At 44.6% G+C, this 70174-nt stretch overlaps 4 protein-coding genes and 1 long non-coding RNA gene across 11 annotated transcripts in view; 3 read left to right on the top strand and 2 right to left on the bottom strand.

The window, feature by feature from the left end:
* Positions 1 to 4440, top strand: part of rab3b (RAB3B, member RAS oncogene family) — a 4908-nt gene extending 468 nt beyond the window's left edge. The window contains exons 2-4 of the mRNA XM_076154479.1: positions 2693 to 2811; positions 2909 to 3033; positions 4226 to 4440. Of these exons, the coding sequence (XP_076010594.1) occupies positions 2693 to 2811; positions 2909 to 3033; positions 4226 to 4410 (429 nt within the window). The 3' untranslated portion in view covers positions 4411 to 4440. The remainder of the gene's footprint in view (positions 1 to 2692; positions 2812 to 2908; positions 3034 to 4225) is intronic.
* A 3834-nt stretch (positions 4441 to 8274) lies between these two features.
* nrd1b (nardilysin b (N-arginine dibasic convertase)) lies at positions 8275 to 20819 on the top strand. 4 transcript variants are annotated; one of them, XM_076154473.1, is made up of 31 exons: positions 8275 to 8364; positions 9693 to 9885; positions 10099 to 10369; positions 10961 to 11042; positions 11755 to 11908; positions 12219 to 12292; positions 12495 to 12590; positions 13009 to 13131; positions 13545 to 13602; positions 13855 to 13928; positions 14324 to 14393; positions 14861 to 14938; positions 15023 to 15143; positions 15727 to 15785; positions 16215 to 16269; positions 16440 to 16544; positions 16848 to 16971; positions 17059 to 17145; positions 17233 to 17352; positions 17469 to 17520; positions 17620 to 17770; positions 18014 to 18141; positions 18228 to 18390; positions 18569 to 18600; positions 18719 to 18857; positions 18965 to 19012; positions 19279 to 19331; positions 19505 to 19588; positions 19671 to 19878; positions 20151 to 20240; positions 20357 to 20819. In XM_076154473.1, the coding sequence occupies exons 2-31, from the start codon at positions 9704 to 9706 to the stop codon at positions 20576 to 20578; spliced, it is 3303 nt and encodes a 1100-aa protein (XP_076010588.1). In that variant the 5' UTR covers positions 8275 to 8364; positions 9693 to 9703; the 3' UTR covers positions 20579 to 20819. The 4 variants fall into 4 exon arrangements, with proteins under 4 accessions (XP_076010588.1, XP_076010587.1, XP_076010590.1 ...); XM_076154472.1 differs by having other exon boundaries at positions 9690 to 9885; XM_076154475.1 differs by lacking the exon at positions 8275 to 8364 and adding an exon at positions 8375 to 8583.
* Positions 20820 to 21661: 842 nt separating this feature from the next.
* Positions 21662 to 31129, top strand: LOC143003686 (sterile alpha motif domain-containing protein 9-like). The gene is made up of 4 exons (XM_076154470.1): positions 21662 to 21864; positions 24484 to 25182; positions 26104 to 26377; positions 26695 to 31129. Exons 2-4 carry the CDS (start codon positions 24493 to 24495, stop codon positions 30312 to 30314), a joined length of 4584 nt encoding a protein of 1527 aa, XP_076010585.1. The 5' UTR covers positions 21662 to 21864; positions 24484 to 24492; the 3' UTR covers positions 30315 to 31129.
* Positions 31130 to 31535: 406 nt separating this feature from the next.
* On the bottom strand, positions 31536 to 32376 carry LOC143003687 (uncharacterized). The gene is made up of 2 exons (XR_012963895.1): positions 32185 to 32376; positions 31536 to 31950 (listed from the first exon to the last, which is right to left on the bottom strand). It is a non-coding gene; the product is annotated as an uncharacterized LOC143003687 (long non-coding RNA).
* A 1267-nt stretch (positions 32377 to 33643) lies between these two features.
* On the bottom strand, positions 33644 to 65754 carry frem1b (Fras1 related extracellular matrix 1b). Of its 4 annotated transcripts, XM_076154550.1 has the most exons (38): positions 65361 to 65754; positions 65210 to 65255; positions 61895 to 62275; positions 61682 to 61776; positions 61302 to 61561; positions 60802 to 61001; positions 58689 to 59012; positions 58147 to 58255; positions 57910 to 58041; positions 55283 to 55627; positions 54754 to 54896; positions 54472 to 54668; positions 54086 to 54176; positions 53344 to 53511; positions 53045 to 53253; positions 51588 to 51681; positions 50992 to 51244; positions 50497 to 50691; positions 47652 to 47840; positions 47365 to 47561; positions 46564 to 46789; positions 45844 to 45988; positions 44728 to 44869; positions 44439 to 44640; positions 43087 to 43351; positions 39832 to 40252; positions 38145 to 38346; positions 37818 to 37962; positions 37523 to 37652; positions 37143 to 37215; positions 36834 to 36983; positions 36352 to 36683; positions 35500 to 35544; positions 35269 to 35403; positions 35104 to 35142; positions 34365 to 34474; positions 34135 to 34220; positions 33644 to 33969 (listed from the first exon to the last, which is right to left on the bottom strand). In XM_076154550.1, exons 3-38 carry the CDS (start codon positions 62117 to 62119, stop codon positions 33764 to 33766), a joined length of 6480 nt encoding a protein of 2159 aa, XP_076010665.1. In that variant the 5' UTR covers positions 62120 to 62275; positions 65210 to 65255; positions 65361 to 65754; the 3' UTR covers positions 33644 to 33763. The 4 variants fall into 4 exon arrangements, with proteins under 4 accessions (XP_076010665.1, XP_076010664.1, XP_076010666.1 ...); XM_076154549.1 differs by having other exon boundaries at positions 65210 to 65754; XM_076154551.1 differs by having other exon boundaries at positions 50497 to 50688; positions 65210 to 65754.
* Positions 65755 to 70174: the final 4420 nt, after the last annotated feature.

Here is a 70174-nt window from a genome sequence, read left to right as displayed (position 1 = left end):
CTGACACAGTGCAGCAAAGAGCAGCAGAGTAACACAATGTTCCTCTGCTGCTGCGGCTGGGATAAGAAAGGAGAGGACAGAGACACAGACAGCCTGTATCGTCAGCTGTGATGGCTGTTACCATGGCAGCAGCTTTTCGCACTCCCTCACTCCCTCACTCACTCACTCACTCTCGCTTGCCAACACACACACACACACACACAGACATTTACAGTGCTGCCTTCAGTGGCAATTAAACAGACCTCTGGGGGCGAAGAGGTGGCGACCCAGTGGGGGTGTGAGGGAGTGGGGGGAGGGGGAGGGGGTGGTTCATGGCAGAGCTAATCAGAAATCAGAACCAATTGATCTCAAATGAAAGCACAGTGGAATATAAAGGGTGTGCTTCTAACTGGTCATGGTTTGAGATTCTGAATACTGATCTGTGATAAATACAGATCACAGACATACATTATAACATATATCATATGTAATACTGCTGAGAGCACAGGGATACACACATGGTCTGGCACTCGGCGTAAGACATCGGGTCCAACTTCAGGAGGCTGGTGACAGAAGGAGAATGACAGAGATTAATAAATCAATTGTTTATCTTGTATTATTTGCTGTGGGTCACTGGTGAGGAAGGAAACAGCCTCCACTGTGCCCCGAGGGGTGCAGAGAATGTTCCCAGCCTCTTCTCGGACATGTGAACTCTTCAGCTGCTTCGTTTGGATGAAGCTGGTCCGTAGCTCAATGGGAAAAAGACAACCTCTACACCGTCTGCATAGTTCTTGTGTTACTGAGCTGATTCTGACATCATAAAAATACACATTTGTATATGAGTTGTAGTAATAAATCAGCAACATCCACAGTGAAGATCGTTTAGTTTGTCTTCCTGGGAAGGGAAGCAACATGAAGGATTCAAACTCATACTGAACAGAACACTGTGTGTGTGTGTGTGTGTGTGTGTGTGTCTGTCTGTCTGTCTGTCTGTCTGTCTGTCTGTCTGTCTGTCTGTCTGTCTGTCTGTCTGTCTGTCTGTCTGTCTGTCTGTGTGTGTGTGTGTGTGTGTGTGTGTGTGTGTGTGTGAAAGAATTGAGTAACACATATGTGTACCCCAACTTCACCTCAAGTGTGTCCTTCAGGTGGTTTGTGTTTCTATGTTTCTATGTCAAACTCTGATTGTGACAATTGGTGTTCTAGCAGGAGGAGTGTGTGTGCATGTCGGCTTCCTCCTCTTTCTGATCAGCATGTTTCAGCTAAACTGAGAGGAATCAGTCACTGACTGAAGCTCTGCTTATCACTCTGCATGATTAATGCTGCTTCTGTGGTCACACACACACACACACACACACACACACACACACACACACACACACACACACTCATCCGCGTCAAATCCAAATTAATTAAATGCAAACGAATCCTTCTTGAAAAGAAAAATGAGCGATTGTTAAATGAATGCACAGGAAGCGAAGCAGAAACACAAAAGAATATGGAGGAGCTAAATTTAGAGCGTGATGAGGCCGACCAGCTGCAGTGGTGTGAAGATGAAATGGTGGAGAAGTCAGATTGTGTCTGAATGGTGCGAAGGAGACGCCTGTGAAAGTCACATTGAGGATCGATTGGTGCGCCACATTAAACATAGCAGAGCCTCAGAGAGCCTGAAGCAAACCTCCTCACACTCATGGTGAGTGACACTGAATTTAAAGCTAATGCATTAGCCACATTAGCATCATGGCTCTGTCAATGAGAACATTTCTGTCAACAGTTTGTTTAGGGCAACAGAACAAAACAGTCGCAGATCACCACAACCTCTGGGCTCACCCCACGGTAGCCGCCACATTCACTATTTGGAAGCCGGTAAGGTAGAGTTTTTGTTGCGGAGGAGCGGTTGCCGTGATTTCCACGTGTAACACCTGCAATGTACCTGCATCTGTGAAAAAGAGCCCAAGGTGACATCACAGTAGGAGCAATGAACAGTTTCAATCAATCAACCACATTAGCATGTTGTCGACTCATTACCCAGCAGCAGACTGATGAAAAGTGCAATGGGAGCGTCCAACACACACTGTGTGTTATCCTGAGGGGAGATCAGGCTTGTATGTGTGTGTGAGTGTGTGTGTTTGAGACTCATTATGACTCACTTTTAGTTGCAGTCATCACAAACATTAACCAGTCATTTGAGAGTTCAGACTTGTTTCAGGGTAAATGTTAGGCTAAGGATCAGCTTCTGGTAAAGGTTTGCGTCCTGAACGTCCTAGTTGTGGTTGAGTGGGTGAGGATTGAGCTGTTTGATGAAGCAAAACGCTGGAGATTTTACAAAACCTTGTGATATTCAGGAAATAACGTCTCAACTCAATGAATTGAGTCAATGACATTGTTGGAGGATTTGTTGTTCACGTCCCAGGTTCCTTGTCCACAGAATGGATCCATGAACACCTGTTAAAGCTTCTCTACATGAACTAGATACATGTTGTCTCTATCCTACAGTAACTATGACCTTTGACCCTGAACCCTCTGTATGTTGTCATGGACCTCTAACCTATAGTAACTTGGACATATAAAGATACATTCAACTTTTATTGTGGATCTCAAAGTGCTAACCTCCATCTGTGAACGTTGGAGGCCAAAAGAGATCAGTATCAATATCTGTGGTATCTTTTTAATGACGAAAGCTTAAAGTTGAATCTCTTCATGTTGTTGTTTACAGGACACAGCAGGCCAGGAGCGTTATCGCACCATCACCACGGCTTATTACCGCGGGGCCATGGGCTTCATCCTCATGTACGACATCACCAACGAGGAGTCCTTCAACGCGGTCCAGGACTGGTAAGTGACCGGCCAAGGATAGATAGAACTGTCAGCTGAGAAACACATTAAGTGTGTGTGGGTGTGCGTGTGTGTGTGTGTTTGTTTGTGCTTTCAGGGCCACACAGATTAAGACGTATTCATGGGACAACGCCCAGGTGATCATGGTGGGCAACAAGTGTGACATGGATGAAGAGAGAATTGTACCTCCAGAGAAAGGAAAACACCTGGCTGAGCAGTTAGGTGAGCGGCTGCTGCAAAATGAATATACTCCAGAAAATACCTAACCAACACAAGTAGTTGGCATGACTGTGCACAAATGTTTCGTAATGAATGTAAGAAGGTAAGAAGACGTAAAAAGCCGAGTTCCCTGATCGTCTGTGTCTGTGCTGACATTGTTTTGTGATACTAATCAGTACTGTAAGAATTTATTTCAGCAGAAAGAAGGTAATGAAAGGTATCAAAAAAGACATCAGCTCAAAGTGTGTGTGTGTGTGTGTGTGTGTGTGTGTGTGTGTGTGTGTGTGTGTGTGTCTGTGTGTGTGTGTGTGTGTGTGTGTGTGTGTGTGTGTGTGTGTGTGTGTGTGTGTGTGTGTGTGTGTACTGGAATAACCAGGGGTGGGTGTGTGTGGGTGTGGGTGTTGCTTTGGGCTAATACTAACTTTACACTATACGGGTTTTAAGTCTATGGCCTTCAGTGAGTTTTCTGTAATCTCTCTCCTAAACAAATTTACACACTGCAGGCTGCAGGTTCAACTGACAAAACATTTATGAGCGTTACAGAGGCTGTGTGAACGCCGGGGCATTTACAGAATATATTAGTGACTTTTACCTTAAGAGCGTCAAGTGTGGGTGAGTGAATCATCACCAGTCCAGTCTGATATTTGAGAAGAAGATGAGAGATCAAACACATGAAATGGCCACTTTCAGTCAGAAAAAAAGGTTGAAGGTCGTAAATAACGTCAGCTAAGGATTTGCCGCTGATATTTCAGAGTTGGCTACAGTACACTAATTCAACTGGTCTGTCAAGATTAGAACCATTTATTTGAATATTTGAACAGCTTTGTGTAAAACCAGAATTCCCTGGTTTGTGCTACACACACTCACATCTTTACATTAAGATTTAGAGCAGCAGACAACTACCTCCACCTGCCACACCCCGATCCTGAATGAAATATTGCGTAACCTTGACCATATGATTTAAGAATGTAAAGAATTACATATATATTAAATCTGTGCTGTTGTATATAATTACTAACAAGTGAGTGTGTAGCACAGGTATACGCTGCTTGTCCTATAAGTCTGTCCATGTATATGTGTGTCGTCTTAACATATAAACCTTGAAACTCGATGCTCTATTTAGTTCATGATGTGAACTGTCATATTCACAATTAGACTGGGTCTTTGACATCTTGACTTCTGCCTCTGCCCGCAGGCTTTGAGTACTACGAGGCCAGCGCCAAGGAGAACATCAATGTGCGGCAGGTGTTTGAGCGGCTGGTGGACATCATCTGCGTGAAGATGTCAGAGCGTGTGGACGTGGAGGTGCCGGTGGCTCCGGGCTCCAAGACCACCAGACTGACGGACAAGCCCTCTCAGCTACCTCAGAAGTGCTGCTGATCGCCTGTCGTTCCGCTGCTGCCACCTCGCCCACCCACCCCCAGCCCCACCCCTCCTCCAAGCCCTCCAGAAAAAGAAAAAAACCCAGATGAACTTCTGCGCCGTTCCTCCGCTTAGGTCCATGTTCGTGAGCAGTTGACCACTCCGCTAACATTTGTATGGTCTCTTTCCACCGCACTAAATACCTGAGGTTGGCGAGGTAAGGCCGGCAGCGCAATCTGAACCAAATCCAATTTTGCGTTTTCAAAAAGCCGTTACTACAGACGGATGTGTTGCTGCGAGGACTTGTCAGAATCCTCACTGAGACACGCGGGCCACGACACCTGCAGCTTACTAGACCTGGACCTACAGCTTAGGTCACTATCGCGAAAATATGACATCACTAATCACTATCACCAAATTAGATGTGCGTTGAGAGTGCACTGTCCAGGAGGTAGTTACGAGGATTGATTATTAAGTTGTGAGTCTGACACACAATATCAGGTGTTTGTGCACATCCACTGCACTCATTCTTATTTGTTAGAACTTAATGTGTAAGTGGCAGCTAAAGTGCTAAATTAAACGAAACAAACTACAACATGCAGTCAAGATCTACCTGCTGGGTGCTTTTGAAGAAAAATCTATAGTTATTTAGGACAGATTAATTGAACGATTATGCTGTTTTGCAAATTGTCCTCTTCCATATTTTCACAAGCCCCTTTTACACCTTCCATTGACGTTCTGGATCTCAGTACCTGGATGTGTAATCCAGATATACAATGAGAGCCAGATTAGATTGTGATTAGATTACAATCCATTCTGCAAAATTGTGACCTCGTTATCTGAAAAACATGCATAACAAGATTACATGAAAATGCAGGGTGAGGGAAATTCCAAAATAAATTGGGCGTCTCCAATTGATCGCAACTTTGCTTCTCTCTTAAATAATTGCCTCACAGTTAGGCTCACAACTTATCAATCATCCCCTGTACACTGAGAAACACATCGTTGCCTCATGTCAGAGAGTAGCAGAAGACAAATACCTGTTTTTGACAAACTGCCTGTTTTGTACGTAAAGACGTCCAGTCGTCAGATTGTCATATATGCCAAGTCCACATTAATAAGCATTATGCTTGGCCTGTGACAGGCCTAACTTAACTAACACACAGCTCGCAGGCAGGGCTGCAGCCCAGAGTATGCACACCAAAATAGTTCCAAATATATACAATTCATTTGGTGCAAGACTGTGGCGATCTGACAGAATAATTGTAACTCAACATTTTTCACAAACTTCTGCCTTTTTGTTGCTGACAGGACAGTAGAGACACGATGGAAACATGGTAAAGGAGAATGGAATGACACGCAACTAACTGCAATCCATTGCAACTTGCAATCTCGGAAAGTTCTGCGGCAATTCTCCTGAGCCCTGATCAAAAGAGCACAGAAAAAAGTGTCAAAGCTCGACCCCGCCAGCTGCAGCATCGTAGGTCAGAGGTGATTTTAAATGCACAACACCCTCACTAATGCGTTGGTGACAGCTTATGTTCCAAATGTAAACTACAAAAACCTTTTCACAACATAAAAACTACATATGAGTAAAAGTTTTATCCACCACAGAAATATGCAAAGGGTGTGCTGCCCATTGTCATGGAAACTAAAAAAAGGAGCTACAGTTTCTTTCCCTACGCGTTAGCCGATTGGGTGTTGGGATATGCTAATAGATCGAACAAATAAATGACTACACATTTCTCTGTATTGAATACTTCTGATTGGTCCATCGCTGCATGCCAGAGTGCCAAATGACCTCGTTCCATCATGACGCCAAGATCTGCCAGCATTCCTAGCTAGCTACAAACTAGCATTGCCTTCTCCTCATTGCTCAACAAAAAGACATGTCTGCTTTTCAAACTGGAAAGCAGTAAGTCATCAACATCCAGACATTCGTCCCATTTACAATGTCACATTTTGTAATTCTCAGAAACTTTCACTCTAAATAGGCTGTTGCTATGTAGCTAGCTAGACGAGCCAGCTCTGCTGCCTTTGTTAACATTGCAGCACAGTGGCTAAGTTAGCACAGAGTGACACAATGGCACTATTTTACTCAGCAGAGGCTAGTAAATATGTATTTCTTTATTAAGAAGCCATATAATAAGCATGAAAACGTATTGTTGTAGTGGAATAAACCCCAAATTCGGGATGATCACCTGCAGACAATATTTTATCGCTTACTTATTATGATATCACATGTAAAAAGCCGACAACCAATCAGATCTGAGCTGAGTATAGTAGGAGTCGTAAACGTGAACAAATGATAAGGCTACTCTAAACTAAAATGACTCTTTTGCTGATCAGATCCCAGAATGCCGCTGGGCCCTGCAGCCTTGCGTCATAGGCCGACACATCCAACGCCATACCAACGGAAAGCACACGCGCTTCTTCCCTTCCTCTTTAGCAGGTGTCGTCATGTAGCCGTCACGTTCGCAGTGTTGCCCCCTCACGAGTGCGTGTGTGTGTGTGTGTGTGTGTGACTGTGTGCTTGATATTAGAGCCAACACCTTGTATGGTTGCATATGGTTATCATAATATTTACCGCGTGTTCAGTTGTAAGGGTTTTTGTGTTTGTACAGTATCTTTGACCGAAGTGTGATATTTTGATAATGTCATGTCAGCTGAGATACCATGCGTGTGAACGCGAGTGACTAAAAGAAAAACAGTAAATGTAGAGAAAAATGTGCATTATTATTGAATATTATGAAGATATAAAAAACCATATCCTGCCAAATTGTTCTATAGCTAACACGGCGCACGTTTCTGTGTGTAACTCCTCACCATGTGTCTTCATATTGAGAAAAACATACAATAATATTGACAATGTCTACATATGATTATTTTTTAAGTGAATTTGTAAATTATAGAATTAGAAATGATGACGTGTTGAGTATGAATTTATTTTTATGCTGTGTATACCATGGACAAATCATTCTATAGAGTTTACGTAAACTTGTTGTCTTAAAGTTCACTCCTGTATGGGGCAGAAGCACAAAGTGATTGTACAAAATATTTGTGAATGTTTGTATATTATAGATGCAATTTAGTAAAATAAAAATCACAATCTTTAATCCTAAACTTTGTCAGATTCTTTTTTAAGGGATATTTATGTTTTATTATCCAGGATGTTGTGTTTTTGCCTCGCTTTGAACTATGTGTGTGTGAGTGAGAGTGTGTTTTCAGAGACCATAAAATAAACTTTGCTCTTCCTCCACCGTAGCCTGCAAATGTAAAGCAGGAGTCACCATAGCCATCCAAATACCTCCACCAAAGGAGCTTGTTTTCACTAGCTCCAAGTTAGCTATCCCAAAACGTTATGAAGTGATTTTGAGGAAACTTTGGGGGATGTGTAGTCCAAGGAAGAACCTGTTACATATTACTGAGGATCTTATACCAGCAAGAGGACGTCATACATTCACCAAATGACACTGAACGTTAAGTATTGTTCATGGATTAGAGATAAATAATTATATACTAGACAATTTTCCGCTCGAAATTGATGAAAATCAGCTCCTCCTGCTCACAGAAAACAAACAGGGATGTAAGTACATAACATGTGTGGGAGCAAGTCATAGATATATAAGTCACAAGTGTAGAGTCTCAGTCATAATTTGTGTGGATTGATTGCGTCCAGCACTGAACACATCAACATCCATTTAAAGTCTAAAAGCATCTCAGGATTCCATTTTAAATGAAAAAAAACGAGCTGTAAGGGATTTGCACAATTTACTTAATTAGTTAATTTCGCCTCAGACGAACTTTTCTGCGTCGCCAGTGACTCGGCCAATCAAATCCTCCGCTTCACGTAATTGACGGGCTCTCAGCCAATCACTGACTTTGTTTTGAGTCCGGGTATCATCAGTCTAGGCTGCACCAAAAAGAAAAAACACGCCAACAATAACTTTGGCCAGGGTAAAGCTATCAAAGGTGAGTTAACCTGCGATCAGCGTTGCCAGAGCGCAACTGCTGCGTTATGTTCGGATGCAGCGGGTTAGCTAGTGAGCGGAACGCTAACTGAGTGCTAACTGGGCGTTAGCTGTTTAGCGTTCAGCCGCTCTGGCGTCATTGTCAACGGCAGGATTACTGAGAGCTAATGTCGTGCTAACCGAGCCGGTAGCTAACCGAGTCACCGGGCCGGTTAACTCGGTTAGTACGACTCGCTGAAGTTGGACTGTTATTGCTGTTATGCGATTAGTTCATTAGTTGGAGTTGGCGTCAGTGAATGAGTCAGCTGCTTAGCGTTCATTCACAGCTAACGGAAGTTAGCCTCCTTAACTGAATTAGAAGTTAAAAAAACACGAGAGAATGTTGTACAGTCAGAGAAACCAGGCAATGGTATTGCGTTTATATCAATGATAATAACAAGATTAAAGTAATAAAGGATCACCATTATTAAAAGCCATTCCAGTTAAGTGTAAACAAACTGAGTTAAATTGGTTAGTAGTTAGTTTAGATACAAAGATCTGCAGTGTCCAGAAATATGAAAATAATGCACACAAATAATTAAAGACAATGTGACACCTGTGTCGTAATTCTGCTAGTTTGATGGTCACTCTTTTTAGATATAAGTAGCTTTGGAGTCTGACACTGTTGTAATCAACACAGATCTTGACCATACATTGACATTGTTATGTTGAGTTTTCGAATTAAACATTGAAAATAAATGACTTTAGAGTCTCATCGCTCTTTGCTAACTCACCTAAAAAGGGTCTAAGCTGAAGACAAGCACAACTACACTAGATGTGATGTAAATCTAACTAATATTGACATGCTTTTCCTATAATTGTCATTAATATTTGATCTCCACTATACTGTGGAATATGTAACAAATAAAGTCACAACACTGGCACCCTGTAAAGTGGTATGATGAACAGATTCCGTATGACAGCCTGGCTCGTGTGATTGGAAGTACCACAGACACATTTTACTTGCAGTAAATAGCCAAAGACCTGAACATGATCGCTGTCTAGCGGCGATGGCTGTGAGAGCAACTGTGTGGACAGGGATTTGATTCGTCTCAGTATTGTCATATGGCGATAAAAATTGACTTGTTGACAGATGTGATGTTTCAATGAATGGGTTAAATCTGTGAGTGAGAACAGAATGTTGTATCTGTAGAAGTCTCAGTTAGATGTGATCATAGATGTGATGTCAAGATTCTGCTGAAGTGATTCTTTAGGTTTGCTCTGTACTGCACACCTTACCCAATCTTGTTGATGTCCAGAGTGACTTGTCTCGTCCTGTGTCTCCAGCAGACTGTGTTAAAATGCCTCAGACCAGCAAGTCGGTGAGCGGCAGCAGCGTGCCAGGTCAGGTGTCTGCCCCTGACCAAGGCGAACCACCCCCTCTGCTGCAAGATGACAGGAGCGATGCGGCTGCTGGAGTCGCTGAGGAAGAGCAGGGAGACCCAACGATCATCAAATCACCCAGCGACCCCAAGAAATACAGGTGGGTCACAACAGGGACAGGCGCTGGCACACAAACACTCTGAGTCATTTAACAAGTTTTACAGCAGACTCCATCTGCATTTCTGCGAAGGTGAAGTAATGAGTTATCATACATTAGAAGAGATTTGTGGTTGAATATGCTGATGACATGAGCGGACTGTTATCTGTCAGAGATGGTGTTGGTGTTAAAACTGTCCACTTGCCTTTCAATCAGATACATCGAAATGTGTAACGGCCTGAGAGTGCTCCTCGTCTCTGACCTCAACGGGACAGAAGGTAGAGGATCAGGAGAGGGCCAGGAAAAGGAGGAGGAGGAGGGAGAAGACGACGACGACGACGCTGATTCGGGTGAGGGGTCAGAGGAGGAGGAAGAGGAGGAGGAGGAGGATGATGAGGAGGAGGAGAATTCAGAGGAGGAACAGGATGGCCAGTGTGATGATCAGGATGAGAAGGCAGTGAAGAAGAAGGGCTCGACCGAGAAGCAGGTGGGTCTAAGAGGCTTCACTCACGGCAACATGCTGTCCTCACAAACACTAACTGACACTAACTGGAAAAGATTTCACTCGCCACACCGCATTTTCTAAATAAAAGCCCACAACTAATAGAAGCTGGCTCCTCAGGAAAGGCTTTGCAAAGGCCCGATATCCCTTTGATGTCCTCAGCCAGCTTGCAGCGTGTTCCACCATCCATGGAAGTGGCCAGAGAATGCTTTGTATAACTGCAGAAAATGGCACAAAATTGACTTGAAATGCAAACAAAAAAGGAAAGTTTAGTTCCCCTTAAAATGATGTATTGTCTTTGATTTTCAGGACAACAAGATCTATGCAGGAGACCAATAGTGTCAAATGTCTGCTCACTTGCTGGATTATACGCTCTGTTTTAAGTGGGGCCCTGTATTCAGTCACCTCGGCTCTCAACTGAACACAGTGTTTCACCTTTTCGCATATTATCCAAATCATAGTTGAGACCTTTGGTAATCATAACTGGTACATGTTTGGTGTTAAAGTCAGCTGTGTGTGTGTGTGTGTGTGTGTGTGTGTGTGTGTGTGTGTGTGTGTGTGTGTGTGTGTGTACAGGCAGCAGCTGCTCTGTGTATCGGTGTGGGGAGTTTCAGTGACCCCGCTGACCTGCCAGGCCTCGCCCACTTCCTGGAACACAGTGAGTCCAGAAAGAATCTCAGATCTTCTAACACTTCGATTTAGACAGATCACATCACACACTTTTGGGGCAGCAGTAGCTCAGTCAGGACTCGGCTTGGGAATCCGAGGGTCGCCGGTTCGAGTCTCCGTATGGACCAAGTCTGGACTGGCAGCTGGCAGCTGGAGAGTTGCCAGTTTGCCGCCGGGGCACTGCCGAGGTGCCCTTGAGCAAGGCAAAACTGCTCTACAGGCGCCGCTCTGCAAATTTCATATTCATGTGATAGCTGCATAACTATGATACTTGCATGTGATTTGAAAACTGAATTTCCCAGTTGGTGGATTAAATAAAGGCTCTTCTTCTTCTTCTTTTCTCTACAAAATGATGTCCAAACTCCATCTAGGCTGTAGGAGGCATCTTGAATGTTTGCCTGATGCTTGAATATCAGAGTACATGTAGGATTTTGTTGTTGATTTCTGTTCAAGCGACTGTAAAGAGCAAAAAAGAGGAGTTGATGCTAATAATCAGCTTCAGACATTTGGTCTAATAAGCAAAATATTGTAGTTAGGTAATATTTGCTAATATTAGGTGTCATTGCCTCCTATGCCTGTGTCCTTAAGTCAGCTGTGTGAGAGCGTTTTGATATCTGAATGATGCTGAATGAGATATGCTGCCGCTTCAGTTCTTTGTGATCTTTTCCCAATTTGTTTGTTTGTTTGTCCCTGATCTTCAGTGGTGTTCATGGGCAGCGAGAAATATCCGGCGGAGAACGGCTTTGATGCCTTCCTGAAGAAGCACGGTGGAAGCGACAACGCCTCCACAGACTGCGAGAGAACCATCTTCCAATTTGACGTACAGAGGAAGTATTTCCGCGAAGCTCTTGTCAGGTGCTCATTTTAAGTTTGTCAGGCTCAGATGTTCGATTGTCAATCACAGGTTTAGTTTCCGGCCATGGTTTTTGTTCCTTTGGTCGTCATGTTCAGTTGTTGGTTGGCGGGCTTGGTCGTAGCTTTTTGGCTCAGCTCTGTCAAGCTCAATAATTGTTTTTTTATGATGTCATCTTACTTGTATGTCAGTCATTTCTCTTATAAGTCTTCAGTCGTCTGTTTGGTTAATTAATCACTTTTCTCCTGCTGTGGATTTTGACTGTTATTTGAGACAGTGGCAAACAGTTACCATGGTAATTGTGTGTTTCAGATGGGCCCAGTTCTTCATCTGCCCTCTGATGATCGAAGACGCCATAGACAGAGAGGTGGAGGCTGTGGACAGCGGTGAGGCCATTAGGGCTCAGATTACAGGAAGCTCAGGCTGATTAAACATCTCCTCTCTCCCTTTACACTGAGTGCTCAGAATCATTTCATTCACTCAATCCATCAAACATTCAATCAGAATACAGCATTTGACCTCCGAGCTGTTTGAGAGCAGAACAATGAGTGAAGTCAATCCCTCTCTTCCTCCCCCTCTCATGCTCAGAGTACCAGTTGGCGAGGCCGTCTGACTCCCATCGGAAGGAGATGCTGTTTGGGAGCCTGGCAAAGCCTGGACACCCTATGGGCAAATTCTGCTGGGGTAAGACCAACACACACACACACACACACACACACACACACACACACACACACACACACACACACACACACACACACACACACACACACACACACACACACACACACACACTACTGTACACTGGCATACATTATACACATTCAGTTAAAGTGATGCACTGCAAATTTTACAAACTTTCACAATTTTAGGGACATAAAAGTGACAAGGTGTTAGTTTCCTTATAGCATAACCCAGTTCTGTTAGTGAACCCAGTCCTGGTAAGTGAATGCCAATTTCCAAAATGCTCCAACCAAAGTTCTGATGTTAATTTCCCAAAAATCACAACATTTTGTAAAATTGTATCAAATCAATCCCCAAGTCTTCACGAGGAAACTTGTGGTTCCTTTTGGCGTCACCGGATGTTGTTTTGTTTGGGCAGGTAACGCACAGACATTAAAACATGAGCCCAGAGAGAAACAGATCAACACCTACCAGCGCCTGAGGGATTTCTGGAAGAGACATTACTCTGCTCACTACATGACGCTCACTGTGCAGTCCAAAGGTAACGCAGAGATTTAGATCAGAGTCTGATCACTGCATCAGGTCAGTCTTTATATTCAAGGAAGTTAAACATTTTGATTTCAAAAGAAAGAACAGAAGTGACCCAAGCTCTGTATTACAGCCTGACTGATAATACAGATCCATATTTGATAAACAAAATGTTAACAATTCAATAACAATACATAACCTATTATGTACTGATCTTTACTGTACTGGAATAAATACCATAAAGATATGTTATTGGTCAAGAATAACTCAAATTGGGTCATTAAAGTGTAGTATAGGACTGTACAATGAACGTTTATTGGAAGATGTCTTAACGGTAAATATAAAGAGTATATTTTTAGCACAAATTCAATATATGAATAAAAAGGGGAAGCAGACAGGACTTAACACCAAACTGTTCTTCTGCAGAGACTCTGGACACTCTGGAGGAGTGGGTGAGGGAGATCTTCATCAACGTTCCCAACAAGTAAGACTTCATCACTGCCATCATCACAACCTCCCACTACTACTAAACGCACACACACATACAGTATGTGTGTATAGGGTTACTCTGCACCCCTTTCACCTGTTCCATCTTTGTCCTCTGGGGGGCACTACACTCTTCACACACTTCACTCTTTATGAAATAGAAATGTAATCCAAGGAGATGAACATTAATACTCACAAGGTTACAGAACATACAAGGTTTGTGTGGTGATGCGTCTGTGTTTGCTTCCAGCAACGAACCACAACCCGACTTCTCTAACCTCCAGCAGCCTTTTGACACTCCAGCATTCAACAAACTCTACAGAGGTATTTGGGATGAGTTGAAGTATGACTGTCACTGCTGTATTTGACCCACTGGGTACATTTTGTAAGCATTACTAGCTTCACTCGTCGTCTTCACTTTCATTCCATCTGTGAGTTTATTTCCATGAACAGAGATCATAACAGCTAGACTCGTCTTTTATTCTTCTTATTTTCTCCACCCATTGCGGCATTTATGACAATTATTCGTCCATCTTTGAGAACATATTCTAAATTAATGTAGTAAATTGAGATAAAATAACATTTAGCTTCACATTGTGCTATATCATCTTAATGTAACTAAAACCCAGTTGTAAAATCCGTGTGCTGTATGTGATGAATTGTGCGGTTCTCTGACACGATTATGAAACATGTTATTGAGACGTCTGTCTGTGTCACAGTGGTTCCTGTGAGGAAGGTTCACGCTCTGACCATCAGCTGGGCGGTTCCTCCTCAGGGGAAACACTACCGGTGAGTCTTTGCACACAGGCTTCATTTCTATTACACCACCATGGTTGTCGGAGTTCTGTGTTAAATCTGTGGTTGCTTTGGCATTAATCACTTATTTGTTTCTTTTTGTATTTTTCTGTCTTGATGGGTTTCTACCGTGTTAAACAATTTCTTTAAAGTCATGTCGACTGCTTGTGTTGTTGTATAGCAGCTGAGATTATTGATTTTAATCCACTCATAACTGTCTGAACTGTCATGCTGCTTTAGACGGCTTACAACCTGCATCATACAACAACCTGTGGTGTTAGTGGACCTGTGAATATGTTCTGTTCGGGGAAGTGAGGTGAAGTGAACTTCTTGCTCACCTCCACCTCAGTTCCACCTCAAATTACTTCATTCTGATGGCAACCAACACAAGCTGAGACCAAAGTTAAGAGTTTTCATTATGTAACAGCTCATGATTTTTACTGTGTGTGTATGTGTGTCAGGGTGAAACCTCTGCATTACATATCCTGGCTGATTGGACACGAAGGCACCGGCAGCATCCTTTCACTGCTCAGGAAGAAGTGAGTGGAAACACAAATAAGTCATTGTTAATAGATTCTAAATTATAATAATGCCTGCTGATAAATGTGTGTGTGTTTGTTCAGGTGCTGGGCTCTGGCTCTGTTTGGCGGAAACAGTGAGACAGGCTTTGATCAGAACACCACCTACTCCATCTTCTCCATATCCATCACCCTTACTGACCAAGGCTTCCAGAACTTCTACCAGGTCTCTCTCTCTCTTTTTAATTTGGTTTTTGGTGCGATGTACTTATTTGTTCTTGGTTGGCATGATCTTTGTGGAATTCCAGTCACGTTCACATTAGGTTACTGATTAAAACAACATCAAATCAAACCATAGTCAATAATGAAAAGGATCAGATAGAAGGTTGAGGTCGTAAATCACAAAGTTAATCCATTCAGAACACAGTTACAGGACCAAAACCTCACTTTCACGCAATTTACCTTCAAGTATAAAATGATAGAAGCTCCTGATGAATAGGAACCAGGTCTAAAACGTTCTCCTGGTTTCTGGTGGTTGAAAGTTTAACACTGAACCCAACACGTGGTACAAATTAGACCCTTTTTGAGTTAACGTATCAGGGTCCAGGTAAGGTGCAGCACTATAGCAGTACTATAGTTAGGCTCCTGAATGCATCATTGGTTTTCTAATTCAAACTCATTACATGTGGCGTTTGCTCCAAACCAAAACTACCTCCCAGGCCTCATTTAAAGTCATTGGTGCTTCGTTTTCAGCTTTGTGTGTGTTGTTTCGTCCTCACTCACATGCTGTGTTACTGTCCTCTGTGCAGGTTGTCCACTTGGTCTTCCAGTACATGAAGATGCTCCAGACTCTTGGCCCTCAGCAGAGGTCAGCATCCCTGAATCAAAACACACAATCTTTGCCCACGCACACAAACACACACACACACAGAAATCACTTAATAAGACAAAGAATCTGAAGCGAGAGCACAACATGATTTCTTGTATTTTTTTACTGATATCTACTGAAGCTGACATGGTGACGTGATTTAAGTTTAAAGTCAGATCTTGACATTAATTCTTTAATAGTAACTTAATATCCCTTTTAAATAGTTCTTGTCCGTGTAAAGACAGAAGCTTCCTCAAGTGTGTAGGTGGCCAATCATCTTCATCCAGCTGAAATCAGTGTTAACCAGATTTCTTTAGGGTTAAGTCACAGAAGAAAGCAAACAATAAGCAAAACAATAAGCAGGTTACTCACTGATGTTTGTGCTTTAATCTGTATTTGAGACTTGTTCTGGTTTTTTTTATCCCACAGGATCTACGAGGAAATTCAGAAGATCGAAGCCAATGAGTTCCACTATCAGGAGCAGGTACATACTTCATCTGTCTCCAACAGTAGAAGATAAACAGTCACTTGACATCACATGACACATACATACATATCACATACATATCTCTGTTACAGTTACAGTATCAGCTGTGATGGTGGACTCTGCATCCGTGTGTGTTGCATTGACTCTGCGTTCTTGCGTCTTTGCAGACCGATCCCATTGAGTACGTGGAGAACATCTGTGAGAACATGCAGCTGTTTCCTAAAGAGGACTTCCTGACTGGAGACCAGCTCATGTTTGAGTTTGACCCTGAGGTACCACAGCCAGAGCTTCACTTTACCCAGTGGCCTTACAATTCCACCGCATGACCCGCCGTATTCCTAGTGTGTCAAATGAAGACGAGTTGGTGATTACTGTGTTCCCGAAAGAAATGTCATGAAGACTGCTCGTGAAGCAGGTTCTTATGTTAGAATATGTTTAGCTGAGGATGATGATGCCTTTGCGCTGCCGAAGAAATAGCAACATGAATCCTTAAGACCTACAGACTAATGGGAGTGTGCTTGCTGTTCAGCTGGTAAATGTTCAGTAAATATATGATTTAGTGTGTTTATGTTCAGGTCATAAGTGATGCGCTCCGGCTGCTGACGCCGGGAAGAGCCAACTTGATGCTGCTGTCGCCAGAGAACGAAGGCCAATGTCCACTCAGAGAGAAGTGGTTCAGTACCTGCTACAATGGGGAGGGTAGGACACACACACACACACACACACACACCTCTTTGATGATGATCCCTGCTGAGATGTGATGATATTGGTTTTCTGTCTGCTCAGATATCCTAGAGGACTGGACTCAGCTCTGGGCTGGAGACTTTGACCTCCATCCCGACCTCCACCTTCCTGCTGAGAACAAATTCATTGGTGAGTGCAAACACAAGGTAGCCTCCAAATGACTGCCTGCTAAGCAGTGGGAAGAACAGAAAGTGATCTTTCCTTGTTTGTCCACAGCAACGGAATTCACCTTGAAATCGTCAGATTGCCCAGACACAGAATTCCCGGTCAGGATCGTCAACAACGACGGAGGCTGTCTGTGGTACAAGAAGGACAACAAGTTCAAGATCCCTAAAGGTGAAGACGGAGATGATCAGCGACACTTGCAGCCTCACCCTCTTATTGGTTGAAGATGTCACATGATGCAGCTTGTTTTATGTAGATGTGAATGTAATGTGATGCTTTTCTTTCAGCCTACATCCGCTTCAACCTGATCTCCCCAATGATTCAGAGGAGCCCTGAGAAGTAAGAGATCATACAGCAGGAATCCATCAGAAGTCCGAATACACACAATATCGTCAAACACTCACCCACCTGCCCCCCCTCCCCCCTTTTCTCTCTCAGCCTGGTGCTGTTTGACCTCTTTGTTAACATCCTGGCCCACAACCTGGCAGAGCCGGCGTACGAGGCCGACGTGGCTCAGCTGGAGTACAAGCTGGTAGCCGGAGAGCACGGCATGGTGGTCCGACTCAAAGGCTTCAACCACAAATTACCAGTAAGCAACACACACACACACACACACACACACACACTGAGCAGTGTTCTGTTTGCATCTTGTCCTGCCTTGTTGCCACCTACTGTTTGATAAAGGGATTGGGAATTTCAAGCTCAAGTGAGGAGACGCTTGGGACAGCTTACTGTACTGCACATGGCATTAGTTATTGCCAGCACCAGGAAGTCCTGCTTTGTGTGGAAGGGGGCAGAGCATCAGCCTTACACTCACCCTGTTTCTTTGCAGCTGCTGTTGAAGCTGATTGTGGATCACCTGGCGGATTTCAGCGCTGAGCCGGGTGTCTTCAGCATGTTCTCTGAACAGCTGAAGAAAACTTATTTCAACATCCTCATCAAGCCGGAGCGACTGGGCAAGTATGTAACACACCCATCCACACCCACACCCACACACAGGCAGTGGGTTCTGTTCTTGTCTGTAAAGTCCATGTGTCTGTCCTCAGGGATGTGCGTCTGTTGATTCTGGAGCACTGTCGTTGGTCAGTCATTCAGAAGTATCAGGCCGTCACCAAGGGTCTGACGGTCGATGACCTTATGACCTTTGTGAGAGGGCTGAAGGCCGAGCTGTACGTCGAGGGGCTGGTCCAGGGAAACTTCACTAGTTCGGTGAGTTCTAGATTTCCTGAGCAGCAACAACCAACACGCCTCCAGACTGAGCAGTCAAAGAAAACAACATCTCAAATAACAGCATTCATACTATAATTCATACACTCTTTTCATTTATTATGGTAATGACATTTTTCAGGTCAAAGTTCTAAATCCTGTGTTTTTTCTCCTTCAATAGGAGTCGAAGGAGTTTTTGCAGTACTTCATTGAGTAAGTGTCCTGCTTATTGTCTTGACTTCCCCTTTATGCAACTTTGCTAAAGTGAGACTGCCGCCATCAGATCAAAGTCATCCATTTTACACTTGGCCTCTGCCCTCCCTCTGTGCAGTAAGCTCCAGTTCCAGCCTCTGCCAGTAGAGGTCCCTGTGCTGTTCAGAGTGGTGGAGCTGCCTCAGACACATCATCTGTGTAAAGTCAAATCTCTCAACAAAGGAGACGCCAACTCAGAGGTCACCGTGTACTATCAGGTACTATCAGGACTGTGTACTATCAGGTATTCCAGCAGAGGCATCATCAGCTCTGCCTCATAGTTTTCAGCTTACACAAGTTCACATGGAGCTTTTTTCTGTTGCAGTCGGGGCTGAAGGACCTCAGGGACCACGCCCTGATGGAGCTCATGGTGGTGAGTGCTGATGGGTTTGCAGATTTTGATGCACCTTATTTTACTTTTACTGTAGGTGGCAGATATTACAAAACTGAAAGCAGCACTAAAGCTTAATGATTCAGCACTCATCTACGGAAGCAGTTATGTAGATTAAGTATATATGTTTCCTCAGTCTCACCTTTTGTGCTGCTGGTTGTTCTGCAGTCTGATGACCTGCTGACGACTTTGCTGTAGAAACTTGAAGAAAGACCTGATTTCTGTTGTGACTTCTGTTTTTTTCACAGATGCACATGGAAGAGCCGTGTTTTGATTTCCTCAGAACAAAGGAGACTCTGGGGTCAGTTTCCTGTATCTATTCTTCATAATTCAGTCTTTAGTTTGTTCTGTAATATGTAATGATAATACAGATGCACTGATCATACCGTGGTGACTTCCTGTGAGACGCTGGTTTGAAAAGCTGGAGCCCAATCCAGTTGGCCATTATCTGACCTTTGACCTCATGTCTTTCAGGTATCAGGTCTATCCCACCTGCAGGAACACCTCAGGGGTGCTGGGCTTCTCTGTCACCGTGGAGACGCAGGCCACCAAGTTTAGGTGAGCTAGACGTGTGTGTCTTACGGCCCTCTTCCTTTTATTTCCTCTTTATTTATCCTCCCTCTGCCTTTTCTCCTCTTAGCACTGAATTTGTGGAGGAGAAGATCGAGGAGTTCCTGCTGTGTTTTGGGGAGCGTCTGTCAGGCCTGAATGAGGAGGCCTTTAGGACCCAGGTGACTGCGCTCATCAAGCTGAAAGAGTGCGAGGACGCTCACCTCGGAGAGGAAGTGGACCGAAACTGGTTTGAGGTCGTCACACAGCAGTTCGTCTTTGACCGGCTCAACAAGGAGGTCAGGTTCACAGACCACACAGACCTACAGCACAAAGAGTGTGACAGTTCATTAACCTGAATGCTCAAACATTGGTTACACCCTGGGGAAGGCAGTAAATATATATGTAGTAAATATCCCCATAATCAGGTTAAACAATGCTCAAGATTACTGAGACTCTGAAAGGCTATGTCCAGTATAGTTTACCCCTAAACTTAATGTCATTTACAAAATGGCGTACCAGGTTCTGGTTCTGGTCAGTTGTTCTAACCTGGACCTTGTCTGTGATGCAGATTGAGGCTCTGAAGATCTTCAGTCAGCAGGACCTGGTCTCCTGGTTCCTGGAGCACAGAAACGGCAGCAGCAGGAAGCTCAGTGTGCATGTAAGTTTGTGTTGGTCTTCAGGCCATTGACCGCCTACTGTGGCCAGAGGCCATTTTCATTATAATTCTTTAAAAACCTTTAATGGTCAAAGATCTCTCACACTTCTTCTGGTCAGGTTGTGGGTTTCGGGTTGGAGGAGAACGATCCACCAGAGCAGAGTGCCTGCTGCACCCCCGACAGCCCAGACAACCCCGCCGTGTCTGCCTACGGAGAAGTCAGCGAGCTCACCTTCCTGCCGCTGTCCGCGTCCTCGCTGCAGGACGCCGTGCTCATCGACGACATCCGAGTGTTCACGTCCTCGCTGCCCCTTCACCCCTACCACAAGATCCTCAGCTAGGACCTACTCAGAGTCAAAGGACCTCCTCTGTTTCTTAAACTCATTATTTCACATAGGGGTGACACAGTAACTATGGTAACAGGCGCATGTTTGATTATAGAGGGCAGTGGTAGGACAGAGAGGGAGCTCAGAGTGGTCTGTGCACTGTTCAATGCTGCATTCAAATCCTGTGGGAAAAACTGCAAATCAGCTTCATGGTAGCAAAACGGTAAATACTACCAGAATAAACACATTAACATCTTTGAGGAGGTGAATTCTAGGTAGCAACTCATAAAGTCTAACCTAACCAAATAGAACCATCATTTTCAGCAGCAGATATTTGTTTTGTGCTAGTAGAGGGAAAAGCACCGGCTCCTGTAATTAATTTGATGTAATTAACGTAATGGCTCCATTCCATTAAAGTGCGTCACAAAGCCATGGCAGTGAACAAGCATGTACCACTTCCTTGTTGCATTTAACTGTGAAATAATGACATCACTCCAATATAAAAGGAATGCCACACTAAACCTCAGGGCTTTAGTTATGAAAGGACGACACACACACAAACGTAGTCATTTTTATCTCAATACCACTGACATGTTTGTTTTAAACAAAAAGTCTCCAAGACTTTCCATATACATGTTCATACTGTAATGTTTTGTTAATGGATGATGTATATGAAGAGATAATGTATAGACTAATCAGTTGGTGTACAGTGGCCAGTGACATGTTTTAAAACTGTGCTGTAATGAAACTAAAATTACATTAAATATTTCAGTTTGTGAATCAACCTCATTATTTTTGTCTTGATGTAAATATATGCAGTTATACACAGATTGTGTATTTATAACAGACTCACTTATTCAAAGTAGAACTTTGTGTTTCACAAGCTGTGTTAAGTCAAACTTAGAAGCCAATAAATTACATTACACTATTTCACAATGTAACGGTTTAATTAAATGAGTAATTTTGCCTTTGAAATATATTATTCCTTGTTTTGACTTGTTTATCATTAACAATGTAGTTCAGTTTGTGTGCCTGCAGGGGGCACGACATTTACAGAGAAACTGCATTCAGATGTTTGATGGGTTCCTTTGTCGCGTTTTTTCTCAATATGGGCTGAACCAACTTTCTAGACTGATGATTTTACAGAGCTACGCAGTAATAAACTCAGCAGAAGGGCTGATAGATGCCTACACATGTCACACTCCCGTGTAGGGTCTTGGATTGTTTGGATGGATAGAAATTTTCGACTGAGTAAGCTCAGTAAACAGTTTATCCAGGAGTGAGAGTCGTTCGCTCATCAGGTGAGAACTTGATTCGCACATTCTACTGACGCCATTAAAGCCGTGCATGTTTTTAGCTTTGATATATTTTGTGTCTCTTTCAAATAACACAAAAAGATCCATAAAAATATGTAAAAATGTTAAAAGTTCGCCTTTTAGAAATGTCACTTTAACCGTGGTCACAATGTTCCGTATCTTGTCGATCGTCAGTCCAGAGGCCCAATGAAGCATTTCTATATTTCAAGACATAAAAGTATCTGCATAGTTGGACATAGTCACACAGTCTATAATCTTAAACTTTAAATAGAGGTGATCAGCTTGGTGATGTCCTGAATATTCTTGTAATATGTGTGTAAAGAGCAATCACAACGAAACAAATCAAGACAGCTAAGATGTCATGTAATTAACAATTCAATCAGAAAACAATTCAGCTCCTCTGTTCCTTCCTGGTCAAGTTTTCAGCTGATCTTTATCACAAAAACCTCATAAATTTACAAAGTGGCGTGTGTCCTGAAAGCTGTACATGTATTTCCTCTTCTTGGTCCCCTGTAGTGAGTATTTCTCCACGTAAACGCTGAATGAATAGCCCAGGACTGTACAGGATGTTTGTTAGCGTTGTGTAGTTGGCCTGTAGCTTCAGTAATATACATTTTGACTCTGTGCTAGTGGTGGGCGGATAAATCTAAAACATCGATGTATCGATACCAACGTTGGTATCGGTATTGATCGATACTTAAGTTTGAGTTGCTCTTCTCTATCGTTCAGTACACAACTCCCGTTACATCGAAGACACAAAGCAAAACACCGCTCCTCTCACTCACTTCGCTCTTGCGCGGCTCGGTATCGGATCGATACCAGAGTTTGCAGTATCGCCCACCCCTACTCTGGGCTGGTCCTGTGCCTGACTTCCGGCTTGACATATTCACTCAATCTGGTGCTTCACATTTAATGCAATTTTCTGCAACATATAACAATATATCTTGTACAGCAGGGGTCTCCAACCTTTTTGTCTCTGAGAGCTACTTTGACAAAATAAAGGTGTCTGTTGTTAATGTTTTACATTATTAGTAACATTTATGGCTGATTCTCCACCCAAACCAGCTGAATAAGCGTCTTTCCTGTGAACATTTATAAAATGTCGATATCTAACACTTCTATTCAGCAACACAAGCTTGTTTTTTCCTGTATACATCTTCAGTGTGAAGCTCACACTCATACATTCAAATCATATTAATCTCATAGAAAACGAAACAATGTTATTATTTTCTTTATATTATTGGTTACTTATTTAACTTTTTTTTACCAATACTATACCTTTCATGTTTCACATTGTATGTCCACATATCACTGTCACAATTTCCCTTCACATTCCCTGTAATTCAGGAAATTCCCTGTAGTTCCCATATCATCTGTACTTCACATGCATTCAGTCTGTTCTGATGTTAGTGAGATGACAGAGAGTGTGGTACCATTTTCATGAGGAATTAAAATAGTTCTGGAATGTTCTTGCAGTGAAGCAGGTTCACTGTCGTACTGTTTTGGAGTGTTTTCCTGTTTGGAAGAACATACACTCGATTGAGAGCCTGGGTGGAGCTTCTTTTTTCTTCCAACTGAACTGTTGGATGCACAGTTCTCATGTCTGTGAAGGTTTTTTGTGGACCCTGCTCGCCCCATTCTGCATTCTGCCTTTATGTTGTCACAATTGTTAAAATGCATCCAAATGCTGCTTTTTTCCAGCTGTCACTCATCTCTGCTTCTCTCTTTCCTGCTCTGTACCTGTAGTAGACCGTCAGCACGCCCCACCCCTCCCTGCTTGATGTTATGATCTTGTCTATCTTCACGTGAATTGGTCGAATGGCACAACATTAGTTCAAACATTCAGCCTTCCCCGTGTTCATGGCACGGAGAAGACCATCCTATCATTCTGTCTTGTATTAAGTTGCAGAAAAAATAAAAACGGCTCTCGGACCGGAGCCCGCTCCCATTGTTCACCTTCGCTAACGACACATCACGCCCTGCTAGCAGCCGGAAAGTCTCGTGAAAAGTTGCTGTGGACTTTGGTGAGGTGGTGCTCCACAGACGCGTTTGCGGTGTCACTTAACCAAACTTGACAGCAGCGTCATGTGTTGGCTGTTTGATTTATAATCGTTTTGTGGCAAACGGGGGCGGAATGTTTGTGAATTTGATTGGATAGAAATTTACACAGCTTTACCAAGTGACGTTGTGTTGTCAAATGTAAGTATATTTTGAACCTTAGGCGAGCTACTCAGAACTGGCTCGCGAGCTATCGGTAGCTCGCGAGCGACGTGTTGGCGACCCCTGTTACAGGTACTCTCTTTACCTGGCGTGTGACGTGCCCTCAACATTCACTCGTGTAGCCATAGTACCACCTACAGGCGATTCACAGATGAATCAATGACTGGTGATTAAAACTGTACCCTGAATTTCTAGTGAACTGAAAAATATATACCGAACCCTCTTAACTTACCTGATCTGTCTCAGGAAATACCGTTTCACATGCAAACATTAACCTAAACACCCAGGTATCCAATTGGTAATTAAATGTCATGTTTGTTGATACACCTGTTCAAATAAACTCCTACATGTGTATGATTCTCTATGGTCTGCTTGGTCTTTTAGTTCAACACAATGAGCCTCTCATCACCTGGGCCACAACCTCAGATTAAACAATGGTCCCTGGAAGACGTCCACCACTGGCTGATGACAGAGGTCAAAGTTGATGAAGCCATTGCGGAGAGGTTCACTGAAGAGGAAGTGTTGGGGGAGTATTTAGTTGACTTTCAGAAGAAGGACATATTGGACCTGAAAATAAAACATGGTCCTGCTGTCAAAATCACATCTCATCTGGAAAGACTGAAACAGGGATCACAGCATGAATCTCAAATCCCAGCATATGTGGAAAGATGGACAAAGGAGCAAGTCAACCAGTGGTTAAGGCAGCATGTGAATATCTACAAAAACCACGCAGACAGGCTGCAAGATGAAGATGTGTCTGGTGATTGTCTGGTGTATTTCACAAAGCAGGATTTGCTTGACCTGGATGTTAAAAGTGGTCCTGCTGTGAAGATTCTAGCAGCACTCGTGAAGTTGAACAACATGCCAGAGCCGACACTGCAGCCACCAGATCACGCCAACACGGACCAAACACTCTGCCAACCTGCAACAAGTGTCCAACACGAAGCCCAACTCACCCAGGCCTCACAACCCAAAGAACCAGAACATGCACCTAAAGAGGCTCAGCTGCCAAAGGAGGAAGTCACACAGAGGCAGGAACCAAATCCTACCAAGCAGGCAGCCAAGAGGAAACAAGCTGATGCGGTAACATATATGTTGTTCTATTTCATTAAATTTCATAGCTGTATAGCAGCAGTTTTCCAATTGAAATAGCAATATGAAACAGTGTGATTAGCCAATCGCAAAAGCTACGATTTTCGGATATACATAATGCAGCGCAGCATGTCTGAACAAGGCTTTACACTGACACAGAATTTACACTGGCCCAGGCTTGAGATTGGCCCCAGGCTTTACACTGAGGCAATATACGTACAAACACTACCAACCCGTAACAGCACTTGGAAAATACCATCTGTTTGCTGCTGTCACACGTATGAAAAGGGCTCATGGGGGCACCACAAGGTAACAAACGCCATCACCTACGCAGTGACTTTAGAATAGATGGCCAACAGCGAGCAATCGAGCATGTTAGCTCACCAGCTATCTTGCAACCAATCTCCACTACAACAAAGCATACGGGTTCGAATAAGTTATCCTAACTCTGGATGAATGGTATGTGATTTTATATCTTTAAGTTCTCAGTTTTGTATTAGAATATAGAGCAGTTAATGCTATTTCATGTGCTAATGCTCCATCACATGTTTTAAATCTAGAACACTGTGACTATATAACTGAAGCTTGACTGAAAAAATATAATTGCAAAAAAAATCGCAATTGCAATATCTGTCAAAAAATAAATAAATTGCATTTACATTTTTTCCCAAATTGTTCAGCCATAGTACAGAAACAACCAAAGCAGCTCCTTATTTTTAATTATCCCCACCATAAATTGTCCCAGTGTGGGACTAATAAAGGTTTATCTTATCTTATAAAATTCTGTTGTCTGGTATTTCAGCTGTGAGGTCAGCAGCCATTATGTTTGTGTATTTCAGACCACATAATGTCATAAAACATTGAGAGCGGTGGCTGTTAAGATTTACCAACTATACATCTGTGTTTCTCCAGATCAAAGTTCAACCAAACGTCACAGTGGAGATCCAGGACATCTTAAGTGATCTTTCCTCAGAGAACTTTAAAGAGTTTCATTTCCATTTGCGTGAACACAGTAAATCTAAGGGTAGAGGTATTCCTCTGAGCAAACTGAGGGACAAGGACACCATAGACACTGCAACCTTACTGACGGACCACTATGGAAGTGAAGAGGCCTTGGAGGTCGCAGTCGACATTCTTCAACGTATAAATCAAAATGATCATGTTCATCAACTGAAGAGGAAGCTGGGTAAGAACAGAAATGTTAAACCATTTAAATAGTTAAATTCTTCAGTTGTCTCTTAAGTTATGTGTTGTTGCCATTTTAAAAGTGATGTGCAGGTGAGTTTTTACAGACCTGATAAGTGAACAACAAATACATTTTTAAAAAAAACCCAGTGATTTAGTTAAACTTTCAATCATTAAATTCTGTAAAATTGCTGGCATATCAGTTAACTGGAAAATCAACACACATCAGTGTTTTCCATTCTAATTTACTGATAGATAAAATTACACATTGGATTAAATTTCACTTATTTACTTATTTCACTTTAACTATCCACACAGGTCAAATGGCTCTGAGGTGTCAATCAAAAGAAGTTCTGAAGAGAGAAGATAACCAGGGTGACAAATTAAAGAATCTGTTGACTTGTGGCGGGAACTCCCTCAATGCCTATGAAAGATTTGTTGTTGTTGTCAACAAAAGCAGTCCCGAACAAATAGGATATCTTCAGTTTCTGAGCATACTGAAGCTTTTCTGTGTGTTAGACTTTGACCCTGACTCCAATTCCCCAGGTGGAGTCTGTCAATCCTACAGAGACACGAGGGCGGCCAATCTGCATTTCCCATCTCAATATCAAGGACAAATTCACACTGTGATGAAGGACCTGAACCTCTACAAGCAGACCAGCTGGGTTTTCTGTAATGGCAGAAATGACCTTGACAGTGGGTCAAACCCTGAGTTTGATTACAAGAACTGGCTGAGGAAATCATGTAAAGACATAGAGTCCTTGGTCTCCTTCATTTGTGCACCAGATGTTCTTCCCCATGGAAGATGCCTCATCATCTTCCTCCTTCTCTCACCTGTGCTGAGCGAGAAAGACCCTGTCTTTGATACTTACAGGGCCTTCTTAAAGAACACAGAGGAGGAAAACATCATCACGATTTGTGAATCTCGCACATATGGAGTCTGGAGTGAGTTAATACAGGATAAGTGTGAGTGTGACATCAACCAGCGCTCAGTGTATGAGCTAAACCTCAGCGAGGTCAACGGGACTGTGATGGCATTTGGACCAATTAATCAGTCATCAAGAAGACTTCTTCCTTCTCCTGCCTCCAGCCATGTTGTTCTAAAACAAAGGGATGAAGACTTAATGACAGCTCTGGACATTTTGTGTCTGAATCAGTGTGAAAACATCTATGATGAAAACAGTCAAGAGTTTCAGGCCTTCAGAATCAAAGTTGAAGAAGAATTCTACAGAGGAGGAAAAGTAAAATGGTGGAACTTCTACTTTTGTGACAAAGACATAGAAAGGCCATTTGTCAAGAGGGACAAATACAAAGATGTGATAAAACTGATCAGATCAGAGTTCAGACATTCCACAAGCACATGTGTCCAGCTCAATCTCTTCCACCATCCAGGCTGTGGTGGCACCACCTTAGCGATGCATGTGATGTGGGATCTTCGTCAAGAATTTAGATGTGCTGTGCTGAAAGACAATGTGATGCAAAAGGAAGACGTTGCAATACAAGTTCAGAAGCTGATGAAGCTGGAAAGTGAGAAACCAACTCCAGTTTTGCTTTTAGTTGATGATTCAAAGGAAGCAGAAAACCTTCACGACCTTGTTAACTGCATCCATAATGCAGAGGAATGTGTGAATGGACCTGGAATGGATGATGCACCAAACTGCCAGGTCATCATTATTAACTGTGTTCGTTCCCATAATCCTAAGGACCAGTACAAACGCAGTCCAGCACCATGTCAGTACATCACGACATCACTAAACCAAAAAGAACAAAATGACTTTGAGAAGAAGCTCCAAGAGCTCAAAGAAACTCATGAAAAACCTGAAAACTTTTACAGCTTCATGATCATGAAACGCAATTTTGACAAAAAATATGTAGATGATCTTGCTCACAATACACTGGATGACTTTGATTTCTCCACTGAGAAGGCTCGGCTCTTTGCCTTCCTAGCCTTGTTAAACACCTACGTAGATGAATCAGAAATCTCAGTTTCTCTCTCTGAGGATTTCTTTGGAATGAAAATGTTTCAATGGAAAGAAGACAGTGTAATGGACAGAATGAAACCTTATTCAAACCTCCTCATCATAGATGCAGTCGAAGAATGGGGATACAAAGGAATCAGAATCCTCCATCAGTGGATAGCATCTGCCTGTCTTGAAGAGTTGGAGAGAAATTATCACTTGAAAATAAGTGAAATAGCTCTGGAGATGCTTCATTGTGACCTGTTCTTCAGGGATGGAGTTGTCAAGCACAGATTTGTGCTCTTGATTCAGCAAATGTTGATTGAAAGGCGCAGAATAGAAGGCAGAGAGAGAGAACAATTTTCTCATTTCATTGAAGAAGTCCACAAACAACAAGGGAGACAAACTGTCCAAGACATCTTTGTTAAAGCCTCGTCTAGGTTTGAAACAAGTGCATCCATTCCTCAAGCACTGGCAAGATATTTGTACATCAATGAGCAAGACTTTCCAGAGGCTCTGAAATGGGCAGAAAAGGCCAAGAATATCAAAGAAAACCCATTCACGCTCGACACAGTGGGACAGGTGTACAAAAAGTATTTGAAATCCAACATCCTCAGAGAAAAGCAGGAGACGTCGCAAAATCCAGAAGATCTGGACTCAAACATCAAGTTAGCAGATAATGCCATCAAAGCCTTCAAAAGAGCCCAAGAGCTGGCGAAAGCTCAAGATGAATATGAAGAGAAAGGTGCCGATGATGACTCAGAGGATTATCCGAGAAGGTCATACAACGTCAACGGCTATGTGGGTGTGCTGGAGGTCGCTTTCCTACTCTTTCAGATATTGGGCAGACTCCAGTTCTTTGAGGAAAGTGATCCAGCTAAAAAAAAGTATTTGCTGAGTTTTCTGCAGAGTGGGTTCCCGATCACCAGTGTGTACAAGGAGGATAATGACATCAACAACAGACACATTGAGATCATTAAAGAACACAATCAGCTGCTTGTCAATTTGAAAACTGAAGTCAAAACCACATTTGAACACATTAACCGGTACTACACATACTTCAAAGGAAACGATTCAGAATTTGATTCGAAGAATCGTTCAACAATCTATTCCCTGTTTAAAAGATATGTTGATCTTTTTTGCACTGCATCAGAGGAAGTGAGAAAAGAGCGAGACAGCAACCCAAACCTCAATATGAAAATTGGCATTGAAGAACACAGACGGTTTCTTGAGCAGAACCAAGCAGACACGTTCACTGGGATACTTCAGCATTTGGACAGACGTCCTGAAGAGATTGAAGACAACACAAAATGCTATGCATTCTTACAAAACAAACAACAATTCATCAACAAAAGACAGAGGACAAAGGAAACCATCAACTACATTCTGTCAAACATTGTTCTTTACATTGTGAATCCAAAATCTAAATATCTGAAGACTTACAATGACCTTTCCCGACTCCTTTTGAAAACTCTGCAAGATGTTGGACTTGGGTATCCCTTCCCAGACCCGTACTACCTTGCTCTCCTTCTACTCTGGCCAAGTCCGACTCAAGAAAACACAGAAATCAAAACATATGTGAATGCAATTCGAAAATCATCCCGCAAGAGCCTCTTCTCAGTGTATCCAAAGAGGAGCACCGTCGCTCATCTCTACCTGGGAAAAGGAGACGGACTCCAGAGACTCGTGTCCAAGCCTCAGTTGGACAAGAGTTTTAAAAAGATTCGTCGTCATTTATTGGCTCAACTTTGGCGGAGTGGAGACATATTCAAAGACAAAGCAATCATCAGCCGCCTCCATCGCATCAGTGGAACCATTGAGCAAGGAGAAGTGTTTGCCAATCAAGGTGCACTGAAAGTCCCAGTACGTCCAGCTCTTCTTGGTACAATAAGAAGTGGCTTAAGCACAGAAAAGGTTTCCTTCTACCTTGGTTTTGCTATTAATGGGCTCCTTGCATATGATATCCAGTATGAAAACTAGTGGGTATTCTGTACAGACCAAAGCAACACATGCACAAAGCCAAGAAACTGAGGAAGGAAGGAATCTCACTAAAGCCCCAGAGAATGACCTCAGGAGATAATCAGTTTAGTCAACTGCGTTGAATAACACATTTTGTACTCCTGTATCTGCCTGTATATATGTATATATATGTTGATCTATTTTCATTTTACATTTTAACTTTTTTTAATTATATTTCTCTTTCAGTTTTCAATACATTATCTCAGGTTTTTAGTGTTGTTCTTACAGACTGCCCCAGTCGTACTGTGTATGTGAGCGCAAATAGCAGGACTCTGTCTCTGTAATTGTGGAAATTGCAAATGTAATGGTGCCTTAGCCAGTTTTGGATTACATGCTGAAATGGAAGCAGACGAGTGCGCCTCGAATTAAGAGAAGCCTTTAACACTGTTAATCATAATATTTTACTTGATCGTTTAGAACAGGGGTGGGGAAGCTTTTGCCTATCGCGGGCGAATTGCCGGAGGTTCCCCACCCCTGGTCTAGAAAAACACATTGGCATTTTTTTGGCACTTTCCTGGTTTAGATCTTACGTAACAAAGAGTTTCAACATTGTTTCATCAAATAATTCCAATTCACCTCGTTTGGTGTTCCACATGGTCCTGTATTGGGATCCATACCCTTTTCAATTTATATGCTCCCATTTCAAAACATTATAAATATGTGGGTTTGGCATACATCCTCATTCTTATGAAGATGATTCTCAATTGTGTCTTTCCATAAATCCAAACGTTCACTCCGGGATCTCCAACCTGGAGTCCTGCCTTCTAGCTGTTAAAGGCTGGGGAAAAAATCAACTTTGAGCTTTTGAATGTCAATAAAACTGAAATGTTGATCTTATGGCCAAAGAAGCAGAGCCTTTTAGTTGTAGTAGTGACAATGGTCCCATCCGATGCTCCACAACGGTGAAGAAACTGGGCTTAACATTAGATAAGGGCCTCACCTTCAGCAGCCACATTAATAATATTACAAGGGTTGCATATTTCCATATCCGATTTGCCAGAATCCAAAGTTTCTGTTAGCAAGGCAGATGCTGTAACCCTAATTCATGTGTTTGTTACTTATAGACTGGACTACTGTAATGTCCTTTTCTCTGGCTATGACTGTTTGTGTTTACGCTCTTCATGCTTTTTTGTACTTTTGTACAGTATAATCCCACTGGAAGTTCCTATTGCACACCCGGCCATTTGTGGAGACGGAATCCCTTTTGGATTTGGTTTCTACCTTTTTTCTGATGCATTTAGGTTTTCTCCTGAGTTTTTCTGAGAGAGCTCTGGGCAGGTCGGGAATTTTCTGATGTTGTCGGCTTGTAAAGCCCTTTGAGACATTGTATGTGATATTGGGCTATACTAGGGGTCCGCAACCTGTGGTTCCAGAGCCGGGAACGGCTCTTTGGCCCATCTCAAGTGGCTCCCTGTGGTTTTGACAAAAGATGTATGGACATTTTTTTTTTTCCTTTTTCTTTTTTTATGTATTATTGTTGTGAGTTTTACATTGTAAAATGTGTATCTTATACACAGAAATATATATTTTTTTAGATTTCAGCAACTAAAATATGCGTTCCTCTGGGAATGAGAGAAAGAGAGCGACTTCAGCACAGCTGTGAAAAGCAGAGCAGAGAAACTGTACTTGGATTGGAACAAATTTCCAAACTCCACTACTGCTGCTTGATGCTCAGGAGATAGTACGTCGCTGAAAGCTGTTCAAAGCCATTAGCAGACCCTGCAAAGACCGTCAGAGACAGAGACATGAAACTGACATCAGCAACTGCAACTGCAACAAACATCAGTCTGCAGATAGAGGACATTAGCTCAGCTCCAGTAGACTCAGTCACCTGTGATAAGATAAGATAAACTTTATTTATCCCGAGGGAAATTGCTGTGATGAATGGGTGAATATAGGTGAATATTTTTCTTTGTTGTAGTTCCATAATTTCATGAATACAAAACAATTTTGTAACGAAAATGTCCACCAAATATTGATTCAATTTAATATGTTTGTTGTAGGAAGGTAAATAAAAACTGTTCATGACATTATTGTTGTCAGCATCCTCATTTTTTTCTCAAGTGCCTAAAACATTTGCATTTTTCTATTGATCTGGGCTGTTCTCCTTTTCTTACACAAGCGCTGTAACATAAAGTCCAAAGGAAACATTACACATCCACAAAATGTTGGTGGCCTTATTGTTTTAAGATACAGAGGAGCACTTACCAAAGGTTGACAGTCAACAAGGGAGACAACTCTTGAAATTAAGAACTCAGAAGAACAACGCAATTATTATTTGGGATCTTTTTCAAATCTTGTCGTCACAATTTTGAAACTTGTTAAACAAGACAGCAACCACAATAATGTCATTTTGGCCTTTGGACTGCTTCAAGCTCACAGGTGCCAGTGAAAGGAGTGAGGGCCACAGCAATAAATCAACAGTAGCTACTTCACCCTCAAACATTCTAGGTCTTACATGCAATGAGAACCTGTAAAACCATTTCTAATACTTAGAAACCCGAATTTAAAACTGTGAGCTTGGGGTTTATTTTTTGTATCAGTTTTCATGTCACAGCATTACGTTGCATTACCACCGCACCTGTGGGCCCCAAACTGCTCTGATGTGAGAATCAACCTTTTTACACTTTTTGTGGAAGTGATATCCATGTGTGTGTTTACATAATAGTTGCATCCATGTGAAACTGGCGTACGCATTCCAGAGGTAGCCGAGCCTCCGGGAGCTGCAAACAACAAAACATGAAGTTCCTGAAGCACCAATCGGTGCTGTGGAAGGAAGAGGCTAGAATCCAGTTTACTGTGAGACCAGGGGGATCCTACTGCATCCACCACAGGAGGGCAAACATGTGTTGCAAACACATGGGTGTGATACCTTTATCTTCATCTCCCAAAGGCCAGACAGTTATTGAACCATGTAAGGTGGTGTGATGTTTTGTCATGACAGTGGCGGCTCCACGCATGTCACTTGGCACTTGTCACCATCACCAGCTCACCAGATCCATTCAGTGGCCACCTTCTCACCAGCATACTCTGACTTCTTCATCATGGAAATGACTAAAACTACAAACCGTTTTTCCTCTGCTAAAATCCATGGCTAGTGTTGAGCTGGACTCTATGGCAGGAAGAACACTTCCCAATCAACCCTCCCAGTTGGTGTGTAAGGACAAAGTACCACATAGGTCAAAGTGTTTATACTACTTATACTCTTTTCAAATGTCAAACCAAACCAAATTATGCAAAATCAACAAAAAAAAAAGTTTGTCAAAACATGTTTGTTTGTGTTTGTGCAACAACTTTATTATGACAGAAATATGAAAACTAATATACAGAGCAGCATCATTGCATTGAATTAAATATGACGTGACCATAAATGGTTCACACAGCAGAAATCTGTAAATACTGTGAGTGTGTCAGTGAGTGTGAGCCGGCATGGAGCAGATGAATCTCTGCTCATGGTTGCCGCCTGAGCACTGGGTGGAGATCCACCTTCTGGGGCTTTGAACCAGCACACAGTCTGCACCAACGCTGCTGTGTTCCACCACTGGCACCTTCAGTTTGGAGAAGGACACACGCTGGCCGTCAGCCCACGTCCAGTGTCCCGGACCACCGGACAGCCCTGAGCCACACAAATACACCATAAATATTCCTGTTATGAATTTGGATTATTTATCTGATAGTATGTTGGAGGGAGGGGTTGGGGGTTGTCACAGTAAAAGCCATGCCAACAAAAGCATTTCACATACTGAGGTGACCTTTTGTGGTACTGTTTTGTTTCACTCACCAATCCAAAACGGCTTCCTCCCGGCAAACTTCCACAGCCAGGCCGTATCCTTTCTGGATCGCAGGCTGGTCAGGTTGCTGTTAAACCTGACAGAGAGTTCAAGATGTATGAGTGAGTACAACTGAGGGTAAGAGTGCCCACAGAGACACACATTCATCTACTCTCCTCTGTACACAATGCTGGAGGTAACGCATGGCGGGTCACTGATGTGTGTGTTTTCATGTTCTTACTGCTGTGAGCAGGACTGCTGAGCACAGGACCAACAGGCCACAGTAGAGTGAAGGATGTAACAGCGCCCCCTGTAGTGATTCCAACCATCAGGACAAGAGCTGCTGACAGACTGCACAGAGAGAGAGAGAGTAGAGAGAGCATTACCATCTTCTACATCTCCATCTTTATACTTTGGTGTTTTTGTTCTTTTGTCAGAGGAGAACTCAAACGCAGCAAAGTCATACTGTATGTAGCACTTTACCATCTTGAGCATTTGAAAGCAGCATGAGTGCAACTCTTGATTATCATAGGAGTGATACAGAGCACGTGAAACGGCAGCAACCAGTCTAGATACCAGATATCCATCAACCTATGGTGTGCTATCAACCTTTGCGGTAATCAATGGAAAAAATATTTGATCACAGAATGCCCTGATTGACCAATCATAATAAAAATAAATAAGCATAAATAAGCATACAATGATTCCCCAATTCACCATCTGTCAGCAGAAGAGTCCGAGTTATTTGACAGTTCATAATCCCTGGCTTGTTCTCTGACCTGGGCTCAAAGGAGGCCTCTAAACATGTCCTCTGACCTCTGACCTTTGATGCAGTTTGTTCCTGACCCATCCCAAAGCTCTCTAGGAAGTTGTGTGCTTTACAGATAGCGAATTGACCAATCCAGGCAGCAGGTTTATTAACTTGCTTACTTGCACAGCATTTGGTTCAAAACATGGGAAATTCAAAGGAAAATTCAGACCTCAACCAATTTCCCAAAAGTGTCTGTCCACCTGTGACCCTGTGGAACAGTCAGAGAGGCAGACCAAGAGAGAGACGATTAGAGGGAGGGAGAGACAGACAGAAGAGCAGAGACAGGTAGGAAGAGGGACAGAGGGACAGACAGACAGCACTCCTGTCCCCTGACCTTGTGTTGGTTCAGCTCTGGGAGGATTCTGTGTGCTGATTGGTCCATCTGAGGTGCATCGCTGTGAGGGGACCAGCTCCACCCAACATCACCAGGATTTAACAGCTCCACTCGCAGAGGAGTCAGACTATGGAACTGGAGGAGGACAAAGACGCGACACACCATCAACCCTGTGTGTGTGTGTGTGCGTGTGTGTGTCCTTTTTCTGGATGAAGGAGGAGTGTGTCTTACCGTCCAGACCTTCTCCTCTGTCCTCTTCTCTCCTGACAGACGCACCTGAAAACCAAGGCGGTGGTTCACTCAGTCAGCCAACATTCCAGCACAAATAGCAGCAATGGTGTGTTTTGGTATTCTAGCTAAGTTAGCTAAGTTCTAGCTAACTTTGACCCCCAGTACTGTGAGAGAGCTGGTATGGTTTTAGAAACGGGATATTTTATCTGTCAATAATGAGAGGAGGGGGAGTTACAGATGTTTGTTACTGTACTGTTTATGTTATTTAATATTTAGTAACATGTTAGGGCAACCTTAATATTGTTTTGAGTTCGTTTCAACACTGACAGAAGGATAATATCTGAAGAACCTTTTATTTTTATGTTTATATGTTGAGTAACATGTATAGATGTTTATGTAAAGCAGGTGTCCACATCAGAGGACAGCAACGTGAGATGTTTTAAACATTTCCAGCAGGGTTGCTCGTAAAGTTACGAGGGATTCTCATGTAATTTGGAGGGCAGGTTGGACGTGATCCAGGTACTTTAGTTACCCGTCAGCCTGATGGTGGTGCTGTAATAACCACTTTTACCTTTTGGCCTATAACCTTTGAACTTTGATTTGTAGAATTGGGAAGTGTCTCACTTCCCAAAATTGTAGACAGGCTGCCAAAGTTGAGTGGGCGTGGCTCTGTCACAGTGCTGTATCTCATGAATTCATGAGTCGACCGTCACCATGTGTGACATGGTGGTGAAACAACAGTTAACTTGCTTTCTTGAAAATTTGCAACTTCATTGTTATTTATTGAATTTGTGTGGCCTGAATGCTCCCTTGTAAAATTTTAAAGGCTGGAATTAGAAAAAAAAGACCAACCCTTGGACCTCTGGTTCTGACCCTGTGCCCAGTCCTCCCAGTGCTCCCAGTGCCCTCCACTGGCAGCTGCCTGGTGTGGTAGTGGCTGTGGCTGTAGCTGGGGGCCGCCTGGTCCTGAGCTTCTCGCTCTCCATCTTCCAGGTAGGGCCGGCGGTGTGGCACGTCACCCCGAGGCGGGTGGGGCTGGTTCTCCCAAAGTAGCTCTGCTTCTATATCAGTCACAGGGTCTTCCTCCAACTCCTCTGGCTTGGGAGGTTTAGCAGGGGCAGGCAGCGGTGGTGAGATACGCTTCATGTCCTCCTCTACCATCAGGTCTTCTGGATCACACCTCCCTGTCAATGACAAAAGAGAGAGGTCGATCTCCACCTTCACATGTAACCTGTGTTACCTGTGTGGAGGCCTAGTAACGGTCTTAGGTTTTGTAATGTAAAACAGAACAAAGGATGCGACTGGAAAAACGGCAAAAAAAACAAACGTTCTACCTCCTCTGGGATCAATGATCTCTATGGTAGCCGAGGTCCTCTGGCCCAGAACAGCGTTCTTTGGGTTCTTTAACATGACAGTGAACATCTCATGGTTCTCCTCCAAGCCGTCATCTATCGGGTAAATATTCCAGCTTTTCACACTGACTCCTGGAGACAACAAACAAGAGCAGAGATGGAGAGGGCAGGAGGAGGACATCAGCAACACACGATATGAAATATGGAGTATTGTGTTGCAAGTAAGCTACAGCCAAAATCATGCAGTAGATGAGGAGAGAGTCCAGCAGAATCAGAATCAGACAGACGGACCTGGATCAAACTGGATGAGAGCGGCTGTGCTGTGAGTGAAGTCTCTGCCGCGTATGGCTGAACCCTCCTCAACCTGTAGTCACAAACCCAGAAACAAACCAAATACTGAGCAACGACTCATCATCATCATCATCATCATCATCATCATCATCATCATCATCATCATCATAATTCTTTGTACCCTGCAGGCCATCATAGTTTGTGTTTCATCCTTTAAATTATTTCAGTAAAAGCTGTTCCTATTGTCTATCCCTGAAGGTGAGACAATAGACAGCTGATCTGTTAACCTAACATTAAACAAACCATCAGCTCAATTTGTTAACTTTATATGTTAAAAGTTGTATAAGTTGTTTTCATGAGGTGCATGAGGACAGCCGTACCTGGATCGCAACATAAGCAGGGTCCACGCTCGCCCCCGTGCGTTTGATCTGGATCTGCAGCGTCCCTGAGGTCTCACAGGTCCGGTAGCAGGTCGCTGAAAACTCTACTCGAGACCACGACAGCTCAAATCTGAAGAGACATACAACTCTTGGTGAACAATGAGCCTAAAGAGCAGAGCCTTGAAGTAAACATGGAATCAATCAAAGTGCATTGTGTGATCACAGGTGGACATCAGAGGAGCAGATCCCAGTGTTAATCTGCAGCTGTAACATCTGGACCCTGAGTAGCGCTTACATCTCAGGCAGCATGGTGTTTCCTGCTGGGTCTGTGAGTCTGAACTGGAAGCTGTCTGCTGTCACCTCCATGTCAGCCGGGAGGACAAACACCACGGAGCGCTGGTCCAGGTCCCTCTGGGTAAAACGACCTTTAATGTAGGCTTCTAGTGGGACAGACAGGAAGACATCCACACTCCACAATGACCCAACAGAACCTGCTTTGCTGAAGTAATCCCAGTGTGGTCCTCTCGTCATCTGTGAGCTCTCTTCTCCCTCACCATCCTACCTGCCAGTTCCTAATTGGCTAATCACACACTCCAGCCGACCAGTGAGCTTACCAGCCTACCTGTGACTGCGTTCTCCAGGTATCCAAAGTGTGGAGGCCTGGTGATGGAGAACTCCAGCTCCTGGGTGGGGCTGTCGGGGTCGAGGGCCTGCAGGTGTCTGGAGGTGATGAAGATGCCGTAGCGACCACCGCCCAACTCCACCACCATGCTGGGGCTCCTTTTGGTGGCCAGACTCGGAGGCATCCTGTCCACCTGATCCACCTGATCACAATGGAAGACAAGAACGTTTGGGAGAAAATTAGGCTGGATCAGACTTTAATCTGAGATGATACACTTATAAGTCACATGAATGTCTGCTGCTGTTATGTCACTACTTTAGCAGCATGTATTACCCACAACCCCCTATGTTTGAGTGTCTGAACGCATAACTTACAAACCCTGCAACTTTTACGGTAGAAGGATAAGAAGAAGTGTGACGTAAGTTATAAGCTATAACAGGGAAAACAAACACTGGGTGGCAGCACTTCAAGCGCCTCTCAGTTTAGAGCGGAAGAAAATGCTATGAAACCTCAGGTGTAGTTATGCTTTACCGCCACTTGAGGGTGGTGTCGTTCTTTGTTACTGTCAGCCGGTCATGAGCCTTTATGGGGAAATCTGCCCACTCACACTCACACACACACTCTTTCATACACACACACACACACACACACACAAACACTGGAAAGCATCAGGCATATTTGAATATAAATCATTATTACTGTATCATACATATTAAACTTTTCTCTAAATCGTCTAAATAAGTTGTTCAAATAACAATTTAATATTGGTTCACATATCTATATTCATTTCCACTTTAGGTTTCAGTGAAGCTTTGAGTGGTCAGTTGCTTTGATAATAACAGCGTTTATTCAATGAAGACATGGCATCATAAATAACATTAAAGAGTAAGTAAATGAGGCCAATGCCTCTAAAGACACAAACATGCCAGCTGCACTTCCTGTTTGACCTGCAGTTCAGCCGTAATTCCAACTTTTTAGTACAATTTGTTCAGTTTGCGTTCCTCTGATCTGAACTGATGACAAATATTCATCTGAATGGACACACACACACACACACACACACACACACACACACACACACACACACACACACACACACACAACCAAACAATCACAAACAGCCTCCAGTCTCTGTGGCTCAGCTCAGTCAGTCCAGCCAGCATGTGAGCCACCTGGCCGTCTGTGTGTGTGTGTGTGTGTGTGTGTGTGTGTGTGTGTGGTGGCAGGTAGCATGCGATGGGACGGGGTTAGCTCACCTGCTGCTCTCTTTTTCAAATATTCATGTGTTCTGCAGTCACTCACCCTCAGAGACTTGGAGAGCTTCAGCTGCTGATCACCAGCATTTCTACAAAGAGCCTCAATGTAAAGGCGACGCTGTGCCTTTAAATGTAAAAACGACGCTCTGCCTTTACATTTATGCTGATGCCTACTGAAATGCATCTCCATGTGAGTGTTTGATCAGCGCCCCAGGCTCCATGCAGCAGGCCAATCAGACGTGGCCTTAATAAAGGAACACTGCCTGAAATAGCCTTTCTTATTAATGATAACAAAATAACAAGTTTATGATGTAATTTAAATGAAGAGAAAATGTTTGTCAATCATAATTAGATGCATTTGGATGTGCCAATGTTAGTGTGTGTGTGTGTGTGTGTGTGTGTGTGTGTGTGTGTGTGTGTGTGCAGCCCACCTGTATGTTAAAGACAGCAGGCTCCTCTCTCAGTTGTCCAAATTCCAAGTACCCTCTGTTGTTTCCATCTGTTGGGAGGAAGTAGAACCTGTCGATGTGTGCTGGGCTGCCCGGGTCGTGCCGGTAAGCCAGGCTCAGCTCGTCCACATCCGTCTGGGAGAACGTCAGTGGCGGTGACAGAGGGACTCCCCTCAGCAGGAGTCTGCCATACTGCGGTGGCCCCGTGACCACATAGCTCAGATTGGCGGTGGCGGTATCGGGGTCGGTGAGCTGCAGCAGGTCTGCGTTGATTGTCTCTGAGGTGCCGTCTTGCAGGCGGAGGCCGGCGTTGTGGTTGAGGGTTGGTGGGATGCGGTCGCCGTGCTCGATGGTGAAGATTAGGGTGCCGCTGCGGGATGACTCTTCGTTGGTGACTGAGAAACTGTGAAAACAAAATTACAGTTAGCAATGAACACATCTGGCTTCTGCAAGAGTTTATGTGTCCAATAGGGGGCAGTGTGATATTCAACTTGACACGTTGTACGCTTCCTTCACAGGTATAAAGAAACAATTTGACAACATTACATGATTGTTTTCCGTCTCCTACACCTCTGAACTCTGTGTGTTCCTCTGTAAGTTGTGTCATTGTGTAGATGTTTGTGGTTCTCTTCAGGTCTGGAGGTCTTTGAATGGACCCTTATGGATCCATGTTGTATCCAGATCCATGACAACATACAGAGGCCAGGGTCAAAGGTCAGAGGTTAACATATTTCTATGAAACCAATATCATGAAATGTTGAAAATGTTTATAGGGGATTCCAAGAAGCATATTTTACTGAGCAATACAAGTAAATAAGTGCATGATCGTTATGAGAAATGTATAATAACGAATCACATGACTTTCCCTTGAGTAACACTGACAAGCAGCTTCAGTCATAAATCACTCATATAAAGACCTGACACACACATGCACACATGCACACGCGCACACGCGCACACGCACACACACACACACACACACACACACACACACACACACACACACACACACATTCACAGCTTGTTTTGCAGGTCCACTGCATTTTCAGTTGTCACTGTGTTTGTGTGTGTGTGTGTGTGTGTGTGTGTGTGTGCGTGTGTGTGTGTGCGCGCAGATTTTAGCCCTCTGCCAACACAATCTGCCTCTCTGCCCTGCAGCCCTGCAGCTGACAAACTGCCCCGGGCCTCACCACACACACACACATACACACACACACACACACACACACACACATACAGAGGCAGGTCTCGCTGTAACATCTGCCTCCAGTGTCGGCCATATTCGCCCAGGGACGGCCGTCTGTGGCCGGCGCTCTGGTCGTCACCGTGCCAATGCTGTTGTTATTCTCCTGATAATGCCCATTCATCATCTGCTGTCACGGCAATGCAACACACACACATGTACAGGTGTGCGCAGTCTGGCTAAGATCAGCGCTTCCTTTACTTTACTTTTACAGAAATGAGTTCCGGAGTCAATCAATTATTTTCTATTTATCCCTATAACTATCTGTTTATTCAATTATGGAATTATATAATTAGAGAAACATGAATAATAAAATCTCAGATAAAGATTTCAGTTTTTTTCTGTCTTGCAAATAGTTTTTCAAGAGTAACAAAGAAGACAAATCAAAGTAAAAAAAGAACAAGGTGAGCTTAGAGGACTAACAGATGTATGGGCTTTAATTGATTTCATTCCTACATAAAAGTGCTTGTTACTATCATGTTACTGTGGTCAATGTTGAAGTTTATTCCCAAACATCGAGTTCTGTTCTGTAAAACTCCTGAGATCTGAAAGTATCCGCAGATGAACGATGGATCATGTTTCACCTTTATAAACCTTTATCTCTAGTCAAACAGAGAGGATCATGGCACGACGATGTCTCTCCTTCTCTTTCTGTCTGTCTGTCTGCCTGTCTGTCTCTCTAGATGTGTCCCCCCCCCAGCCCCCCTCTTTGGCTCTGATCTTTCTCAGGGTTTGGAGCCAGCTGGCCAGCCGGTTGGGGCAAGGCTGGGTGACAAACACAGAGTCTGCACAGACCAGGTCAACACAAAGTCTCTCTCTCTCTCGCTCGCTCTCTCTCTCTCTCTCTCTCTCTCTCTTTCTCTCTCTCTCTCCCTCTCTCTCTCTCTCTCTCTCTCTCTCTGTCTCTCTCTCTGTCTCTCTCTCTCCCCCCTCTCTCTCTCTCTCTCTCTCTCTCTCCACTCGATGCCAAATTGGCTGGAAAAGCACATAAACATGTAGCAGCTTCTCGTCTCTTGACGCTGATGTTCCCCCCCCCCCTCTTCTCGGTGCCCAGTTTTCATTCCTCAGCCAAATGTTGTGTGTGATACTTTTTCGGGCGCCGTGTTGACACAAACATCCTCTTCTCACAATATGTACGTGAATAATGTAGCATTTATACTCCTGATGTGAGCATAATTTCACGCTGAGCTGCAAAACAGCGTCACTTAACTGAAAGGATGGAGTCAAACAGGACAGCAGCTCCGTGCTAACAGCTTCAGGTCAGAGACGCCTCACTCCCGGAAAACTTCATGATGATAAGTAAAGCCCGGCTAGTGACCTCTACAGGCCACAGTGTTCACTACACCCTTCAATAAGAAAGGGAAAGGCTTTTCTCCCAGTTTGCGTTGCTTTTTTGTGGACAAAGCAGCTTGACTGACAATGAACCTTTAAGTACGTAGAAGTAATAAATATTGTGTCACTGAGCCTCGACCAGGTTGGTTTAATGGCTCAAAACTGACCTCAGTCAGTGACAAGGTTTCTCAGTAAGTTGTGTCATTGTGTAGATGTTAGTGCTTTTCTTCAGGTCTGTAGGTCTTTGAATGAACCCTTATGGATCCATGAACACGTGTTAAAGCCTCTAAAAGCTCCTCTACATGAAGATAGAACTGAAGTTACATACTAATATGTTGACCTCTGACCTTTGACCCTGAGCCCTCTGTATGTTGGATGGATCTCTACCCTACAGTAACTTCAGGGTGGAGCTATACATGCAGGGTGCCGTGAGGACAAATAGTAGAAGAAGAACATGACAAGGTGTTATCCTCCTTAAAGCATAACACAGTTCTATTAGCGAATCCAGGCAAAATGTTGAGCTTTTATTGTGGAGGGCAGAACTTCTATCTTTGAACTGTAGTAAAAACAACAATCTGTATCCAAAGGGTCCATTCAAAGACCTGCAGATCAGACTAAATGTCATTGAACACAAAGTGTTTTTTGGTGTTTGAGACAATCACCTGAATGAGTCCATCTTGGCGGTGTGACTGTTGTCGTGGGTGTAACACACGCGATGTGCAGCCACGTCCAGCTGGGTGAAGGTGAGCAGCGGCACCCCGGGGTGCTGGACAGCATGGATCAGCCCGTACCTGGGCGGGACAGACACCGTGAAGACCAGTTCCTCTGGCTGGCCTGCCGAGTCTGTGGCCAGCAGGATATCCGTGTTCAGGACCACGCGCTGACCCTCCATCAGATGCAGCGGCTTCACCTGAAGCACGATGTTCCCTAAAGACAGACGACAGGACGGAGTGGCGGCTAATTAGCTGAAGATTCGGCTCCTCTCTAAAACCATCCATCTTCTTTATCTAAAATCGACATTCTGATCCTCTAAACGCTTCGGCCTGTAGGTGTGTGTAGGTGTGATATTCAGCATGTGTGTTTGTATTTGGGCCTATATACTAGGAAGAAGGAGAAAAGCAGGCCCAAATCAGCTCAGGTGAAAATAAGCAGTTTGGACTGATGAAGAAGACGACGACGATGATGATGATGAGGAGCAACACCCAGAGGAGGGTGAGCCGATGCCACAGCTGCTGCACCTCCACCTCTGTTAATTATTCACACGCTGAGGAGTTGGTTTCTCACCTGGGCTGGTCTAGGATCAGAGGGCCAGGGGCCAGAAGGCTCCGGCCCTCGTGGCTCGCTGTGCACCCAACTGGCAAAGCTGGCGGCGAGGGCTGGGGTGAGGGGGGGGGCCCGTAAATGATACATGAGCCCCTGAAGCCCACTGAGACGGCGAAAGGCTGAGGTAAAAGTACAGCGTGTGTTTGTGTGTATTATTCCCACATACTTGTGTTGTTTATTAGCTTGTTATGTTGATGTCATTGCTCAGATTCTCGGGGTAAAGCAGCATCCTGTGTACATTTGCTACTTGTTTGTTTCAGCCCAGTATGACTCTAACGCCTGTTTGACATGCGATGACTCCATTCACCTCAGTCCCACTTTCCCAGGAGGCCACAGGGCACAGGAGGATCACGCCCAACTCACCTATTCTACACAGGACACCATGTGGAAACATAAATCGTGAAGTAGAGCGAGACAACGCTGTGGCATCAACAATCAACTCCAGAGACAGGAAGCTGAGGTGAACGGGAAGAGAATGGACGGAAGATCTGAACTATGCAAAAACCTACTGTGTGTGGAACTATCTATGGTGCAACGTTCACTTCCTCTTCACCACAGAGAACAATGTGAGTGGAGGAGATGGAGCAGCATGTTCTCCATCGTCTGTTTTACAGTTTAGTGAGAAGAAACCAGGTTGGAGATGAACCCAAACCTCAGTCAGAACTCACTGTGCATGTGTGGTGCAACTAACCTCTCTGCACCGTGCGGACCGACATGAAGAAGCTCTGAGAGGGAGACTCGTTGTCCAGGTCGCTGAGGACGAAGCGGAAGCTGTCGTGACCTTTGAACCCAGCTGTGGCAGCAGTGGTGTGCGTGTACCACAGGCGGTTCATCTCTACGTCATCCTGAGTGAAGTTCTGCCCAGACGACAGCTGTGCCCAACCCGACTCCGTCTGCAGACAATTCATGCGCCGGTCTGGTTTAAGGCTGAGATGCCGTGCACACTACACACACGCATTAAAACACACTTCCTGCCTCACCCTGAGCTGCAGTTTGCCAAATCGCGGTGCAGCGTTGAGGATGTAGAAGATGCGACTAGGAGGCGTGTCCAGGTCCTCGGCCTCCAGAACCACACTTGAGATCACACGGCGCTCGCCAGAGTCCACCTCAAGACCTGCGCTCCTGCAATGGCACCAATGAAGAAAAGAGCACAACATGACCGACTGAGAGGTCACAGATTAGAATCTAACATAAACTCAGGTAACACGTTAAAGGTCAGAGGTCAATCTGGATTGGTGGAGCTGCAATATACAGTATAATATGGAAAATTGACTCTCTCTCTCTCTCTCTCTCTCTCTCTCTCTCTCTCTCTGTCTGCTCCATTAGTAGAGGCACATTTCCCATGTCAGCATTTCAGTTTGTGTTACTGCGTCGGCTCTAAACATCTCATATAGTATCTGGGGTGAAGCACAGACCTGTTTGTGGTGCTGCGTGTTTATGTGTGCAGGTTGTTCTGTGCTAAAGCTTCTTTCTCCTCTGTGAACATCTTACAGCAGAAACCATCTGGCTGCTTCCTCACATGGAAGTAAAATCAAACCCATGCAGGAGCGACCTGCCACGTCCGTCCTGCAGGAACATCAAACTGGGAATGTTGGCATCTGCCAAGTCACCGCATTACCTCTGCCTCAGTGCCCTTTAGCAGGACCTGCTCAGTCTGTGCCAGCACACCAACAACTGGTCTGGGGACGAGGGGGGGTAAAACCCACTGAAGGATGCACACATGCAATCACTCATTCAAATGAAAATATTGTTTCCCTATGAATTACACCAAACTAACAAATCTAACCTGATGACAGCAGACAGAGAAACAGAGTTTGGACACAACAGTTTTGCTTTAAGATCGAGGAAATAAAATGTTTTGTTTTAAAATGTACACGTTTTGGAACTTTTATATTTACAAAATTACAATTTGTGGGATTCAGAAAATGAGTTCATTATTCACTTGATTTTATTTAATGTAGTCTCAAGTATACACATGAGGACCTTCACCTAAACACACTGTCACACAGCTGGATATGTTGATCCAATTAAACACGATTTCAGCTCAAGAATACACATCTGTCGAGGATGAAGTGTGTGCGTGTGTGTGTGCGTACTTCAACATTCGGGGCTTCTCGTCGTTGACCGGCAGCACGGCGACCTGTGCTGTCCCCTGAACTGTGTGGACGCCATCTGTCAGCTGCAAAACCACGACGTCCTTCAGGGTTTCTGTGTCATCATGCATGTAGACGATCTTCATGCCTGCACAGGGACGAGGAGCAAGAGGAGGAGGAAGAGGAGGTGGGGGAAGAGCAGGATCTCTTCAATAATCTGCAACACTCAGTGAACACTAACAACAGCTTCATATTCATGGAAATAGATTGGAGTAGATTGTTGCACATTCTAATTAGAATCATGTCATCTATTCTAAACACAGATATCTGCATTTCAAATGTAGGCGACTGAATCACTAATGTGGAAAATTAATCTTGGTATGATGTTAAAATTTCAGTATTAATGCTGCTTGATACCTTTGACAGCCTGAACACAGACTACAGTTCCCATCAGGCTAAACCAGATGAGTAAGAAGCAGCAACAATAACAATGCTCGTGTCATGTGACAAGTAGCTGTGTAGCTTCTGCTAAGCTGCACAGCTACTTGTGGAAAAAAATGAAAAGAAACATTGTTTGAAAAAATTTAGCTACTGTCGAGCTACTAATAAAAGTAGTTGGGTTTGTAGGATCACTTCTTGCTCATAGCCATGATGCTGTAGCGCCCCCTATAGGCCAAATTCACTGCTGTGTTGGTTTCCTCCTTCTGTCAGTTTGTGTCTCACCCTGTTGGAGCTCCTGCAAGGTGAATGAGTGAACATGGAGGCTCTGCTCCAGGAGCTCAGCGCCCATCTCCTTGTATCTGCCGGTGTCCACGCCATAGACACCATTGATTAGGCTGCCGTGGGCCGGAGTCTCTACTACGGTGAAGGTCAAGATGTCCGGAGGGGCGTCCAGGTCAAAAGCGTTCAGTATGAAGGGAGTCAGCTCCCTCAGCCCGCCCTCCTTTACCTGGAGAGGGGAAACACGGAGGACCAAACCTTACATTTGAAACGCCCACACTGCCAAAATGTCTGCAGCAGAACATTGAGGACATGTCCACACTGATGAGAACACTGTACAGCCAGTGCTACCAGGCTACCACAAAAATCGGAATTCTTATAACAGAACCACAGCTGCTATTCTAATCATGAACTACGTGATTAAAAATGTCCTCTTGAGGCTACAGTACGTAACAAACTGTGTTCTTCTGTCAAACATATTAGGTGCAGAATGAAACTCTTGGCTGTTGTCTGGTTAATGTGCTCCACGTATGCTGACGACGCCACTTTTTATAATTGGCAAAAGACAATTTCCCCGTCTATAATTTAAAATGTTCTCCATTTAGGTAGTTAACAATTAACCTTAGCAGATGTTAGATACTACATAGGCCACCAGTCCCAGTCTGAAGGTACATTTACAGAAAATAATCCTTTAAAATTGCAATAGATGTTTTTCCAAAGTGCAGATCTAAAAGTATCGATACATTTTTACATTTCAGATTCTACCATCAAAAACAGGATGTGACTCATTGTGATGACACGTACAGTGAAGTTGGTGAACAGCAGCGAAGGTGTCTCATCATTGGTGGGGTTGATGATGACGTAGAAGGGGACGGGGGCGGAGCGATGCACACTGTCACTCACACTAATGGAAAACTGGTCGACGGTTGGCTCCACCCCTTTATGCTCTGATTGAACATAATTGATGTAGCCAGAGGTGAGGTGGACAAGGCTAAAGGATTCTGGGAAAAGGAGAAAAAATCATGTCAGGACAGATCAATGCTAAACACACACAAGCACACACACACACACAGACACACGTAAACACTGACCGACTCGGAGTCCTGCATTGCTTTTCTCTGAGCCCGGTGTTGGCAGAGTGTTCTCCAAGAAGCCGTGAAGGGGCGGAGTCTCCAGGTGAAAGGTCAGCTGGTCAGGGGGGCTGTCAGGGTCCAAGGCCGCCAGGAACCCCCCACACAGACAGGCAAAGGAGCCCTCATCCACCACCAACAAGGACTCACCTAGGACACAACTACCAATCAGCATGACAAATGGAATACTTTTTACTGTTATTACCCAGAAATCCAGTGTGATGATGTCACAAAACCTGTGAAACTGATTAACTGATATGAGTTTCAGGGAAAAATTCCGTCTCAATTAGGCTGCTGACATTGTTGACCTGTGCAGCCTTTTGGAGACATTTGGCGTTGACTCATCAGGTCTACAGGCCTTGGTATCAGATCCCTCATGATATCATGCAACAGCACAACACAGTTAAAGCTTAATGTAGTTTGACTCCAAGAAGGTTTGCCAACACATCTGGTAAGCTTTTCCTTCAGCTTTTCCAGAAGAACGTGGAAGAACTGAATACTCAAAGGTGATACAAGTTCATTCGTTATACAAGTTTATAAGTTTCAGACTCTTGTAGAACTCTCCGTACTCCTCAATTGTAATGTCATCAGGGTTCCTGGTCCAGATGGGTGGGCATCCATCCACCCATCCATCCATCTATCCATCCATCCATCCATCCATCCATCCATCCATCCATCCATCCATCCATCCACCCATCCACCCATCCACCCATCCATCCATCCATCCATCCATCCATCCATCCATCCATCCATCCATCCATCCATCCGTCCAGGGATGTGGATACATACTGGCATCATACATGTGTATGTGTTAATTGTATGCACACATGTACATTGTATGTGAGTTGGTGAATGCAGCATTAATGGACAGTCTGGGATCTCGCTGATAGACGAGCGTTGCTTTTGCACAAGGAATTAGTTAAATCCGTATACCTCTTGTTTTGCCGCGCTAATGCTCTTACTGTTGCCTCGCATCTTTACTCAATGCTAATTAATTAGACCACAAACCCCCCTCCCCACAGTGAGAAGCGCTGCTCGGGGTGCCAGTATTGGCTGAATGGAGGTACGCTGGCAGGATTAGGGAATTAACCGGCTGCTGGTTGTGTTTGGGTAATCCGGCTAGCGAGGTGGCTAGTACACGGATGGCTATTGTGAAGGAGGGGCGGACTGCTCTCCTCCATTGTTTTAGCGAGGCGTGCATTGGCCATCACACACACACACACACACACACACACACACACAGCACATGTAAACACAGCCAACAATACCCAGATCTCATTTAACACGTCAATACCAGCGTGGTTAGCCTGATCACATGATACAAACACAAAGTACACACAGCACACAAAGCGCACAAAGCCAAAATCCCCGACAATGCCACGAATTCACAATGAAGACGATGAACAATCAGCTATATTTGATATTATAAGTCCACTTTAAACTGTTGCAGATTTGATCAACTGCAGATTAAAGTTTTTCTTGAAATAATGCAGATATTTCCAATCAACTATTTTAAATTGAAGGTTGTTCTCGGCAAAGAGCAAATGATGAACAATTTTGTACAAAAAGCTTTGGGACGCTCCATCAAGGTGGAAACAGTTTTGTTTAATCAAACGCTTAGCAAAACTCTGACGCCTTCCGCTTGTTAAAGACATGATGTATGTGATGTTGTGTGTTCTGCTTTGGATGCTGCCGCAACATGAAAACGTAAGGAACCGACATCAGCGAGGACCAAATCTGAGCCTCACTAGAGACTGAAACAAACTGAGTGACTCAAATGTAGTTTGTTGTTGTGTTTTGTAAGTTGTATTTGCTTATACACTTCTATACATGGAAATGTGGTCTACTTTGAAGTTTCATTCTGAAATTCTTTAAATGTCGCTTGAATTTGATTGTAAATCTGGATGGGTGTTGCATAGCTGCTGTAAACTAAAGTTGTTACTAAAGTGAAAACTTCAAGCTGGTCCTGCGTCTTTACTTCTTTATTTATATATATATATATTTTTAATGTATTGTAAACTATATTTGAGTTCCCTGGAAAACACCATTTAAAATAAAATGTTATTATTATTATTCTAGTTCTATTCTAGTTTCAGCTGGTCACCAGGCCTCAATCCAACAAGTCTCATAGCAACCATCATTCTGCAGATTTCCAGGATTTAAAAACATCTTCACTGTTCTCAGGTACCAGGTTTTCACTAAAATTGTCAAGATTTTAGTCATTACTCAAAACATTCTAAGACTTGGAAAACGTTTGGGAAACTTTCCAAATATTTCCAAACTTGGAAAACACATTCTAGGATCATCATGGTTGTAGAAACCTGGTTTTATAACAAAGTAAGACTTTGGATCAACATGATTTGATGCAGTGTGCAAACCTGTCATGCCTGTGTGTGTCTGTGTGTATGCAAGTTTCTTACACACACAGACACACAGACACAGACACAAACGCACAAACACACACACACACATCTCCATGTTTTCCTGGTGTGTGTCCCTGTGGTCACTGGTCCGCATTGATAACCACAGAGCTCCTCCAATCCCTCTTCTTGGCTCCGACTGCAGCGTAAACTATCACCGTCCCCAGGAGACGGGGAATATGGAGTGTGTGTGTGTGTGCGTGTAATCATGTTTTGTCCCCCTCATGCAAAATGTGTTGTGTGACTGATAGGTGGCGACGTCTTGTTGCGGTCAGTGCTGCTCTGCTGCATTAAGAGGATTTTCAGACGTAAAGACAGTGACACACACACACACGCACACAAATCTGCCTGCTGTTTCCCTCACAGACCACAGAGATGCGTCTTACCGAGGGAGATGATGGGAGCGTTGTTGTTCACAGGAAGTATGGTGATGTTGAGGTCATACACTGGGAGTGTGCCATGCAGGGGAACGGGTGGGGGTGGCGCGTCTCCGTGGCAACAGCTGTCTGTCCCTCCAGCTTCGCCATCAGAGATGATGAGGGTGACAGTGTCCGACACGGGCTCAGGTCCGATCTCTCCTGCTGGACACAAACATCACACAAATCAAACCTCATCTCCGCACTTTGAGCCGGATCATGATGATGAGAAACATCACACAGAGAGACGCGGTTCTGCGGTTTCATCCCGTTTAAGGGGAGTTTTCCTTGCTGCTGATGCCAAGTGCTTTTTTATTAAATGCCTTGAAAGTGTCTTGAGAGACACTATTTCTGTCATGAATACCTAATTAAAGACACAGTTGTGCCTGAATAATAAACACCTGTAACTTTACTTCCATATGACATCAATGCCCCCACATATCCCATGATGTCTCTCTTTCTCACCAGTGTGGGCGTAGTAGATGTGACCCTGCAGCAAGTCCTGCTGGGAGAACTTGTCCACAGGAATCCCCGCCCTCTGCAGCTCTCCTCTGATTGGACTCCTGGCCAACATGTAGGTCAGTCTGGAGTCGTCGCTGTCCCGGTCAGTGGCCGACAGGTAGTCCACGGTCACCTGGACACGGCCCCCCTCCTCGCAACTCAGCTCCCCCCTCAGGCCGCCGCCCAGCTGGGGAGGCTCGTCATTCATTGGCAGAATCTGAGGTCAGTGGTTATGGTTACAACATGTCGCCCCATACCATGAAGCAGCTAGGAGAATGTTGTGCAGATATACATGCAGGGCGTCGTGTGGACAAATAATAGAAGAAGAACATAGATGTGACAAGGTCGTAGCCTCATTATAGCATAACAAATTTCTATTAGTGAATCCAGGAGATTAGTTAAGAAGAGGGCAGAACTGAGTGATAGAGTTCAGATGTGAATTATGACTTTTTGTCAAATTCCAAGCCTACAACTTTTGAGGCTAAACTGTGTCAGACATCACTTCCTGTCACAGGTAGTTGATTGAGTCTGTTTGGTTGTTTGGGTAACAGAACGCTCACCTGTATCGGTAGGATGACATTGACAGAGTTTAGGCCATCTGTCACTCTCAGACCAACAGTGTCCTCAATAGTCTCAGAGTCGTCATGGATGTACCTGAGACAGACAGAGAGTTAGAGACAGAGAGAAAAACATAGAGAAAGACACAGAGAGACGAGGTAGGGGTGAAGTCAAATCCTACACGATAGGCAAGAGTTATGACTCTCAGGCTTACTTTATGAGGAAAGGATTGATTTACATAAGAATAGACATTGATGCCAAGAACAGATGGATGAACATTTCTCGTAAAATCTAAACCTAAAATGTAAAGATTTTGCTCATATATAAGTTTTAGTAGAATTATGCCATAAAATGCATTTAACATCCAGGTCTATGTCACCTTGGATAAAAGCATTTTGCAATCAGTTATTGGCTCTTTCTTCCAAATGGTGCATGTTTTCAGTACACATGTCTAACCTGAGGCTGCAGTGCCAGTGAGGCCAAACACTGTTTCAGAACATTTGTCGGTTACAAAATCACAGGCATAATCTCTCCACACAGGGAGCAAACACCCACATTTAATGACCCATTTCCGAATCTGGGCCCTAAATGAACCTGTTTGCTCAGCCAGGGCCGGGATTTGGTTTATGTTTCTGTGGGTTCAGCAGCCAAATCACTGATACCGACGACAGAAATGCTGTAAACATGAAAGCCGCTCAAACTGGATCAAAGAATAAGTTTACATGTGAAACAGCTCTTGTGGGACATGTTTACATGACTTAAGTGTGTAATCATGTAACTGGGGGGCATCATCGTCTAATTAGTGTCAGCCTACTCTGATACTCAAACAGCTTTGGTGTTTGAGTCTGTAACAGTAAGTCATCCATCAAACCGTTAGCACAAGAACATGCTGTAGCAGCTGTTGGCTATCAGCCTGCATGGTCGCAGTTTGTTCCTCTCATGTAATCATTGTTTTTACATCCCATTGTTTTTACATTTTACATTCCAGTCACAGAAACAGTCACTGAAACAGAAACTGCTGTTCCCATAAAAAAAACAAGTGTAAGACATTTAACTAACAAACTCTTGGAACCACCCAAAAGACTATTAGTGTCACTTCAACATCCTGGTAAATGGCCAGAGCCTCACAACAACCTCCTACCAACATGCTAACAAAGTCCAGACAACCACCTAGCAACTACCCCAACAAGCCTCGCAAACATTCTGAGACACATTTCTTAAACCAGAAAATACCATTGTAAAGATTTCACCCCGACAACTACCTTAACACCTTACCAACCACCTAACGCTGACTGATTTTAGAAACCACAATGAACATGTTCATAACTAGTACCTAATAAAATAATAGAATAAAGTCCATCGTCATATGAAGGTGTATTGGTTCACAAGCCAAATCGAACCAACCTGAAGATCTCTGTTGCATTACAGTGAGATAATGCTCATGCTGGCACACACTCACCTGAGTCGGAGTCCTCTCAGGTCCTGCAAGGTGAATTTGTCGCCTTGTTGCAGTGTTAGGCCCTGCAGTTCCAGCCAGCCGTGCTGAGCCCCTGTCTGCACCTCCACCCTCAGCACCTCAGCTCTGCTGTCCCTGTCCCGAACCAGGAGGTGCTCCTCCGTCACAAAGGTTCCCCCTCCCTCCTCCACCCGCAGCAGGTTAGTGAAAGCCTGAACAGACAGAAAGAGAGAGATACAGGGATTCAAAATATGGATCTTAAATGTGGCAGTTGATGTTCTGTCTTGGCGGTTGGTGCAGACCTCTGGTGCCTGGTTGTCCACAGGGGTGATGGTGATGTTAAAGAGCAAGCCAGCGATGGTGCCTCCATGATGATCACTGACCGAGAAGACAAACTGGACAGAAAGTGGCTCTGGGCCAATATCCTCGACTGGGGGCATGAAGGCCACCTTCCTATGGTTCACTGCATGCTGGGAAAATAGAAGAGGAGGCAACTAAGCATATTCATAAGCAGAGTTCTGGGAAACTATATAGTTTTCTGTCTAAAAAACACATCATTGTAACTACCCCAGCAACATACACACCTTAGCAATCACCTACCAGCTGCTTCATACCACTTTAGGAACCACCCACAGCACACTCTTACAATCACCTTATAATATCCTACCAAAACCCTGATGACACATCAATCATCCAACTAATTACACCTAAGAAAAACCCTTCAGCAAGACACCACCGTGGCAGCAACACAGAAACCCAATCAATAACCAAGTGATCACCCAGAGGACAATCAGAGAGACATCTAACAACCACCTAACACATTAAGATCCACCCTGAACAGCCACCTAACAATACCTAACAAATGAGCAAACACAGTGCATGCTAGTATTCACTACAGCAAGACCCTACCAAACACCCATATGAGAAATGTGGATCAACAACCTTGTACAAACCCAGTGTGTGTGTGTGTGTGTGTGTGTGTGTGTGTGTGTGTGTGTGTGTGTGTGTATGTGTGTATGTGTGTACGCGTGCGTGTGTGTAAACCTGCGTGAAGGCCTTCAGCACTGCAACCATGGGGTCCTTCTTCATGGCATTGGTGGCATCTGTGTAAAACAAACGTCCTGCATCCATCATCCTGCAAATACAAAAGGAGGACGTGTGTCGCACAGTATAGAATGATAAACACTTAGATGGTTGTTGGTCATTGACTGTCATCACTTTTAGGCTGTTGGTAAATTTTTTCACCAAATTGTGCATTAGTGGGCACATTTAAAGCTGTACTGACCACATGTTTTGGCAGGTGAATAATCAAATTGTATTCTTGTGTTTACAATGGTTACTCAAAGCTTTAAAACTGTACTCAGGGTCAGACACTGTTTTTATCAAGAAATTGATTTGTGACTGTTTAAAAGCACGCCTCCTGCCCATACCCAGGATGCACTGGGCTGAAGCAGGGCTGAGTGATAACGTAGCTCAGGTCGGTGTCAGGATGCTCTCTGTCTGTGAAGTGGAGGTGAGCCTGCGTCAAATACACCACATCCGTCTCCTTCACCTCCAGAGAGCGAACGCTGCCAGGAACCTGCACCGGCAGCTGGTCCTTCACTGGGAAAACGTGGACCACCACTGTCTGGACATGGAATGAGGAGTGAGGAATGAGGAACTAAACTCACATGTGAGGAAACATGAGACTCCTAAATGTTCACGACACTCACATATGTGTGTGACAGGTTGGGTGGCTGCTGGCTGTCGGACAGCACAAGGTCGAAGGAGTCTTCAAAGACTTCCTCTCCTGAGTGCTGGTAGAAGATCTGACCCAGGATCAGGTCTCTCTGCAGGAAACTGTCAGCCGATGCCCCTGCACGGAGACAAAGCAGACGGCTAACATCATCCTTGGGTTTAGGTTGCTCTTTTTTTTAAATGACACTGCAGGTAACTTCGGCTTGATATTTCTGAGCATTTGTATGAAGACATTGTAACCAAATGTATGTCCCCCCCAAAAAAACTGCCTATGACAGAGGTTCTCACACTGTCTGAACCTAGTACCAAATCTGTACAAAAACCTCAGAGGTGGGACCGAATCAACCTCAAGTCACAAGTAAGTCTCAGTTTCAACTTAGAACATGGAAAAAGTATGACTTGATACCACCTCACCAACAAGCTGCCGTCTGGAACCACAGAGAAATGAAGGAAGGAATTAATGTAATGACATTATGGATGATTTTATGTTAGTCTCATCCTTACCTGCAGGGTGAGTGGAATCCTTCCTGACCAGCTGCCCCGCCCGGGGGGAGGAGGTGATCTGGTAGAGGATGTAGTCGTCGCTGGAGTCCAGGTCGGAGGCCAGCAGCATGTACTCCTCTAGCCGGACGGCCCCGCCTTCCTCCACCTCCACTGCCACGTTGCTGATGAGGAAGGGCGGTGAGTCATCCTTGGGAAGGATGTTGATGGGGAACTTGTGGCGGACACTGTGACGGCCGTCAGTGATTCGGAAGACGATGTGGTCGCGTGTGGTGTCGCTGTCGGAGTGATGGTAGACGACCACACCCTCCCTCAAGTCTCTAACCCGAAACATGAACGCCTTCCCTCCTGGAAAACAAACAAGTCACAAATAAACTACCGATTCTGTCAGGTTCATTCAAAAATAACAGATTTCAGAAAGTGAGCACAAAGTGGCTAATAAATGAATGATCATATTAATGAATGAATTATCATATATAAAATAAATCAATAGATTTCTTTCCCTGGTGCATGTTTACAGTGTAATTTACAAGTCATTAATGTGAAAAGGAATTCCAAGGACTGTTTGCCTTCAACTGTGAATTTCTCAAGGACCTGTATTGAATTTCTTTCTGAAAAATAAATTGAGGCACTAAAACAGTTATTCCACTTTTACAAACACTAAATAATAAAGTAATATTGTCACCGGAGGTGAGAAACTTCCCTGACACCTCCTGCTCTTCATTACTGAAATATAGAGTGGAAATATAGAGTCCATCTGCTGCTGGCTAGCCTCCCTCATGTGGTGCTAATGCTAACAGCAGAGCTCCATGTGACCACCGCACTGCTGGCCCACGTGTGCTGTTGTCAGTGAATGAAGCTCCACACTTTGATTCAATTACCAACACATCCAGCGTTTTTTTTCTTCCATTGTCACTTGGAAATAACAACTTTCTCCCAGCGCCTAAAGGCACTGCTGGCTCAGGTTTGTGCTGTGAACACCAACAGTGAGGTAAACATGGCGTCCGTCCCAGTGGTGAGCATGTTGCAGCCCGATTGCCAGAATGGGGGGGGGGGGCCTTCCTGCTCCGTGAGTGTGCCAGAGACAGAAGGGCAAGGTCAGCAGACAGATTGAGTGACGAACGGTCACGAGCCTGAACCTCATTAGCAACTTCACCAAGGGGAACCCAGATACCGGTCCAAGACAGGGAGACTACTTGGTAATTGGGCCCAAAGGTGGCGTTGGGCAACAGGCCCATAAAGACAAAAAGTGAACAACTTGGGATTGGAAAAGTGTGTGTGTGTGTGTGTGTGTGTGTGTGTGTGTGTGTGTGTGTGGGTGTGTGTGTAGGACAGGCAGCCATCCATTTGGCTGAAGGCGTTGGACAGAGCCTCCTGTGCAGCTCCGTCGTCACATCCAGGGTCAGTGGCAGCGGCGTCCTCGGAGACGCCGACAGGACTCAAACTCCACTAACAGGCTCCACCAGTCCCGACAAGCCCAGAACAGAGCCAAAGTGTTTTACACATGACAATGATGATAATGATGATGCTGTGTGCTTGAGCAGGTGCGGGGGTCCAGCGTGGTGGGTGGTGCATCGCTGGAGATGGAAAATGCTCTAATGGGACAGAAGTTACATCAGACTAACTTGCTGTGCTGTTCATCACTTAAGCCTGGAGGGAAGAACTCGACTTTTACTCTGTCTGCATATTTCTTGTTCCACTGAGCTCCTTCTGGCAGTCAGAAGCTCCTATAATACATAAGGAGAGCTGCAGTAAAAATTTCCATTTCAACTATAACACAGCAGGGAGTGAGTGGGATCTTAAACTTCTCTGGGTCTCTCAGTTAAGGAGTTAGGAGCCAAAATATTAAGCTCATAAAAGGCCTCATAGTGTCGCTGTCCATCCCATAAATTAAGCTCGTGTGCTAGATGAATCTGACCTCAGAGCAAACCAGCATCTCACTCTTCCTCTCTACCTTCATGTGGCTGAAACAGCCCTGTCCCCAGGACCTCGGGCCCTTGGGGCTCCAGCACTCCTGCCACCTCGTCCCCCCCACTTCCGAGCTGGTAGCATGAGAACCTGTTTGGGGACAGAGCATCTGCTCCCTGCGCATGGCAGCATGAAATGTCATAATTCCCTCCAATCTGCTGCGTCCTGTTCCCTGTTAGACACAAAGAGGCGTCTCCCCGAGCGCTGGGGTGGAAGAGACGGAGACAGCAGCGGCCTCGCTTGCTGCAGCCACGGCCCCTGGCAAAGCGGCCCCCGCCCCGTTTTACACTTGATTAGGGAACACATGCAGGGCCACGAGACATATGCTACCCCGGCCACATGGCGGTCCCTGACGGACGGGGAACACATGGAGGAAAAAGAGCGTAAAAGGCCAGACGACTTCCAGTGGGAAGTCCCAGGGTGACGTGAGTGTCGGAATACCAGCACAGGATGAAAGGATGGAAGAGCCTGAAAACTGCATCCAGCTTCAGTCTGTGGATTCTTCTCTTAACACTCAAAAATAACAGAAACACAGATTTTCATGGATTTCATGGATGGATCAATGTTCTTTAGGATTGACTACACACCTGCTGAGTGAACAGCAAATATGGACCAAAACTTACAAACAAGATAAAAATGGCTGGTAACCTTTGACCCCTCACCTCTGACACTGAGGCGCCCGTGCAGAGGTCCGTCCACAGCCACTAGGTAGACGGCGTTGATGTTGTCGTTATCGACTATCTGCAGCTCCTCCCACGTGATTGGGCGGGACTGACCCTCCAGCAGGTCCAAGCCTGCAGGTTTAAAATGGATGGAACGGCACTTTAAAGATTACATCATGTTGCCTTGGTGTAATATTCTTTTCAATAGTGGGAAATGACATACGTGTGGTCACATACCCATGTTCCAAGAGACTCTGGGTGCGTTTGTTTCAGCTGTCCTGATGGAGATGTGGACCAGAATGGGTGGGCTGCTCATATAGGAACCATCTATAGCCTGGAACTCCACCTTGGAGAGGACAAATCAACCAGGTCTAGAACGCGCAGAACAGAACCTTTGGACCATATTCAGAATTTCAATATGCAAACAGGAGGCAGAAGTCATACAGACTTATCATCGCACAAGCTGCAGGCTGATGTGCGTAGGCATCGAGAATAGGTTAGCAATCCATGAAAACCTACAGAGGTCTCAGGGTCAGAAGTCATAGGAAGACACGTACTGACTTAACTTAACATAACTAAATACAAAGTTCATGTAGAGCCTTAAGAGGCCTAAACACGTGCTCTATTGATAGTGTTCTGTGATAACCGACCTGTCAAGTGAACACCAGATACAGTCTGAATTCTACAATTCTGGGGTATCACTTTAAATTTATGACGCGAGTCATGGATTATTGATTAAATAGCTTATTAAAAACCTTTTTAGCTCAGAGCTGCAGTACCTCATAGTTCCTGCGATGTGACTGACTGCTGTTGGGGGGCTGGTAGGCCACCTTCATCTCGTGCAGGTCCAGCCAGGTGAACGACTGGCTTGGTTTGGTGTGGTCGTCCAAGTGCGTGATGTAGCCTTCAGCAGGTGGGACAGTCACGTTGAAGACCAGCCTCTCCTGAGGCGTCTCGTGGTCTTTGGCGTCCAGGGCAGCAGTGGTGAGAGGGGTGAGGATGAATTGGTCCACCTCCAGGATGAAGGAGGCCATGAACGCGGCCTGAGGTGGTTGATTCTGCATGGCCCCATGGATCAGAACCGGCAACCACACCGCCTCCGACTGAGTGTGGAAGAGGAGAGACAGGGAGGGGAGGAGACAGAGTTTCAGACAACCATGCAGGAGCCTGATCTAAAATAGAAACCATCAGCCAAATCAGTACAAATTTTGTCGCTGTATCCAGTAAAGTCACCAGAGGGCAGTGCAGTACACTTACAGAGCAACAAAACTCCAGGATGGACAGAGAACGTGTTTGTGCCGCTGCATAAAACAGCAGCACCACAAGGAAGAATCATCTCACAGCGTTGGACACGCCTCTAAGCAACTTTACAAGGATATAACCAATTGTTTCCATCCATTGTATCCACTTTTCTGAGTTCAGCAGGACAATGGACATGGAAGCTCGAAGTGGAATGTTTTGATTTAAAACCACAACATTTTTCCTCCTACAGAGACAGATCAACTCTTGTGTCGTGCTGTTGCTTTACATGTAGTAAAGCTGTAACTTCTTTACTTGTTGAATGCAAGAAAATCTCCTCTTGATTCCACATGAAACTCAACACTCTGCTTCTGGAAACATCCGTCACCCCAACTAGGACAACAAACAGAGACTCATCTTCTACATTTCCACTAAATCGCCACAGTTTGAGGGTTTATATATGAGGGTTTTCTAATATTTGAGTGTTTCCATTTCTCATTTTGCAGTTCTTTGCCAGTTCCTTAGAAGTTTATTTGGTTGCTTTCACTTCCACAGGGATATATGCCAGAACAGCTTTCCAATTCCTTTTTTTCTTTTCCTAATTAGCAAAAATCTGCATCTGTTTTGGGACATATGTCATTTTAACACAACATGCAGCATTCAAAAGGCAACACGCACACAGCCACAACTTCTGCTGTTATATCTGGTGTTTGCAGAGGAAGCAAGACTCCAGGATCCAATCAGATGTGTCAAACATGGCAGGGACCTTTTTTTGGGAAGATGCGCTACCGATGTGATAACAAGGAGACACGATCTAATTTTAACATTTGGGATTTTTGGATGGAAAATGACAATGAGAACACTGCAGAAATCCTGCTCTGCATCCTTCCACGTGTGCAGAGCTGAGAAAAGTGTGAATCCTGCGTAGAAGTGGGATGGCCTGACTTTGCTGCCTGCCAAGCCCACTCAACATCTCATCATCGAGACATTAATCTTCCCTAGAAATGTTCCACATCCAAATTCAACCTCTTCCCTTTCGCTTACGTCTGTACGAGTGGGTACAACTTATAAATATCAGAAAGAAACTTCTTTCATACATTATTATCTTCTCTATCCAAGTGTTTTCTCTTCAAAACACAGATGAAAAACTGTTTATGAAGTAAATGTTTGGAGTTCAAGTTTCTTGCTAATCAGACTTGGCAGAGCGCAGAGCAAATATCAAGCAATAACACAACATTTCCTTAGCACACTAATTTATTTGTTATCTGTAAGGAAGCACAAAGCTGTTTAAGCCAGTGTGGGACCTTGATTGAACAGAAACATGATGTGCTGATCAATATATTCCGAATTCCTGCCATTGCTTAAGTATCAAAATTCCAGCTATAAATATGTGTGCCTATCTTTATCTTTTGTTTTTTCTCATGATATCTTGGGGAAAATATAAAAATACACAGCTTCAATAAGATCCAGCCACTGGTGTAGCAGTAATTTGTGTTTTTTTATTACTGCAATTGCTACTCCCATTTGTCTGTAGAGCCTGGATCACATTACAAGTTTTAATATACTGCATATTGAACACACCACCAAATATGTACCACTTCATTCACAGTGTAGTTATTGGAGGGCAAACAAGATTAAAAATGTATCCTGTACCTCCAGCATGGCCCTGGTAGCCTGCTCCCTCAGCTCCACTCTAATGGGGATGTAGTCGATCTCTGGTGATGGCGGACTGAGGTGCTGGTACCTCAGGCCAGAGTTCAGGAAGTCCTGGCAGCTTGTTTTCAGGAAGCGAACCTCCTTGGTGTCGTGGACACAAGGTTTGTTCCCTGGGCAAAGAGGCGCCGTCTCTCTGCCTGAGGGACGACAACACAGGACAACAGCAGAGGATTTGTTTTGTTTGTTGTTGTTTGTTTGTGGATTGTGGAAAACGATTTGGAATTTCATGAAATAAGCCCTGCACAGGACACAGATAGGAACGTGGAGACATTGTGTGTGCAGGAGGTGGTGTATAATACATTTGCAGACTGAACATAATACAAAAAGACTTCATATTCATTCCATCCTGATGACTCCTGATGACATGAGAATCAGTCAGAAGGTAAAAATCAGCTGGCCCTGATTGATGACCTGATGGTCTGGAGCTGCAGACCTACCCTTCCTCTGGCTGGACTCCTCCTCTCTGACCAGCTGGCCCAGAGAGGGGCTGCCGGTGTCGGTGGTCATCAGTCTGACCGTGCAGGCCTGATCTGGTCGGGTTCGGATGTTCAGCACGGTGCTGTCGATGGCGTTGGACAAACCGTAGAACTGAGGGACCACCAGAGGGACACTGCCCAGCTGCACCACGCTGGACCTGGACTCCACCACTCGCACCAGCAGGACCACAGTCTCCATCAGCGTGTCTGAGGATGTGAACCTCCACACAGACACCAAACAGTATGTTAGAGGAGAAACGTAGGCCCATGTTCAGCTTGTCTTATGTTGTTGCTTGCTTCTCAAGATTCTCTCTCAAGAAGTTTCCATGAGTTTCCCTGACCTGTAGACTCGCAGCATCACTGTGTCTTCATCCAGCAGAGGACAGCCATTATGGACATATTTCACCTCATCCTCTAGGAAGCTGCAGTCAAACACCTGCAAAACCACACAAAAAGATGACATGCATTTCCTCACCCTGATCCTCCATGCGTCTTGTTTGTCCCACATATGTAAGAGCAGCTGCCCCTCCCGCCACCCCCCTTCCGCCACCCACCTGTGGCGTCAGCTTCCCGGCTCTCTGACTGATGGGCTCGTTCAGTACCACCTCAACCTTACAGTCTGCGGTTGGATCCATGCTGATCTTCAGCTCTTTCTCTGTGATGAACACTGAGCGACCCCTGGTGACCTCCACGCCTGAGTTCACCACAACCAGACTCCCTCCACAGGGTGCCAGCCACGTCATCAACACCAACAACAATGCCACGCTGTTGGAGGCCATGTTGGGTCAGCGAGGCTTGGTTCCAGTGGTTTGTTGGAGAAACAGAATCCCTCACAGTTGATGTTGGATTACTTTTGCCTTGCAGTGCCTGCAGTGATTTGTAGTTTTCCCATTCAGGCTGAGTTCTTCCACATCATTGTTTACCCCCACCACAACCTGCAGAATAGAGAAGAGATTCAACTTTGCTGAATTTCACACCACTGAAAACGCAAAAAGAGCAACTGAACTGAAGTGAAAGACAATTCAATAGCTAAACTACTTGTCCAGTTGAGTAGACCACCATCCAAACCTCAATGCAGTCAAAGCTCTAAACCCTCTTAATCCTGGCCGTCCTTACCACTCAAATGTTTCACTCTGACCCAGAGTCAACACAGCTCCAAATCCTCTCCAGTGCTCCTTTGTCCCCCTGAAAACCTTGGAGTGTCTGCATCCAAACTGCTCAAATATATAAATCCAAAGTCCTTTTTACAGATTTCACCCTCTTGTAAAAAAGTCTGGTAATGCCTAAATCCACAGAGAGCCCTGCAGTCTCACCAGCTCTCTGCCAGGAAAACGCTTTCACCCTTCATTTCACTTCAAACTAAGCCTCACTGCAGGAAACAAGGGTTAATCTGCGTGACCCCATGGAGGTGCTGGAAGTGGCCTGGGACGGGGCAGTGGGGTGAGGGGGCGTCAGGATCAAAGCCAGGCAACAACTGGGGCCGGCGTGTCACTTCCTATCAGACGAGGAGTGCTTCATTCATTCATCAGTCCGCAGAGTGAAATGTCACTTCACAGCGCTGTGTGAACGTGCGTGAAGGGAATTGAACTACACACTAACATGCTGCTAAGGATATGACGCGTGTGCTGATTTCCTGGGGTGTCTACAAATCTAAAATTCTCAATCCTTACTTAAAAAATATTCTAATAATTATTTCAAATATTCCAAAAGTCCACATGGATATGAAACAAACCCGTGCAGAGGCACTGTGTGCTCTGCTGCCCCTCGCCTGTACTGCTGTCTCTAAAGCAGGGGTAGGGAACCTTTTTCCCATCGCGGGCCATTTTGATTTTGCCATCATCCCTCAGAGGCCATATGTACATAAGTATTGAACAGCTGCGATTGAACATGTCACGTACGGGGGTTACGCTTCACAATTTGAGCTGCGATCTGACGGTTTGACAAGGCGGATTCTGATCACAGTATAATTATTTATATGCCGTCATAGAAAGAGCCATAATTGCCTCGCGGGCCGGATGAAATGGTTTAAAGTGTGCAGCAGCCCATCATTGTCAATTGCTCTTCAGTTGAATTGCAGCTGTGCAGATTTACATCATCACATGAGCAAGAACCCAGCAAAACTGAACCAATGTGCTGTAGTAAATACTCATAGTTCTGAACTATTACAATGATTTATACAGCTACAAAGTAGCTTACGAATATAAGTGTACTTTGCTCACCCTGCTGCCTGCACTGCTGTTGCCCTGACCAGCACATTGAGACCAGAAAGACAAATGTGTATCATCAAGCGATAGACTTGAGGCAGGTGATGAGTGTGAATCAAAATGTTCAGATCATCAGACGTTAAGGTCACTTATGCTCACTGTTCTATTATTGGTTGTAACATAACGTAACGCTCACAGCTTTCCCTTGAAATCAGCCTCATACAACCAGGGACCAGCTAGCAGGCTAGCATTGTGTCGCCGTGAGAGCAGAATCAACATCGACACGGAGGCACTGTTCTGTGTGTGTTGTTTGTCCATCTCTCCCCACAGCCCGTGTGTCCGTCCCTGCCGGCTGCTTGCTGTGAGTATGGACAGGACAGAATCCAAACAGCAGAGAAATCTGGAAAACAATGACTGGAAGCGATTCTGCTACGTTTCTCCTGAAACATGTTGCTGTTTGGGGATGATCCCACCTGAGCTTTGACTGCACGCAGGCCAGGAATGGTGGCACAGTGTCCACAGGGACGCCAACACAGTGTCCACAGGGAAGCTGACACACTGTTCACGGGGACACCGGCGCATTGTCCACTCAAACCCCCAACACAAACTAAACACCACAGAAACCGCACTGTTTCAACTACGACTATTGCTGTGGCTACTACTGTTACTACTACTTCTAGAACTGTTACTTCTTAGCCTACTGCTATTGGTTCTACTGCTGCTGTTGCTGCTCCTAATGCTACTGCTGCTATTAGAACTTCCTGCTAAAAAACTGCTGAGTCGTTACTCTAAGTGCATCTAGTCTTTTTTATTGAAGAACTTTTATTGAAGACGTTATCAGACCCCAGTGAGCATGTGGTTATAAATGTTAGCTTGATAGCACACTTGACTCTTGACATTAGCTAACACGCACAGTGAGCTTTGCTAGTTTGCTGTTGTGAGATTTATTTTCGCCCATTTCAAATACCTTTTGCCTGAGGTCATGTTCTTAGTGCTCCTCATCATGTCATGATACACATCTTCCTTCAAATTCAAAATATTTTGACTTGAATCTTTTTTTCTCCATTTTTTTCAGCAGGGGCCCGAAAACATTGTTGTACTTGACAAAAGTAGTGCAAAAACATAAATTCTCTAAATACATAAATACTACGACTAAAGTAATTAGACTTACAGTACTTAAGTAGTTGAGCACTTTTCTTTTGTTGATATCAGTCCAGCCCAGCTCTGACATTAAACATGCATGGGACACGCTTGTCTCATCATACATGATGTTTGCATGTGGGTACAGATGTGAAGCAGCTGTGTGTTGTGCAACAGGTAGGAGCCCGAGCTGCTTAACACACTGCGACACAAAGCAGAGTTTCTACTGAGCTCCACCTCAGTCACACCCGCCCACCCGCCTGTAAAACAGAGCGGCTGCACGTTGATACATGTGTGTGTTCATGACTGTGCGAGGTGGAATCAAAAGACAGAGGTGAATACAAAAACGCAAACCTGTACGTCGGTTATATTCAAGGCCATGACAACGATTGAGTTACACACACCAACCGGTTAAGTTTGTGTGTGTGTGTTAAGGTGTGTGTAAGTGTGTAAGTGTATAGGTGTGTAAGTGTCTAAGTGTGTATGTGAACAGTAAGTATGTGTGTGAAGTTGGTTGGCACCTACCTCCAGTTGTTGAAGCTCTTCTGTTCGTCTACGTCTTCTTCACCATCTGCACACGCTCAGAGGCAGAGGAATGCTGTCATACACACACAGAAACACGCACACACACACTTCACACAAACACACACTCACACCCCCCACATCCAAAGCTCACCGTCTCTCCAAGACGTCTGGCATCACACAACAGAGAAAGACAGAGAGAGAGAGAGAGAGAGAGAGAGAGAGAGAGAGAGAGAGAGAGAGAGAGAGAGAGAGAGAGAGAGAGAGAGAGAGCAGCTTAACCTCAAAAGACAGGAAATGTGTATTGAAGTATTCCGGCAGTTTTATTTTTAAAGCCCCCCTGTCTCTGTCTCTCACTCTCTGACTGTCTGTATGTCTCTCTCTATCTCAATCTCTCTGTCTTTCTCTCCCTCCCTCTCTCTCTCTCTCCCTCCCTCTCTGTCTGTCTCTCTCTCTCTGTCTCCGTCTTTCTCTCTGTCTGTCTGTCTGTCTGTCTGTCTGTCTGTCTGTCTGTCTGTCTGTCTGTCTGTCTGTCTGTCTCATTCTGTCTGTCTCACAGCCTCTCTCTCTCTTTATCTCTCTCCATCTCTCTCTCTGTCCCCCCCCCCCCCCCCAGCCCCCTTTTCTCTCTGTCTCTCTCTCTGTCACTCTCTCTGACTCTCTCTGTATGTCTCTCTGCCCCCTTTCCCTCCCTCTAATGTATTCAGCTAGTGCAGAGAGGTCAAAGTGAACGTGAAACGTTCTCTGGCCATATTTGTCCTTCCTGCAGTCATGTCTCTGCAGCTCTTAGGTCACACTGGCTGGGAAAGTGAAAGTGTGAGCTGTTATTCCTTTTTAAGGGCCACACATGATCCCTCACCTAGACCCAAAGTCTGTGCCATCTTGCCTTTGATACAATTGATCGTGTTGAAATGAATACAAAGGCTTTCGTACCTGCGTGAACACACAACCACACACACTCACGCACGCACGCGCACACACACAATAGATTGCAATGGCATGCTTCTTCCCCCACTGAGCTTCTGTTTACAAATGAGTGCAAGGACTACAGCAAAGCTGCACTCCTGACCTCACACACACACGCAGGCACGCACACACATACACATACACACACACGCACACGCACACACACACACACACACACACACACACACACACACACACACACACACACACACACACACACTCACACACACAGTGGATGGCTTCAGCAGGTGTTGTGTGCTGTAGAAATGGATTTAATGGGACAAGAGATGAACTGGGACGCTTGACATTTCCAGCTCAGTGTGCAGCGTAGTGACTCATCTCTCCTGATCCTTCAGATTATCTCACAGTTTACGACTAAACCTCAAGTTCTTGAAATTTCGTTATTCCAGAAGCCCTATGATACTGAAACATGTTTGACTTTTCTACTGACCTTTTTAGAAAATATCTCCTGATGTCAAACTGTTATTGTTATTTCTTGTGCATTCAGAGAACTATTTTTCCCCCTCCTGCCACCTACTGGTGTGGAAGGAGAAACGTGACCCCAGCCTGACATTGCCAGTCAGGCTGAAGTGAGAACCAGGTAATTCCGTCTTTTATCCTGCATTTGGATCTGAGAGTGAAAGGGGGAAGTGGAAGTACTTTCCAGCAACAGGCACACACATGTCTGACCTCCATGATGTGTGATTGTGAATCCAGATTCATTGGAGCAGCAGAGAGAGAAACAGAGTTCTGAGTCTTGCTTCCTGAGTGTTTTTCCTGTGTTTTCACTCCGTCTCCACAGAGTCTGAGTGATAAAACACATGTCCAGAGGAGCCGCAGCTCTGCTGGTGGAGGTGGGATCACTGGGAAAACCATCCGGGAGGCAGGAAACGGACCCAAACTGAACGGCTGGGACTTTGTTTCCTGTCATTTATCCGTCTCTCTTTTTGTCTCGGTTTTCATATCAATTAGAAACATTCTAACTTAAATGATTGTGTAATGTTCATACTAAAGTAAATGAGAGACACCAGCTGTCTCTCTCTCTCTCTCTCTCTCTCTCTCTCTCTTCCCCCCCAGGTCAGGAGTGAGAACAGGCGTGTTCTTGCCTCAGTCCAGTTGAAGCTCTGATCTGAGCTGGAATCTCTGTTTGTTGTTCTAATTAGGGCAGCGACTCTTCATCTGTGTAATCACCCAAATCCCCCTCAAGATCTCTGATCCACCATACAATCTATCTGCTTCATGTCACTAAATGCCTGAAACCATTTTTAATGGATGCAAACAAACCTTTACATAAATGTATCAAAACTCAGTGAGCACGTACTTAAATAATCCTTTACTTACCTGCTGAAACCCTTTAATTAAAGAGCAAACTGAGGAACATTGGCAAAGTCGAAGGCTTTCCTTTGATCTGCTTCAGTTTAAAGATTCAATCTGTACTTTAATGGATGACAGTCACTAATTTCATATAATCATGATCTGCAGAGGAGAAGATTCATTTTGTTGTTGCTGTTACCTCAACACACAGCGTTTTGTAGGTCATTTCGGTTTGTGAGAATCTGTTTTGCGCACATGAGCTAGTTAGTGTTGTTGAGAGAGACAGGGTGTCAGGCTGGATGGAGCGTCTCTCCTTGCTGATTATATCTGACCGCTACTCTTTGCATGGTTCTCACTGCAGCTCACCGTGGCAATTGGCCCCTCGCCCACCTCGGCCCCCGGGGCCCCGCCAGGCCGACGCTGTGACTCCTCCATTGCCTGAAAGTAATTTCCCTTCCTCACTGACCCATTATTAAATCCTGGAACAGTTTGTGCCGACTGAAAAAACATCCTCTTCTTGACTTTGTTGGCCCAAACTTCATTCACACTTGGAGTGTTTGAGGATTCTCCTGGGTGTGGAAATCAGTGTAATCGAGTTGTGTTGAGGAGATGAAGGACTCTCTTGGCGTTGGCCCCTGACAGCGCTCTGACAGCTCTGTTGGCTGGGAACGTGAGCTTCCGTCTCCAACACTTTGAGGAACAGAATAGTGGAGCTCTTTAATTAACAGGTAAGCAGCCGACACCCTTCCAGGCGAAAAGAGCAAAAACGCTGCTTTAAAAAAAAAAGCCACATTACAGTAACAGAGAAAGTGCAAGATGGAAACTCTGGCTGTGGTTTGGAGCAGTCGACAGAAGTCTCTCCTCTGTGTGCTGCTGGCAGGAGAGTGAGTACCGAGCCGGTGCCAGCCGGGTGGATCCCATTCACAACTTGCTAACTGACACACTTACACGGTGTAAAAACGGTGTAAAAACGATGTAAAAATGTCATTGGTGGAGGTGATAACAAATTCATAGTTGGAAGCAGCCTCTGTGCAAATGAGGTCTAAGTGGATCCTTCATATCAGCTATGATAACACAGTCTAGTAGTATTGGCCCCACAGTTGATATCAGCAGGCCTCACATGCCTGTGGCTCCAGGACACCATCATGACCTAAAACCACTTTGGGTTGGCAGTGTGATTGTCCCAGGTTAGCCTATCAAGGGCCCCAGGTGGCTCCTGGGGGCCCTGAGTAAGAGAGCTAAAGCCTCTACTCACACACTGCCTCAGTCCAATCGCCCTCCATACATATTCATCAGATCCATGAAGTCCACAGGCTCCTCCCATTGATCCAAACCATCACAGCGCATCATAAGCTCCTCTGTTACACACAGGCGGGGGGCTTTATGCCGCGTGCGTGTGCGGCTCGATGATGTGGGAGGAAAGGTCAGAGTTCATGTCTCAGTATTAATGATGAGGAGGAGAAGCCGGCCGTCCTCGCGGCGCTGAACGCGCTGTCGAGCCGCTTCCTCATTTCATGTGGAAAAAGCAGCTAATTATGTGGAAATATGATAATGTATAACGCTGGAGGAGCCGCCTGCCCAGACCGACTAATTACCCAGACTCCCCTGCTCCTTCCTGTTTCCCTGCCTCTCTCCTGGTATTTCTCCCAGGGACTTTTGCCCTTTCACGACTGGAGAAACATTAGCGACCAGTCCGGCTTGTTTTACATCAAAACCACACCTCATTTGCATAATCTGAAGATAAGCTCCACCCTCCTCATTGCTGCCAGGGAAAAGCAAAGCCACCCCCCCCCCCCCTCACTTACTTTCTTCATCCTCTCATCCATCCGGCTTTGCTGGTTACTGGTGGTCAGGCTTAAGGCTGTGTGTATGCATGTGTGTGTGTGTTTGTGTGTTTGAAACCTTGTGATCCATTTCTCCATGTTGACCCCCCACCCTCCTCCTGACATCAGTCCCTCTCCTCACGGCAGAGGGGGGAAGTGAGTCAGTCACTTATGAAACATGACAGCTCCTCAGTGTGACTTCTGAACCTTCACTGGTCACCAGTGTGTCGTCTCTCATGGGACTAATGGGCCTACACACAGGTGTCCACTTTGATTTACAGCTGCTGTCTCCTTTTAAAGGGCTCTTCCATTCAAAATCCTAATAATCTAAATCATTTCAGGGACCCGCAATAATCAAGTGTGAAAGAAACTCATTTATACAATATTTGACAATATAGTCTTATTTTTATTATCTCATGTCAATACTACTACAAACTCCTAAAAGCTTCTGACGTGGCATGACCATGCTCTCCATCTGTCCCTTGGGGTCCTGCTGAAACCATGCCATCGTGTCTCTTGGCATGCAGAAGGTTCAGTCAAACCTGGACTGGATGGATGGATGGGCGGACAGTTAGACAAATGCATGGACGGGCTGCAGGCTACGGTTGTGCATGGTGGTCAACAATGACGGCAGGTTGGCGTGTGGAGCATGTGGAGTGTGTGAAGCGTGTGGAGTGCGCTCAGTGAGGCGACAGTACGAGCAGTAGCTTTGTATTAGCCTGACCAGGCTGGAGTGGACTTGGCTGCTGTCCGGGGTTCATGCATCATCAGTGTGTGTGTCAGTGTGTGTGAGAGAATGTGTGTTCATGATGTTGTGGGGACAAAACATGTCTCCTCCTGTCTGGGAGCAAAACTTCAGTCCTCA

This window comes from Genypterus blacodes, unplaced genomic scaffold (assembly GCF_046128005.1).
Source record: "Genypterus blacodes isolate CSIRO-AG114 ecotype Tasmania unplaced genomic scaffold, CSIRO-AGI_Gbla_v1 ptg000062l_1, whole genome shotgun sequence".
Lineage (NCBI taxonomy): Eukaryota > Metazoa > Chordata > Actinopteri > Ophidiiformes > Ophidiidae > Genypterus > Genypterus blacodes.
The sequence above is the reverse complement of the archived record's forward strand: the minus strand, read 5'-3'. Positions and strand labels throughout refer to the sequence as shown.

Coding starts and splice junctions, on each gene's coding strand:
- nrd1b (XM_076154473.1), top strand. CDS start 9,704: ATGCCTCAGACCAGCAAGTCGGTGAGCGGCAGCAGCGTGCCAGGTCAG. Junction 17,146..17,232: donor TGCTGAGAACAAATTCATTG/GTGAGTGCAAAC, acceptor GTTTGTCCACAG/CAACGGAATTCACCTTGAAA. Junction 18,858..18,964: donor AGGTCACCGTGTACTATCAG/GTACTATCAGGA, acceptor TTTCTGTTGCAG/TCGGGGCTGAAGGACCTCAG.
- LOC143003686 (XM_076154470.1), top strand. CDS start 24,493: ATGAGCCTCTCATCACCTGGGCCACAACCTCAGATTAAACAATGGTCC. Junction 25,183..26,103: donor AGAGGAAACAAGCTGATGCG/GTAACATATATG, acceptor GTGTTTCTCCAG/ATCAAAGTTCAACCAAACGT. Junction 26,378..26,694: donor TCAACTGAAGAGGAAGCTGG/GTAAGAACAGAA, acceptor CTATCCACACAG/GTCAAATGGCTCTGAGGTGT.
- frem1b (XM_076154549.1), bottom strand. CDS start 62,119: ATGGCCTCCAACAGCGTGGCATTGTTGTTGGTGTTGATGACGTGGCTG. Junction 44,870..45,843: donor GAGAAGCCCCGAATGTTGAA/GTACGCACACAC, acceptor GTGCCATTGCAG/GAGCGCAGGTCTTGAGGTGG. Junction 35,545..36,351: donor TCAGAACCAGAGGTCCAAGG/GTTGGTCTTTTT, acceptor CTTGGTTTTCAG/GTGCGTCTGTCAGGAGAGAA.